The 51,832-nt window shown below is 34.7% G+C and overlaps 5 protein-coding genes across 6 annotated transcripts; 2 read left to right on the forward strand and 3 right to left on the reverse strand.

The window, feature by feature from the left end:
* Positions 1 to 932: 932 nt before the first annotated feature.
* LOC132277145 (phosphatidylglycerophosphate phosphatase PTPMT2-like) lies at positions 933 to 4,351 on the reverse strand. The gene is made up of 6 exons (XM_059778895.1): positions 3,707 to 4,351; positions 2,880 to 3,002; positions 2,502 to 2,595; positions 2,308 to 2,390; positions 2,128 to 2,217; positions 933 to 1,541 (listed from the first exon to the last, which is right to left on the reverse strand). Exons 1-6 carry the CDS (start codon positions 3,908 to 3,910, stop codon positions 1,275 to 1,277), a joined length of 861 nt encoding a protein of 286 aa, XP_059634878.1. The 5' UTR covers positions 3,911 to 4,351; the 3' UTR covers positions 933 to 1,274.
* A 20,404-nt stretch (positions 4,352 to 24,755) lies between these two features.
* LOC132277146 (leucine-rich repeat extensin-like protein 6) lies at positions 24,756 to 26,306 on the forward strand. The gene has a single exon (XM_059778896.1). It carries the CDS (start codon positions 24,897 to 24,899, stop codon positions 26,151 to 26,153), a length of 1,257 nt encoding a protein of 418 aa, XP_059634879.1. The 5' UTR covers positions 24,756 to 24,896; the 3' UTR covers positions 26,154 to 26,306.
* A 511-nt stretch (positions 26,307 to 26,817) lies between these two features.
* Positions 26,818 to 29,121, reverse strand: LOC132277147 (acid phosphatase 1-like). Its single transcript, XM_059778897.1, has 3 exons — positions 28,530 to 29,121; positions 27,363 to 27,572; positions 26,818 to 27,162 (listed from the first exon to the last, which is right to left on the reverse strand). The coding sequence occupies exons 1-3, from the start codon at positions 28,970 to 28,972 to the stop codon at positions 26,985 to 26,987; spliced, it is 831 nt and encodes a 276-aa protein (XP_059634880.1). The 5' UTR covers positions 28,973 to 29,121; the 3' UTR covers positions 26,818 to 26,984.
* Positions 29,122 to 31,055: 1,934 nt separating this feature from the next.
* LOC132277148 (uncharacterized) lies at positions 31,056 to 34,688 on the reverse strand. 2 transcript variants are annotated; one of them, XM_059778898.1, is made up of 2 exons: positions 33,761 to 34,688; positions 31,056 to 32,081 (listed from the first exon to the last, which is right to left on the reverse strand). In XM_059778898.1, the coding sequence occupies exons 1-2, from the start codon at positions 34,357 to 34,359 to the stop codon at positions 31,421 to 31,423; spliced, it is 1,260 nt and encodes a 419-aa protein (XP_059634881.1). In that variant the 5' UTR covers positions 34,360 to 34,688; the 3' UTR covers positions 31,056 to 31,420. The 2 variants fall into 2 exon arrangements, with proteins under 2 accessions (XP_059634881.1, XP_059634882.1); XM_059778899.1 differs by having other exon boundaries at positions 31,056 to 32,078; positions 33,761 to 34,686.
* Positions 34,689 to 38,519: 3,831 nt separating this feature from the next.
* LOC132277149 (derlin-1-like) lies at positions 38,520 to 46,112 on the forward strand. The gene is made up of 7 exons (XM_059778900.1): positions 38,520 to 38,739; positions 40,356 to 40,491; positions 43,861 to 43,934; positions 44,260 to 44,353; positions 44,713 to 44,841; positions 44,973 to 45,133; positions 45,703 to 46,112. The coding sequence occupies exons 1-7, from the start codon at positions 38,723 to 38,725 to the stop codon at positions 45,854 to 45,856; spliced, it is 765 nt and encodes a 254-aa protein (XP_059634883.1). The 5' UTR covers positions 38,520 to 38,722; the 3' UTR covers positions 45,857 to 46,112.
* Positions 46,113 to 51,832: the final 5,720 nt, after the last annotated feature.

Raw genomic sequence — 51,832 nt, forward strand, 5'->3', positions numbered from 1 at the left:
ACCACTTTTGAATCGGAAGATGCAAGTTCACGTGAGAATGCTTTTGTGAGAGCCTAATTGTTTATTTAAAATGGTAACCAACGGAGTGCCCAAATTTAGGTTTTCAGAATAGATGGGGATGATTTAGCTACCCGTTGCGTGGTTGGTCACTGAACAAAACCAAACAGGTTAGAGCAATAGAAGAGCCTGCACACACTATAAAGTTTGGTGTGGTTGAGACTTTGGGAGGGTTTGGTGAATGCTTCCGCAACTAAATTTCTTTATTGACTCGGGCATATCACCATATGGCTTGTATATATACTTGACGGATATTCTATTTCCCTTTTTTATTTATGCTTTTATATATATAATAATTGTGTATCTACTACCCTAGAGAGATAAATTGTTCCGAAGAATCAGAATGGTGGGTGCACGATGAACGAGTCCCATCTACCATTTATCATTGACTTGAAATCAATCATTTTCCTTATACAAACAAGAACCAATCCCAATGAAAAGGCGGAAAAAATTGTATTGCTCCCAGACCTCCCAATATAATACCCAATTCCAGAAAAACTAGAACAAAATCATGTATTGGTCCAGGAAAAATCCTTCCTATGTAAAATAAGAAATAAATAAATCGAAATATTTCATGACTTTATTGACCTGACTAGGAAAAAGGTGACCCTATATTTTTTTTATGAGATTTCTCAAGTATAGATTTTACTTGATTCTGCCTTGGTGGGATAAAATAATAATAAATAAATAAAAGATTTTACTTGATTTTGTTCTAAATATTTTATCAAAATAAAGACTATTATTAACTGGAGAAGTTTGGGATAAAAAAAAGTGGTTCATCATAGAGCCTTCCTAGGGTTCTTACAGTTAAATATAATTTCATTTTTGTTTTTATTTTTTTATTTTTGGGTTGATCAATTATAATGCATGTAGGATTTTAGTAATCATCATCTAATAAACGAAAAACAAGTAGGTACTTGTTTTCCTAATGCTGCAGCACTAGGTTAATTTACAATTACTATTTTTCTAAATGGAATGAGTAAAGGAAGGACCAACTGACACCGAAAATAACAAAAAGTGATGCCTAGTTGTTATAAACCAGGTAGAACAAGTGAGACCAACAGAATAGAGCACTTCAGTTCTTTATTTCTCTCTACCTCATCTTAAAACACAATATTACCGAAGGAAGCACAGGAAATTGATTCTTCTTCTTAAACCTATTTCCTCCATCATGCTCCTCTTTACATTTAATTTATTACTGTAAAATGGGCTTATTATTAGCAAGCACGAGCCTCTGCCATCTGCTGCCTGCCAACTGCTCCATAACTACTAGAAACTTTCAAGGATGCGAAGAGGCACGACAGCCTTGCCATCATGGGCCTACTCCTTCCCACACTTGGGATCATTGTCAGCTCCTCCTTACCACCATCATCATCACAGGTTCCATGATACCCTTCCAAATCTGCCTTTGTAATCAACACTGCATCCCCTGGAGGAGACACTGCACTAGAACCCATACGCCGCTGTTTAAATTCTTCAACTGCCTGCTTATTGGAAACAGTTTATGTTAAAGCAACATGGTAAACCGAGTCAATTAGCAGTGTTAATTGTTGTTGAAATAAAAACTAATGCCACTGTCAATCTATAAAATTCTGTATATTATGTGATGGTGAGAAGGCAGATATACCTATGATTTCCTAATACAGGCTTACATTGTTAATCACAAAAGCTTTAAATATTCCCATCTTGTTCCGTGAAATAAAGGGATCATTCACAAAGATTCAAATGAAAAAACCAAGGAAGAAAAAACTTGAATATTTTTCTTTTCATATTAACCAAGATTACGAATATTCTGTTCACATAATTTAAGGGTCAAAACATGGGATTAAGGGATTGGAGGTTCTTCTAATGTTTGGCAATAAAATTAGTGAGACAAATGCTTCTCAGCCCCACAAGACCAGAACACAATATGTCATGGAAGGGAAATGACTGCAATTTCAGCACCCTTCTCACCTTCATTCACACTTGCACAATTAAAGGAAAGTGAACATTTAATACCAACTATACGGATATAGTATTATAGCAACCTTTCATTTTCAGAAAAATTAAGTAAACTTTATTATTACTTACCTTCCTCTGAGAAGGAGCCAAGAGCACTCGAGGTCTTCTAGACCTCACATATTCCAGGGCAGCTGCAGGAGTCATGTGCTTATACTCCACCTGCATGATGTGAAAACATCAACTCAATCAACAATTTCCAAATGAGCCAAAAGCAGTTAAAACAAGTTTTCTATGTAGGGAAAACATTACCAAATAGCAAAGCACAATGGTTGTGCTCCTTCCCCTCCCAGCTTTACAGTGAACATATGTGGTCCTACCACAGCATGCATTCTCTGTACCCAAAAAAGGTAAAGAAAAGAATGAGGAAATTGCGAATCAACAAAAGGAAAGTGTAGCTATGAACATAACAATAGTTCAGATGAGGTGGAAGAAGATTCACTCACTGTGAATGAAATCTACAGCTCGGTTTATATCCACAAATGAAGGAGCAAATAGATAATCTCTGGTTGGAATAACCAGGTGGTCTATCCCATGGGCCTGAAATGATAAGACAAGGATGAGGTGAATCTAAGATCAAGAATCTGAATAGTGAGAATATTAATACGTTAGAATTAGTTGTCCCAAAGTGTCTACGTGTTTTATTAAATTAAAGTTTTAGTAGTGATTCTTGACACCATGAATTCAAATACTCAACCACAGAAGGTAGGGAAAAAAAGACGAAGCTTTTGTTCATGAGTAAAGAAGCCACCATCTATCTATTTTGTTACCCTTATTAAGCTAAAAATCATAAAACAAGTATATAATATGCAGAAACCACTCACATGGTACAACGATGTTGGAACCAGAGTTTCATAGGACTCATTAAGGGTGATGACACCACCAACACCAAGCTGCTTCAACTGAGGAACATCCTTAGGAAATGGGACCGCCCCCAACAGAACAAACTGAAAGCAAGATAAAAAACCATTCAAACAAAATTACTTATTCAGACTTCAGCTAACTTACTCTTTATTTGACTATCACGAAAACTATTGAAAAGAAAGTAAACCGAGATGGTTTGTGTTGGTCAAAGCTAAGTGAAGGATACTATATTCTCAATCAACAACTGAATTCATAACCATACAGAGACAATGTTTCCATTTTTCTTCATAATTGAACAAAATCATTAAGAAAATTTAAGAATACTAAAATATTTTTATTTATTTTTGATAAGTTAACAATACTACAATATTACATGAACTTAGATGAATCAAATAATGATATTTCTATGCAATGTGATTTGGGCTACTCAATTTGTCTGTCTGAATTGTAATGATAAAGGAAAGGTATAGAATAATTTATTCCATGCAAACTGATCTTCTTCTATTTTCCTACATTTTCTTAATAACCAAAACAAGAATTAGGTACAAAGGAAAAAAAACCGTAGTCAAGGACAAAGAATTTCAATATATTTCCTCTTACAACACTTCGAAAAACAAAACCGATTGCATAAACGATTAGATTGACTACATTAACCAATGAAAACCAAAAAAAAAGCAACAAAGAAGTAATTATAATTAATCGAACCTTCAACGATACATGAACACACATATACAGATACATATATATACACACATGCACACATATATGACAGAAAATAGAACTCGACCTGATCAACTTCGTCCCACCATCTGAACTCAGCTTGAATCTTGTTCCGAAAAACATTGTACAGAAGGGTCGGGTAGAAAAGAATCCGAGCTCCCGCCCCGACCAATGCTCTCTTCGCGTCGACCCGAACAATCTGTCTTTCTCCAACACGGTCTTGATCGTATTTGCCGTCAGATTCAACCTCGTCCAACTCTTCGATCTTCATGTCACCGATCGCAACCAGATTTCGAACAAAACCAAAACCCTAATACCAATTCCTATCAAAGCACTCGAATGATCGCAAACCCTATACAATATTATCTCTGAATTTATCCCTAAACTAGTATGATGAGTTGCTGATTGGAACTTTTTACCAAATGAGACGAAAGTTGCATCGATCAAAAAGGGCAAAAAAAAAAAAAAAATTGGATTCGATAGTACAGAAACTAAAATTCGGTATTTTGCGGAGATTATTCACGGGAAAATGAGCACTCTGTGACTCTGATTCTAAGCATCTGCAAATTCGATGTGTATAATTAGAAAAAATAAAAATAAAAAATCAATCGATGAGAGTCAAATCAAATGCGTGGAGCAGAGAAAGGTAGGCCTTCGGAGTCGGGTTAAATTACGAAAAAACCTACTTCTGAGAGAGGATACGATGGACTCGAGGATTATGCATTATTTATACAGCATTACCTAATGCTACGTTTGATGTGCAGGAATGGAATGGAATGCAAGTGGGAATGAAATGAAATGGTCATTCTCATTTTATTGTTTGGTTCTAAATATGAAATGTGTAGGAATTAAATGATAATAACCATTCTAGTGTTTGGTTGGACCAATTTAAAATTTAAAATGGAATAAATTTCTAATTGAATTCTCCAAAATATCCCTCTTAGTAACAAATAAATTAAATTAAATTAACAAAATGATATTCTCTAATAATTTTTAAAAAATAAATGGTGGTAGTGGCGGTCGTGGATGGTGGATGGTGGAAAGCGGTAGTAATGTAGGTGGTGAAAGGTAGTGAAAGGCGGTAGCAGTGGTGGTGGTAGAAGTTGGTGGCAGTGGTGAAAGGCGATGGCGGCCGTGGTGGTGAAAGGCAATGGCAGTGGTTGTGGTGGAAGATGGTGGCAGTAGCGGTGGTGAAAGGTGGTGGTGGAAGATGGTGGCAGTAGCGGTAGTGAAAGGCGGTGGTGGTGGTTGTGGCAAACGGTGGCGGTAGCGGTAGTGAAAGGCGGTGGCGGTGGTGGTGGAAAGTGGTGGGCGATGGTGAAAGTTGGTGGTGTTGGAAGGCAGTGGTAGTGGTGGTGGTGGTGAAAGGCGGAGATGATTGTGATAGAAGGTAATAGTGGTTTTTAGACTTGGAATATGAGGGTGTTTTAGGAAGTCAATTTTTTAAAATAAATTACTTGGGAATGGAATGACCATTCCATAGGTTCAATTGTGGAATGAATTTTCATTCCAATGGAATGGTCATTCCAACTTTAAGTAGTATACCAAATAAAAGAATGGTTGGAATGGACATTCCATTCCATTCCTGCACACCAAACGTAGCATAATAGTTTAAGTTTTTGGGTAAATGGGTAAACGCGTACCCATTATAGTTGGTATCAAGCTAGACCCAGTCCTTTGATCCGATGTCACTCCAAACTCTCAGCCCGAAAGGCGTCTGGGTTTTCACCCCTGGTAGGCAGGGTGGTCTAAGTACAATGAAGGCGATGAGAAAGTGATTGAATATAAATGGGTGGTATGCATCATTACCTAACAGGTTAAGCTTTTGAATAAATGGACAAGCGCCCACCCGTTACGCCCATTCACTTTGTCCCTTCGTATTTGAATAGTAAATTAGTATTTGAATTTGATTGAACAAAAAATTTAATAATTTGATTATGATCTGAAATCAAATATGAATTTATGCTAATCGAATCCAATTAAATTTATATATAATAATAATATTTATATTTTATTTATACAATACTCCTATCAGATTTATTTTAAATATAATTGTACACACAAATTTTGTAGTCCGCAAATAAAAAACAAAATAGGGAGCAAATATAATTTTATTAATTTATGAAAATTGGGTACAATCCTTTGAGGTATTTTTACAAAAGAAAGAACTTATCCTCTGATTCAATCTCCTTTGTTGGTTGGATTCAAGGATTGTTGGAGATTGATTTCGATCGTCGATGATTTCTGATCGAGGACTGAAGGAGCTTAATCTCGAACAGTGTTGTTTGATAATTCTTCAAATTACCAATGGGCAAGTGGCCTAACGGTATTAGCCCTTACTTCCCAAAGGGAGGTCAAGGGTTCAAGTCTCAGTGGAGGCATGTGTGTGTGAGTACCAACTAAAAAAAAAAAAGATTCTTCAAATTTGTTAAATCACAGGGAAAGAACGGCACAATTTTGATATGCTTGTTATTCTTTATTGAATTTGAAGAAGAACGGCACGACTTTGAATGTGCTAATTGTTTTTCGTCTTTAGAGATGAGAAAATTTGTTGAATTTGGTGAAAAACGATACGGCTTTGGATGTGCTTGTTGTTGATCATCGTGCAATGTTAATGAAGAATGACACGATTTGATGTGCTTATTGTTATTCGTCTTCAGGTTTGTATTTCTTTTTGGGATTTCTAGACCTCTAGATTTCTGAGTCTCTCAATTTCTGGACCCTTGGATTTTTTGAATTTGTGTATCCTCTCCTTCTTCCTCTATGCCTATATTTATAGGCTTTTTGGATTAATAGGATGATGACACGTGCCCTCTTCTGATAAGGACAAAATCATAATTGGGCCGGGCCGACTATATTATGATAATTATCTATAAAAATAATTATTTCAAATATATTTTATTAGAAATAATTATCTTTTTATTTAATCATTTGGGGTTGGGCTAATTAAATAATTTAAGTGTACTAAATTTGGGCCAATTAAATAACTTAATTAAACATTAAACCCATATTTGATAGGTCAACTTGCAAAGGAAAAAAACCATCAAATTTTAGTGTCTACAAATTGCCCCCACTTCAAGTCTCGCGTTTAATCGGACTTGTCTCCTATTCTAAGTGGAACTTGAAGTTCTCAAATTTTTTATTTTTTTTCCTTCTTAAAAAAAAAAAGGAAGTGCCCTTTTCGTGAAATAATTTCTTTATTTCCTTGTCAAAACATACAAAGAAATTCTTTCCTTCCAAGCAACCAAAATCCTATTAGGAATATGATCAACTCCTCCATCTTTAGCTATATAAACATGACTCGTGCCTTAATGTGCGGCATCAATTCCAAATCTCCAGAATTCAGCATAATATATATAAATATTAGATGATTTCCATTGTTTCGTCTTTTTCCTCAGTCATCTTTCTCACATGATAGTTTCTATATTCATATAAGAATATAAAGTACAACAGGTTCAACGGACTGTAATTCATAATCACCATATGTCTATATCGCAAAACAAGAAAGAAAACTCATCCACTTTAATGGCTTGATACAACACTGCTATGTGAATAAAAGAGAAATTTCTTTGCACTTTGGGACGAGTTAAATAATTTCCTTTGCAACAAGAGGCGGGCGAGACTTGGCAGCAAGCAGATTGGCGAGTTTTTTTTTTTTTTTTCAATCGCTCTCTTCTTCTTCTTCTTCTTCTTCTTTTTTTTTTTTTTGTCACGCTGTTTTCTTTTTCTTTCTCTTTTTTCACCTCTTTTAACTTTTTGTTTTGTTTTGTTTTTTTTTTTTTTTTTTATGAACTTATTTTTTTTCTTTCTTGAACTAACATATATTTTTTCCAGAATTTGAAAGTACTTTTCCAAACGCACTAATAAGAATTTTGTCAATTGTAGCAGAAATTGAAATCTTCCTTTTAGACAATACCGATCGAGCTTCAAAATTTGTTTATTGTTCCATCATGGTAGTATTCAAGTGTTTTATAAAGTAAAAGATGACTATTTTAGAGAGCGAAAATAGTCGAAGAGGCCAAGGAATCACATTAAATGTATCTGACTCACTTCTCGGTCGCAATACCATTCAAATGTCTAATCCTGACAATGAACATTATTCATCTCTTTGGACACGCATTCAATTACCTGATCCTAACAATGAACATTGTTCATCTCATTGGACACGCAAGGTTACATGCGAACTTACCAACTTTGGTCTTGATCAAATTAATGAAGAATCTATTGGACTTGATATTAAATTATCCACTTTATTGAACATGCAAAGGTACTTGCGACTTCACCAACTTCGGTTTTGATCATATTAATGAAGAATCCATTGGACTTGATATTAAATTATCTACTTCATTGGACATGCAAAACCACTTCTTCCTTTCAGCAATACCTCGGCAGTAAGCAAAATTTTTTTCTTCAACGATACCTCAACGGAAAACCAAATTTCCCTTTCAGCAATTAATCGGCGACGAGCAGAATTTTTTTTCTTCAACGACACCTCAACGGGGAAAAAAAAAAAATCTTTTCAGGAATACCTCAGCGGTGAGCAGAATTTTTCTAGGCAGCTACGGTCTGGCGACGAACCAATTTATTTCTTCGCAGTTACGCTTTGCCGGATCAAAATTTCTTTTGTAGCTACAACTATGGCAATAGACCAAAATTCTTCTTTGCAGTTACACGTTGGCGGTGGGCCAAATTTCTTCTTTGCAGCTATAATTTGGCGACAGACCAAAATTTTCTTTGTAGCTATACTTTGGTGGCGTGCCAAGTTGACAGGTACGATGAACACTTTTAATATCACATGATGAGTGACAACATCTTGATAGCGAGCCAAGTTGAAAATTTGTGACCAGCGACAACAATATTTTGACAGTAAGCCAAGTTGATTAATTACGAGTAATCCTTTTGATATCTCGTGACAAGCACACTTTGCCATTTTGCAACTTTAAGGAGTGTTTTTTTTTTTTTTTTTTGACTGAACTTGGAACAGGCCTCCAAGAGGCCTACGTACCCTGAACAGGGATCAAGTCATCACGTAGTTAAATTTTTTTCCCGAAAAAGTTTATACTCGTGTCAAAGAGTTCTCTTTTTTTTTTTTTTTTTTTTTTTTTTTTTTTTTTTTTTTTTTTGCCCAAACAGTTTATATTTGTATCAAAAAGTTCTTGATTTTTTTTTTCTTCTTTAAGTAAACAGTTTAAACTCGTATCAAAGAGTTTTTGATTTTTTTTTCAGGTAGATAGTTTTAACTCGTATCAAGGAGTGTCATCGACAATTTAGGCTCGTATCTGGGAACACTTCAACATTGATTATTCTTCAACTTTGCAAGAATCAGACGACAATTCAAGCTTATAGTGGAGGGCACGGACTATCTCGTCGTCACTTTAAGGATTTTTTTTCTTGGTTTCCTTGACTTAATGCCCCTTGTGATTTTGCACTTTCGGTTGAAATCATTATTGTAGCATGGTGCGTTTCTTGATGCAAGTCTTTCGAGATGATGCTTATAATGAAAGATGAAGCTATTTCGTCATCCGAGTTAGGAAGTCTATTGTCTTCTTTTTTAAACTCACTTCTCTCATCTTCTTGAAGGTTGTCGAATATATCAGGAACATCTTCTCTAGCACCATGATTTTTCATGCTAAGCTCCATGTCGTGGGCTCGAGTAACAAGCTCTTCAAATGTGCGAGGCTTAATCCTTTGTAGGATGTAAAGAAGCTCCCAGCGTATACTTTGCATACATGCTTCAACTGTAGAAATTTCAGACAAACGATCCTTACTATCAAGACTTAGAGCTCACCAACGATTGATGTGTTAACTACGGGTTCACCCTTCATCTGTTTTGTGTTTGTAAGCTCCAGCATACTTACAGTACGACGAGTGCTGTAGAAACGGTTAAGAAATTCTCATTCCATCTACTCCCAACCGTCAATACCTCCAGCTTTGAGGTCTGTGTACCAAACAAATGTATTCCCTTTGAGGGAACGAACGAATTGCTTGACAAGGAAATCTCCGTTTGTACCAGCATTGCCGCAAGTTTCTACAAAGTGTGCAACATGTTGCTTGGGATTGCTTTTTCCGTCAAATTGTTGAAGCTTTGTAGGTTGATACCCAACCAACATTTTTAAGATGTCAATTCTTCCCGTGTAAGGCTTTGAGTACATGCGAGCACTTTGAGAAACGCCACTGTATTATTCTCTTATGTAATTCACTATCATGTCTTGAAGTTGTTGGACAGAAAGTGAGGTGACGGAGGCAGCATCAATTGTTGGATTAGCGGACACGTCATTTTGATAATCAATTAGAGTGTTCTCTGGCATAGAATTAGAATGAGGAATTCAGTATTTGCTTGACTCAGCATTGTCATCACGCAATTTTAACTTTTTTTTCAGCGAGGCAATTTTTAGATCTTACTCCTTGAGAGAGTGTTGTAATCTTTCAATTCCATGGGTCATAATCGTCAATTGCTCTTCGTATGAGGTAGTACTCTTCATCATAACTGGCATAGTGATAGAGTCAGAAAAAATCTTTGGCCTTAGGTGGACCAGCCTTGAACTTAAACTTATAACTGGAGCAACCTTTGAGGTTATAGGAACCTTCCTCATTGCCCCTAGCTAGGGATGACAATTTGACCTGCCCCCGCGGTTACCCACCCCACCCCGCCCGTTTTTTACGGTTTTGGGGGACCGCTTTGCTTATTTGGGTGGGGATGGTTTGATATAATAAAAACCCGCGCGGGTTTATTGTGGGGGGCGGGGGGAGGTCGCCCCGCACCGCCTCGCCCCGTTTAAATAGGCAAATTACTAAAGCACCCTTATTTCATTAATATATATATTTTCCACTGTATATTAAGTACCTCATATAACAATATCAAAGTAACAAATGAATTTTATTAAAAGGAAAGTTGCAATGGTGAAGAATTGAAGATGATGGGGGAAAAAAAAAAATCCATTTCAACAATAATTAAATTATGATCTTAAATGGGGCGGGGCGGGTAGCCGCGGGGGTAAAAATGTAAAAGGTTACGGGGATGGGGTAGAAAGTTCCCTTATTTTTGCAGTTTTGGGTGGGGATGGGAGCGAGGTTTTTAAACGATTTCGGGGGCGAGGGAGGGTACACTAGCCTAAACTCAGCCCCGTTGCCATCCTTACCCCCAGCGAGGTGAAGGCAGTATGAGTTTGAGTTGTTACTTTGACAGATTTGGCGGAATCGACTCTTATTGCATCGTGCTGTCTTTTGGCAGGAACGGATGCTTTGACCATGCTCCACATCATTGAACTTGCAGAATTGTTTGTACCACTTGAAGAAGTTGCAACCTTCTTGCCACCTTTTATAGTGGTGATGATATTGTTCGTCATGACTGCAATATCCTTGGTGGTATTCTTGTTCTCCGTCTGAATCTTGTTGGGAGTCTTAGAATCTGACGATGATTTTTTTGAAGATTTGATGTATGAGAAAGAGATGAGAGGTAAAGGATGTCCCACCGGACGTGCTAAAAATTTGTACACACAAATTTTGTAGTCTACAAATAAAGAACAAAATAGGGAGCAAATATAATTTTATTAATTTATAAAAAATGGCTACAATCCTCTGAGGTATTCTTTACAAAAGAAAGAACTTGTCATTTGATTCAACCTCTTTTGTTGGTTGGATTGAAGGGTTGTTGGAGATTGATTTTGAATCGGGTTGTTTGATAATTTTCTTCAAGTATTTGTAGTTGAGGAAGATTGTCGATGATTTCTGATCGAGGATTGAAGGAGCTTGATCTCGAACAATATTGTTTGGTGATTCTTCAAATTTGTTGAATGGCAGGGAAAGAACGACACAATTTTGATGTTTTTGTTGTTCTTTGTTGATTTGAGGAAGAACAACACGACTTTGAATGTGCTTGTTGTTTTTCATCTTTAGAGATGAGAGAATTTGTTGAATTTTGTGAAGAACAGCACGGCTTTGGATGTGCTTGTTGTTGATCTCAGTAGAATATTGATGAAGAACGACACAATTTGATATGCTTGTTGCTCTCCACATTCAGGTCTGTATTTTTTCTAGAATTTCTGAGTCTCTCAATTTCTGGACCCCGGATTTTCTGAATTTGTGTACCCTCTCCTCCTTCCTCCATGCCTGTATTTATAAGCTTCTTGGATTAATAGGATGATGACACATGTCCTTTTCTGATAAAAACAAAATCATAATTGGGCCGAGCCGACTATATTATGATAATTATCTATAAAATTAATTATTTCAAATATATTTTATTAGGAATAATTATCTTTTCATTTAATCATTTGGAGTTGGGCTAATTAAATAATTTAAGGGGACCAAATTTGGGCCAATTAAATAACTTAATTAAACATTAGACCCATATTTGATAGGTCAACTTGTAAAGAAAAAAAAACCATCAAATTTTCGTGTTTACAATAACAAACTAATAATAATAATAATAATGTTATATATACAATAGGTTTAAAATTGGGTTATATTAGGAGAAAAATATATATTTCTCATCATACATGACAATATTCATTGAAAGTAATAATAATGCAAGGACTTCTGGAAGGTACGATGGTAAGAGAGTAATATACCAATATTTGTGCAGAGATAAACAATATTCCTGTAATGGAGGGCTTGATGATGACAATTCACAACCAGGGAGGACCTCTGACAAGAACCCTTTCACATCACCATCATTCAACTGGGGTTGAAAGTAGGGGTGGCAAATGGGCGGGTTGGGTCGGGTCTAATATGGGTTGTAATCCATAATTAACCCGTTTGTAACCGATTAAATATGGGTTGGATCAAAATGGGTCGGGTAAACCCGTCATGACTCGCCAAACCCATTTTAGGGAAAATAAATGTTATTACCTCTGTCCCAAAATGTAATACCCCTAATTTAATAAGGATAATTCTGGAATTTATTTAATTATTTTAAATTGTGTTTTATTGATTTAGTTGTGAATTTGTTGATTTCATTATGAATTATTTAAATGACTTGTTTTTGTTTGATTATTTTATTTAATTGTTTATTTAATTTTTGGATGTAATTGTTTTCTTTAAATAGAATTAATTATTTTTCTTGAAATTGAATTAGTTGTTAAATGATTTAATTTAGTATAAATGGATTTTCTATAAATAGAGTTTTATGTTAGTAGGATTAATTAAGGGTTTTGGTTTTGAAGTCACGTATGTAGCCGACATAATTAAGCATTAATTAGGTTTCATGTGGGCCGACTAAAGATTTAGTTTAGGGTTTAAATTAACTTAGGGTTTTGTGTAAACTTATAAACCTATAAATATATCTGTATAAGGCTGTCAAGGGTTTAGAACCCTAACCACGTTGTGGAGACAGAGGAAACAGAGAGGAGGAAAACCAAAGGGGCGCCGGGAAAACTTAGAAGAAAGACGTTGAGATTTCTGAACCGAGTCTCACAGGCAAGTTTTATAACTAGCTCTATCTCTTTGACCTGTGTTCTTTGCATCCCTAACACAATCTCAGGATGAAATAAGGATTTAAACAAATCTGGTTCGCATGCTTGCATTGTTTAATAAACCTATGTTTATGAACTGTTAAATTGTTCGTTTTATAGTGTTGTTTGTTTTACTGTTTTGTTTTACTTAATTCATGATTTTAATGATGTCAATTGATGGATTAAGAATTTTAATAGTTCTAAAACATAGTGGGAAATCTTAAAATTAATCTGGGACGCAGGGCTAGATACCTGAAACAGTATGTGTTCTTGTATGGATTTTAATCCACTTATAAGTTGTTTTGTGTAATTCTAGTTCCATATGATTTAGTTAATAAGTTATGAATTTAATTAACTTTGGAACTCCCTAAGACTTGGTTTTAATCAGTAATGAACTTAGTTGGAGGAATACAGAAGTTGGACACCGCCGGAACTGGAGAAGAAGACGCATAGGGGAAGGAGGAATAGAGCAGGCTCCATTAAAAGATTGAGCAAGCTCAATCTAAGGATGGAGCCGGCTCTTTAGGAAGTTAGAGGCGGCTCCATCATGATGGAGCCGGCTCTATCATAGAATGGAGGCGGCTCCACTTTGTGTGGAGCCGGCTCCTTCAACAAGTTTTAGTTTTTCGCCTTTTCAGTGATGGTTTTGGCTACGGGTTTCAGAATTTGGTGTTTTCAGATGCTATTAGGAGCTATGCAGGGATGTTTCAGTAGCATCTACGTCCTATTGGAAATCCTGTGGGTGTGATGATACATAATAAATTACAAAGAAATCGGTAGATTTAAACCGCTATAGTTTCAGGTGAACTTGTGAACTGTTTTTGGAGGCAGAGGATTTTAAGTGCATAACCCTATGAGTTGCAATTTATCTGGGAATGGTAATACCGTTAAATCATGTTCCTGTAATTTAATTTAAGTTTATTAGATTACGGAATGATTATTATTTATTTATAAGTGTCAGCAAGATACTTTTAAGGAAGTTTACATGGTTGAAATTTTGTAGATGATTCAAGTTGATTAATTTTAAATTAGCAATTGAATTAGGAGTTTGATATGTAAATCATATATCAGTGGTATGGGATTAAGCCTATTAACTAATATTAATTTTGTTAATACTTAATATGAATCTAGTTGATGTTACCAAGAATTTGTTTATGTCAACTTGTGGGATGTTGTGGAGTAATTACAAATAAGCATGTTTATACTATTATTATTATTATTATGCTTATTGTGAGTTACAGGATGGTTATATTTCTTCTCTGCATTTAAAAATTTGTCAGAGAATTAGGTACTGGATGTATTGAACAAACATGCTAATTAAACATGCTTGTTATGCTTATGATTGGATATGTTGATATTGATATGTTATGCTATCATATATGTATTATCAATACTGGATGGATGGTTTGTATGCATTGGTATGGGACGGTGTTATACTAGGGGGATTAGCTCAAAAATGCTAAGTCCTACCTACTCTGGATTAACTATAAAAGTTAAGTCCTACCTGTATTTGTGTCAGATCACTAAATAGTTGAGTGACACTTCTGGTTTGGAATGGAATTTAAATATATTTTTATGATGCCACGATATGAGCCTGAGTCTTAGAGTCGTTGGTTAGGGAGCGTATATGCATTGGAATGCATAGCTGGCTATGATGGTTGGATGTGTACCCTGCTAGGACTAGGTAGTCATGCCCACCTTTGGGTGCGTTTTCGCATGGTGCCTACTAGTCAGGTTGAGACGGGCCTGTAATCCAGTGAGAGTCCTGTAGTGTGATTATATATATATATTTATCTACGGACTATTAACTATTGTTGGATTGGTTATGATGTACATGCGTATCGGGTCTCTGCTTGGGTAGTAGTGGTATAGAACTTGCATGTGGGCCTGACCCACTCATCATTTTTCAGGTATCGGGCATTTCCAGTCTAGAGCTTGTTCGTTCTGAGCAGAGACGATCTTCCATTCTACCGACGACGTAGGGCTTCTTTCTAAATATTAGATTTGGATTTTATTTTCAGTTTTTACTTTTATTCAGATTTGGGATTTTTATTAGGGGTCCACTAGAGATGGATTCCCGAGTTGTTAAACTGATGGAGTTTTGGATTATCAGATTCTAAGTATTTAATTATAAAGGATTTTACTTTTAGTTTCTTTCAGCTTAAACTTTATTTATTAAATTCATTTTGTCATCTGTGTTCGATTAAATATTAATTGTTTGATATTCCCTCGAGATTGGGCCTGGGCCTGATCAACCCGTGTCTCGGATCCGAGGGGTATCACACAAAATAAGTGTCATATTTTTCATTTTTGTCTGTTCCAAAATAAGTGTCCATTCTCTTTTTTCAAAGAATATATTTCACATCTTTCTATATATGTCATTTGAGTTTAAAATTTCAAACTTGAATATTCAAAACTTAAAATAGCAAGTAAGTAACTTTCCAGGGAGACAATGCATAAAAATAACTCCTCCTTATAAGCGACACTTAAATTGGGATGGATGGAGTATTATTTTAGATAATCTCATTATTATAGTTCTTTATTTTAGATAGATAAAAGCTTGTAAAAATATGTATAGATAATTGTTTGAATCATCTGTTACGCTTTTTATAGAATAAATAATTATAATAGTATGAAATTATCTGTCAAGTTTTTTATAGAATAAATAATTAAATGAATAAATGAGGTCTTCCTTTGAAATACAGATGTAAACATAGGTTTATTTCGAGTAGTAGAATTACATACACTAGGAGTCAATGATTTAGGAGATACTTTAGTAGATTAACACTATCCTCTATTAGAATTTGGGTTGAACAATCCACTGCTTGGAACTTCCCTTTGTAAACCCATTAGGCTGAGAGATAAAATGATTCCTTCAAAACAAATGCTTTTTTGTTTTTGTAGTAGACAAACCAAAAAAGAAAATTGATGCAACTCTTGTAAACTATAATTATTCGTGTTAAACCATTCATCACAAATAAACATGAATCCCATAGTCTTTGAACTTCATGATTTTCACATATCTATAATGCATAAATAAATAGTTAGATATAAATACCTCGATTCATGATATCAAACCTTGTTGAGATTAAATCCAACTTCTAGATCCTTTAACCACGAACTAATCTGCAACTCTGATCAACAGGCAAAGGTGGAAACTGGTTTATCTCTCTTGACCTTTTGCACATATAAAACTTTTACGTGTTGTATCATTAATTGTACATAATTGATGGAGTATATGCACTTTTATAAAGGCAGAGAGAGGACCAGTTTTCCTTATAGTAACATAATTCTACTTTCCATCAAAGTAAGGAATAAGAAAGAAAAACACTTCTCCAATAAGTAATTACCAAAAAGGTAATTATAAGTTGACCAAAAATAAATAATATTAATTGATATCTATTTACTTACCCACCAAGTAATATGTCACATGTCCAAATTATGTGGGCCACAATTAAATAAATAATCTTACATTCTCCCACTTGGCACATATGATAATTTCTGTAGTGGTTTAGTAAAATAGTCATTAATGTGCACCATAAATCAGATTAACTCATTAAATTGGTCATCATAAATACCATGGTAAATAAATTATCAATGCGAGTCATGGCGGTTATATATCCTTAAATGACACAGTCCCTTCTATGTACCACAACACTAGTAATCTATTCAACATAGTCTATAAATGAGAAGTATCAATAATGATCTAACAATAATGTCTTTTCCAAAACTATTCCTATTACCACTTATTAAAACAATACGTACATGTACATTAATTAATAGGAAATATCAGAAATACATTTAATCAGCGCAAAATGTCAAATATATATAAGCAATATTTAAGCAATTCACAATTAAAAAATAATCATCCTTTACTACATTTAAGACCTATTCTTTCAACATGTTCCATAAATGTCTTGGATAGTAGTCCATTCATTAATGGATTGCAATCATAAGTTGTGTGCTTATAATTTCAATAGACATTCGTTGTTTCTAAATATTTTCTTTAATGATAAAGTATTTCAACTTTAGAATACCTATCATTTTTCATACAAGAAGATCAACAATTGCATCATAAATTTTCAGCAATCTGAAAACAGTACCCATAACTCCAAGTCCTGAAATAAATTCTGCAACCATAAATTATAACCTCAAAGCATGTTACAAATTAAAATTTCATAATAGACAAAGTAATCATAAATTACTTTGTACTTTTTCATAATATTGTTCATCCAACCAAATCTTCTAGAACTCTTTTAGTATATGCTTTATGAGACAATTCTAAAAATAAATCAATGTGATCTATAATGAAATATTTCTATTCTTATCACATAGGATGTCCCATCCATATATTTCATTTCAAAGTTCTTAGAGATAACTTTTAATTTCATATAATAAACTAAGATCACTAGTAACAAATAAAATATCATCAATATATAGAATCAGAAATATAAACTTACTCCCACTAACCTTCTAGTATATAAACTGATTAACAGTATTTTTCTTAAAACCAAAAGAAATAATGATATCATTAAACTTAATATACCATTGTTAGGAAGTTTGTTTAAATCTATATATTGATATCTTAAGTTTACGGACCATGAATTTTTTACCCTTTAATATGAAGTCTTCAAGCTATTCCATATGGACTTCCTCTTATAAACTTCTATTCATAAAAATTGTATTCACATCTATTTGATGTAACTCTAAATCATAATAAGCTACTAATGTCATGATATTTTAAAAGATTCCTTCTTAAATACTAGAGAGAAGGTTTCTTTATAATCTCTTCATTCATGACATTGATCCATTTAGTAAAATCATTACTGTTAATGGCTTATAAATATGTAACCGGATCTGTATATATCTCACTATATATCAAAATCAGATTCTTGCAGATATATCACATAGTCATTCGGAATAGCAGATCTCCTTTCTCTTTGAGATCGTCTTAATGTTATTCCTTATGATTCTTCTACAATCTATTCATTGGTGACAATCTCATTATAGAGTTGTTGATCATTTAATTGTTCTTCGTTGTTATACGGTTTAACAACTGAAGGAACAATTATTTCCTTATAAGTTATGGGCAAAGATATTTGTACCCTAACTTCTGAAATGATCAAATTCTTATTTTTATCACTCCCACTGATTTCACCATTCTTAATGAATCTGACATTACCGGTTTCAATAATTATCGTACTATGTTTCGGATAGTAAAACTTGTACCCTTTAGATTACTTAATATCCACAACATTATGGGTAACGAGGAATTATTTAACATACTCCTAATCAATTCCATAAAAATACGATTACGCCTTACAGCTACACGTTTCTGTTGTGGCATGTATAGCAAAGTGTATTGAACACAAATGGCATACATTTCAAGGAGTTTAACAAACGGTTGGAGTATTAACCTGTTTCATCATACTTTACATAATATTCACCACCTCTATATGACCTTATGATTTTCACTTTCTATCTAGTTGTTTTTCAACCTCATTTATGTATACTTTAAGAGTACCCACTGCTTGAGATTTTTCATACAACAAATAGATATATCCATAACGTGAAAAATCAACTGTAAAGGCGATAAAATACTTTTCTCCTCCAAAAGATGGAACATCAGAAGGTCTACAAATAATTTCAAGAAGCTATGTACTTATTGTGGCTCATTTCTTTGTGCGTTTAGTTTATCTACCCTTAATACAATCTACACACACATCAAAATCAGTAAAATTTAGATTCAGAAGAATCACATCCTTTACTAATTTTTCTAACCTTTCACTAGATATTAACTTAGTCTTTTATGCCAAAGATAAATTTTCTATTAATTGAGTTACGCTTAATTATAACATTATGATACAAGATCAAAATGATTTTAATAAATAAACCATCAAATTTGAATTTACAGAAATCATCAACAATAATACCATAACTCATAAATTATAATTTCTTAAATAAATATCATTACTAAATTTAAATGAAAAACCATTAACATAAAGTTTCCGAAATAAAATCAAATTATGGGAAATTGAATAAACATAAAATTTTTAAAATAATTTAAATAAAATCCATTGTCTAACATTAAACATAGTGTCACAATGGTTTCAACAAAACTTTTTCCCAATTATCATAAATAAGAAATTCTTATTTGAATTTGTGATTTAGGCCATAAAAAATTCTTGCATCTATTAAAAACATAAATATTAGTACTTAAGTCAACCTATCATGTATTAAAAAGAATTTCAACAAGTAATTCGCAATATACAAAAGCCAAGAGCGTACTTTTCTTTTTCGAATCATTCTTTATATGTCATGTAATCTTTCTAAAAGTGTTCAATACATTAATGATACTTTTTCATTATTACATTACTTTCTTTTAGTAGATTGACCTAAATCTTTTAATTTTGGGTGTTGCTCACTTATTGCCTTTTTTGACTTATTCCCAAATTTCTTTCTCACTTCTTGAGTCATCAGATGAACATAATGATTACCTTACTACTTAAGATTTGTTTCCTCATAAATTAACGTAATGGTCAATTAAATCACTTTCCACTTGTCTTAATAGTGTTAATTCGAAATGACCCATACTGAATAGACAAGAAATTGAGAATAAATTGAATAAGAAAATTCCCATTCACAATCATCTATAAGGTTCTCAATTTTGCAGCAACATTAGTCATCTAAAAATACGATCATACATGGTACGAGTACCAACAAAAAATCCATAGTAGTTATATCAATTAATAATTTTCGTTTTAGATATTTATCTACAACACGAAAACATTCTTATAATCAAATATTCCTTAGCACTATCACTATGAGGAACAATTATTCGCATAACCATAATACTTAATCTGTTCGATCTCTCCCAAACTTTATGAAGAATCTTTTCTTCCTCGCTGTTTTTATCAGTAATAACAGTAAGTTTCTCAATTTAAAATGTTAAATTAAGATTTAACACATCTAAATTTTGAACTCAACTTACTCATTTCATTATGAGAAGTTAGTCATATTGAGAATCAGAACAGATGTAGCAAGCACATTAAGGGATGTAATAAAACAAATATAATAGGATAAAATCTTAACAATAATAATGCTTTGAATTAACAACACGTATGTATAACTTAAAAATATAAATACAATGTATAACTATAGTACCCATTTAGGTGGCAACTATAAGATACTAATAATGACGCTTATATGTATTTATATGTATACCTTTATTGGTGATGTATTATTTAATTAAACAAATAAGTTACCTTTGGATATCCTATATTTACCTAATTAAAAAAAAATACATACGACCCTTTAATTTTTATTTAATTACTTGAAAATCAATTCCCTTTGAGGAATTATTTCTCATAATTAAATAAAATCAATATTCATGAATATCACAAAAAATTATTAGCATCATAATTCATGAAATATTGCAATTATGTTTACTACTAAAATTAATATTCATCAACTATTATGGTTAGGCCACTTTGGTAGCTACCAACCTTTACATAATATGAATATTAAATTAGATAGTAACTAATTTATGATTAATTATGTCTATTACAAAAATTAATATTCATCAATCATTATGATTGGGCCACTTTAGTAGCTACCAATCTTCACATAATATGAATATTAAATTAGACAATAATTAATTCATCATTAAGTTATATTTACTACTAAAATTAATATTCATCGACCATTATGGTTAGGCCACTTTGGTAGCTACTAACCCACACATAATATGAATATTAAATTAATTAGTAATTAATTAATTATTAATTTACTCATTTAACATTATACACACATACTCATAATTGTCGATTAAAGTTTAAGCAACTTCGATCTCAAAAACTTAATAGTCCGAAATTTCATAGAAAATATCTTCTTATTTTATATACATAATAAAATATATTATTTTATTTTCGGACTTAAAGATCATAATTGATTCAATTTAAAATTGATTTTACAATATGTATGTATGTTTGGGTACGAAACAACAAGTTATTTGCATATCTAATTTATTAGATTAAATTTCTAAACTCACAAATTATTCTAGAAATTCAAATTCTTAAAATAAATAAATCAATAAATATATTTTATGTATTCAATAACTTTAATTTTAATTTATTTTAAATTAAAATCAGAATCTTCAAATCATTGGACAAATACTTATAACAATAATTTAAACCTCTTTAATAAAATAAATAAATACACAAACTTTATGTATTTATTAATTTTTAAATAATAATAATAATGAGTCTTTGTAATCCTTTCACAACTGACTGTTTCTATAAAACAATAGCAGGACAAATGCTATTATTATTATTATTATTATTATTATAATTCAATGTTCTTTATTAGTCATGCACGAAAATCAGCAACCTAAAGCATTGAAGTTGTTTGTCTTACACACATTATGCATACGTTTGTACTATTACACATATGTAAACTATGTATCAGTAATCAACTTTCATAATTCAATTTTAGCTCGGAAATTGAGGTACCCAAACCCAAAAACCACACGGACTGATCTAAACATACGATTCTAAAAGGGTGGATTATACAATCATTTAATTTTAAATTTATACATATTATTTATGCAACTTTAATGAAAAATAATGAGTTCCTAAACCGTTAACTTTGATACCACATGTAAACTATAATTATTCGTATTAAACCATTCATCACAAATAAACATGAATTCTATAGTCTTAGAACTTCATGATTTTCACATATCTATAATGCATAAATAAATAGTTAGATATAAATACCTCGATTCATGATATCAAACCTTGTTGAGATTAAATCCAACTTTTAGATCATTTAATCACGAACTAATCTGCAATTCTAATCAACAGGTAAAGGTGGAAACTGGTTTCTCTCTCTTGACCTTTTGCACACATAAAACTTTTACGTATTGTATCATTAATTGTACATAATTGATGGAATATATGCACTTTTATAAAGGTAGAGGGAGGATCAGTTTTCCTTATAGCAACATAATTTTACTTTCCATCAAAGTAAGGAATAAGAAAGGAAAACACTTCTCCAATAAGTAATTACCAAAAAGGTAATTATAAGTTGACCAAAAATAAATAATATTAATTGATATCTATTTACTTACCCACCAAGTAATATGTCACATGTCCAAATCATGTGGGCCACAATTAAATAAATAATCTTACAACTCTAACATGCCTTCCAATAGAATCCCTTAGGTAAGAAAACAGGGCAAATATAATCCAGGCGAATACATTGTATATGTGGATGTAGCAGAGCAATTCTATAATACTCCAAATAATTTTAGAAAGAGAAAGAGGATGCTGCAGAGATAATCTTAGGGAGAGAATTTGAGAGAGCGAGAATTTGGGATCATGTAAGAGAATTTTAGAAAGGAAAAAGAGGTGAATTTAAGTTAAATAGAGAGTGCGAAACTAGGTTTCTTATCAGGGACAGATCTAGGAATTCATTTAGGGGGGCAAATTTATATAGAGAGGTTTTTTTTCATAATTTCAATGGGGCAATTTCAAATTTTTATGGGTATAAATACAAAAAAGTATAATTTTAGGCGTATAAAATGTAAAAATAAAAAAATCTCATGCCTGTTTTTTTATATAATGGGTGAGACATGGGTCAAAATGGGTGACCCATATTTAACCCGTTTAACTCTCTATAAAAATGAGTTAAATATGGGTCACTCATTTTGACCCATATTTTAAAATGATTCACCCATATCCATTTTAAAGCGAGCAAATATGAACGAATTAGTGAATCATGACCTATTTTCTCACCCCCTAGTTGAAAGAATAGCCATCTGCTTCCTATGTTCCAACTTTAGCAAGGAATGACAATATCAGGAGACTGGACCGTTGGTTTGCTATACATAATACAATGCCATATACAGTATACACATACCTGCACAAGTGTGTATATAAATGGTAAGAAGAGGAAGACTGGTAGATGTGACGATGATCTGATCTGCACTTAATTCATCGGAATTGAATGGCATGAATGATGGGTTGGTTCTTGTGCATTTGGCGCGAAGTGAATTAAGCTTAAAGATGGAATGATTAATGGGTCATTGGGTCTTTTATATACACTACACATGGATTCAACTTGGGCTAGCTAATTTAATTCCACCCTGAATTTGGCATGACCCAATTCCCAGGTTTAAAGATTAAATGGTGATGTATAGCACTTACTTACAATACAGTAGGGGTGGTGTATACTGTCATGTTAATGAAGTGGAGACAATATTAAGGCCTACCCACATTTAGGACATAATCTACTCCACACATCAAACTTAATGGATGAAACTTGAAGATGGTGCCCACATACAATTCATGAATGAAACCCAGAGGTGGCACCTCCACCTAATAGTAAGACACCACTCACATGTACACAGTCCCTATAAATTTTGGCCCAATTACAACAAAAGGACACTTGGCCTACCAGAAGTAAGAATCGCCATTACTTTGGAAGCGAATACAACAACAACTGCAATCCAATCCTGTCCAACTGTTTGCACATTACAATATGTACATGTAAAATATATATATATTTATATATATAGTTAGTAAGTACATTACAACATATTGCATTAACATTTATGTGATTCGCTATAAAAACAAAGCATTAATGCATCACTTATTGGTCTATCAGTAGATTAAATTCTAAAGTATTTTACAAAGCATACTTTGTGTAAAATAATGTTAATATTATGACTTTATTGTCATATCTTTTAGCACGTTGTGTTGACAAAATCGACACGGAATAATAATTCTTTAGAAAAATCTATAATCAACGGCATTGCAAAATAGACTAGGAGATAAAATGATGTACAGTGATGAATCTCACACACTCCCCTCTCTCAACGAGCATGGCCTGAAACAGTCATTAATGATTTACTTGTGGCCAGCATTAAATTACTTCTTGGCAGGACTTCCACATATAAGTGTGGTATGGCAGGACTTCCACATACAGTGTGGTATATAGTGTGGTAGTTGAAAGGGGACATAAGAAACCCTTTCTAATGAGTTGTTCTTTTAATGGTAAATTTGGGTTGGGGGATGGCCATGGAAGCTTAGCTGCCATCCAATAGAAAGAAAAGGTTGATAATTACATGCGCCTGCTTCATTCAAATCATTACCTCAACCTTTAAGTTCTTATCATTCACATTGCATGCCACTCTAACCAGTTGCAATCAATAATGTTAAAAGGCACTCAAAACCCTTTCGCAATCATTCATATGGAGATAAAATTCCATACCAAACACAAATTTGATTTGCTTAATTGGGTTAGTTAAAGACAAGTTAACCACATGATAAACAGTTTCAACACTGGAATTAATAATGCCTGGTTCACCCAATCTTGTGCTTTTGGTCTCCTCATTCTTGGAAGCAAACACTAAACAGTAATATTTTGTCATATGCAGTGTAATCATACACACACTTTTAATTCAATGGTAATATATGTTTTTTTATCAAATCTTTTGAGTTGAGTCTCAATTAATCAACAGTTTCCACCTTGAACACAAAAATCGGTGAAAAGTCAATATCCGTACCAAAAAGGCTGTATTACACTAATAAAGGTAAAGCGAAGCCCAAAAATATATCTACAAAATAAATAAATCAATAAAGTAAATATATATAAACAGAATAGGGTAGAGTAGAGCAGAGCACATTGAAAACCAATTAACCCCACACCATCTTCTTTCTCTCTTTCAATGCTGCAAACCTTATTTGGACATCCTTACAAGAAAAAGTGATCAAATAGGAATCTTGATTCCTAACCTCAAAAATGGAGAAAATCTGTCTACTGGCTTTTCTCATTTTCCAAATAATTGCAGCTGAAGCTGACATCAGTGTGGGTGGTGGTGTTGGTGTTAATATTGGCACTGGTGGTGGTGGTGGTGGTGGTGTGTGGATTGGTGGAGGGATCAATGGGCAACCCCCATCTGGGGGGTCTTCAGTTTCAAAGCTGAACAAGGCTTACACTGCTCTCCAGGCATGGAAATCTGCAATCACAGATGACCCATTGGGGATTTTGAACACTTGGGTTGGCTCAAATGTGTGTGCTTACAAGGGTGTGTTTTGTGCAGATTCTCTAGATTCTGATCAAACTGATGTGGTTGAGTACCCAACAGGGACAGTTGTTGCAGGCATAGATCTCAACCATGCCAATCTTCAAGGCATTCTTGTGAAAGAACTCTCTCTCCTCACAGATATGTCTCTCCTTCACCTCAACAGCAATAGATTCACAGGCAGTGTGCCTGACACTTTGAAAGACCTCTCTTCTCTCACCGAGTTAGACCTCAGTAACAACCAGTTCTCTGGTCCATTTCCAACTACAACTCTTTTTATCCCTAACCTTATTTATTTGGACCTCAGATTCAACAAATTCACAGGACCCATTCCTGAAGATCTGTTTGACAAGAAATTAGATGCAATCCTTATCAATAATAATCAGTTTGATGGTGAAATTCCTCCAAATTTAGGGAATTCCCCAGCTTCTGTCATCAATCTAGCCAACAACCAATTAAATGGTGAAATCCCATTTAGTTTTGGGTACATGGGTCCAAGACTGAAGGAGATTCTGTTCCTCAATAACCAGCTGACAGGTTGCATTCCAGAGGGAGTTGGGTTGTGGCAAGATTTGCAAGTGTTTGATGTGAGCTTCAATTCACTGATGGGTCATTTGCCAGACTCAATCTCTTGTTTGGGTGACATTCAAGTTCTCAATTTCGCACACAACAAGCTATCGGGTGTGTTGCCGGACTTGGTTTGTTCGCTTAGAAGCCTTGTGAACTTGACAGTTTCTTACAATTTCTTTTCTGGCTTCAGCCAAGAATGTAGCAAGCTCTACTTTAGGAATGTGGGTTTTGATTTCTCTTTGAATTGCATTCCCGGTGGAAACATGCAGAGGCCTCAACCAGAGTGTTCTGTCATCCCTGGAGGTAGCTTGAATTGTCTTAGAATTCCTGCAACAAAGCCTCTTGTTTGTGGGGGATTGGTCTCAAACCAAAAGACTAGTCCTAGTCCATCATCATCTCCTTGAGAGAGAAAGAGAAACAAGAGAGAGAAACAGTACAGTAGTAACCAATGTTGTAAAACAGGTTGGTGATGGCTGTGTCTCATTAACTCAGATATTATTATTCATAGCTTCCAAATTTATTTCTTCATGAAATGAGTACATTTATTAATTATTATATATCTCTGAGTGTGTTGTATGGATAAGACATGTGCAGAGAGTAGTAATAGAGATTGATTTATTAGTCAGCCTGCTTTAAATTTTTAATGACCTCTTTGGTGCAGCAATAACTTTATCTTTATGAACCTTGCCTGCTAATAAAAATTGTCACATGTGAACAGTGACAACTTAGCCCATTCCCCAATAAAGAAATTAAGCCACTGTTGCGAATGAGATCCTTTAGAGCCACCATTATGCCGCCTTGTTCATCAGTCACAGACAAGTTTCCCAAAACTGGAAATGATTCATGTGCTGATATGCAGACAATGCTATCAAGGCATGTGACTAAGTAAATCTTGACAAAAAAATAAAAAAATAAAAAAAGTGGAATGGTGTGTTGGCATTGTCACATCCTAATACAAGAACATTTCTAGCCCAACATCACAATAGCCTTAAGATCATCTTGAGATTACAAGACATCTTTCTGTCCATTCTGTGTCGTTTATGTGTGAGCAAAACAGTAGAAAACCTCTAAAAGTAAACATAACATGAATAAGCCAAGAAAATTGTTCAAAAGAAAAATGGTTAGATACAGAGAGGCTGCTCATATTAAATGTAAGCAATAATTTACAACATTATCAGGAGATACAATTGCCAAATTTTGAATTCCTCCTTTAAATTACAAAATACATAAAATTATTAGGCAATGTAATACATTGGATTCGGGAGTTTAAAAGACCGTGTGGCTACTGCAAAGCCCAACAAGTCACTCCATTGATCCCCTGAGCTCCCGTGAATCATAAAACCTTCATCTTCTAACTCCTTTCTCTTCTCAGATTTGTAGATGCTGGCTGGTTTGCCTGTATCTGAAGGCCCCCTTTTTGATCCAATAAAAATCAACCATTAGTAACTAAATGATGTTGAACCAATGTTTTGATGAAATGGCTTCTTTCTTCATCTTTTTATTTTTTTATTTTTTTTATTTTATATAATTGAATTTACAATAATCCAATGGCCACAAGAATTCAATAATCAAAGTAAAAGGAAGTAAACAGAATCCCAAATTTGCTTAGATACCTCAAAATAAGTTTCTCCCAATTGCTGTAACCAGCATAAACAAGATTTTTCTGTGTGGCATTTCTTTGATGCTCATCCCTTCCGGTTAACAGAAATATCTTAACTCCCAGCTGTTCGAGCTCCCTGTACAACCTCAAACTTGCTGGTAAGGCAGGGGCCTCAGCCAAATACACCCAATCATTGAAAGAGTCTTCATCAAATGTCTCCGACCTATGTCCAAAAACATATTTTCTTACTTAACAACTTAAATTCAAAGCGTGATACCAAAAACTGAAACCATCATATCTAACTAGAAAGTAGGTAGTTCCATCAGATAAATATACAACCCAACGAATAAGACATGATGCCAATATCCGTCATATAAAACTCATTGTAGTGCTACAAAATCATTTAGTTGTGGCACATTGGCTTATGCCAATTGTGCTGGAGGGTCGTTTTGGTCCAACATGGGGATCAACAGTGAGGATGAAGAAGAAGAGGAAGCTGGGTTTTACTTCTCCTAAAGCAAAAGGGGAGCCACTGTTAGAAGAGGGCTTATGAGAATAAGGTGGGGATGACATCGACATAGATACAACTAAGCTCTTATACGCTTTGTTAAAAATAAGTCACCTAAATACTCACACAACTTGAAAATTTAGAAAAGAAGTAGATGGAGGAATACTTGAAAATATTTTAATCCATTTATAGTATCCAATTTTGATTCACTTATCAAATTGGCTGGACCATATGAATATATAGGCCTCAAACATATGTAACAATTTCCTATAACTCTCACTAATATGACCTTTAGTAGACTTAAAAAGACTTCTAAGCCTATAGTTCTTGATTTTATATAACTTTTATTTTAATTATAAGCCCCACTTAAACAATTAAATAAATGCATGCTGGAAGTGGGTAGATTTAATTGTTCTTGAAAATAAATTTAATTGTGTTAAGTTTGGCCATGGACCAGTGCACTGCAGAGGATCTGACTACAACCTTGATGATGGTACAAAAAAAAGTGTTTATACTTTATAGTGACAAAAGATTTTGGTGAACTTGTGGCCAGTTTATGATTGTATGGTCCTATTCCATAGTGATTGTACACGACATAAATTATAAAGGGTTCGCAACAGCGACCTAAACTTTTATTCAACATATCTAACGGTTAGAAATCGTCCGACTTACCCAAACCCGTGGACCACGTAGTACGGCACATTGGACAGCAACGTCTCATCAATGTCGAATACCCAAGCGTCCTTGCCGTTACCGGCGATCTCCACTGTATTTGCGAACACCAACGAGTTGTCGGCGACGATCTCAGAATCAGACAGGTACCGTTCGCCGGTCATATACTCCTGCACGTATCCGAGACACCTCGCCGGAATCTGACTCCATAGCCCGGCATCATTAGTCTCGACGGAGAATCTCCAGCTTTCGCAATACAAACTATCGTCTCTCCGAATCCTCGGGCCTCCGGATATCGAATCGGAGGCGACCAAGTTTTGATTTTCCGGCCTGATTTGGATGACGGATTGAGAAAGAGATCTGGTGGCGAGGCTTAATATCAACAATACGACGGCGTACCGATCGGAGTCCATCGCCGGAAAACCAAAAGTTCCCATCCGCATAAGATGGAGCTTTTCCGGTATTCTGGCCTGAGAAGATGAGACGCGCAACCAGGAGAGAAGTTTCGATTTGACGCCTATTTATGTCCTTTGTGGCGCAGGCTCGAGATGCCATTGGGCTAAGAAACTTGTTACCCTCTCAAATTAAGCGTCCATAAACAAATTAATAAAATTAATGGAGGATGACTCTGCAAATTATATACTACAAACAAATAATATAAAAAAAAAAAAAAATTTCCTTAGTTTTGGTATCAATCATTCTAATTCAAAGGCGTGTGGTCCTACGTTATAATTATAAATATTTGTTTTATTTTAACATGCTGAAGTTAATATGTCCGTAATAATAGATGCGATGTTACTGCCAAAATATTTAATTAGATCTAGGAAGATTTTGTTCTAAACAAATTCACTATGTGTCTAGACATTATAATCGAGAAATAATATTAGCATTCTAAAGAAAGGTTTCTGCATGGCACTTCTTTAAAATTTTAATTTCAATACGTGGAATGCCAAAATCACGTCCCATGACCATGAGTACTAAAATAATGACGAAGTTAATTGCCCAAATGATAATAATGAAGTTTTGTTATTAATGAAAGAATTACAGAGTATTATTTTCTTGTAATAAGTATGAAATACAATCTGTTTTGTTCCTCAAAATCCTTCCCCTTTCACTTAGCATCAAATTCGGTAAACACATACAGGGAGTAACAACATTTAACATGAGCCTATATAATAAATTATGAATAACACTTCCACATTTAACATGAGTCTATATAATAAATTATGAATAACACTTCCATCCAGTGCAGTGCAGGAAAGGTGATCTTCATCTCTCCAATGAGGTGGCTCAATAAAATTATAATAAGTGTCTAAAAATAAATATAAAATTAAATCGGATATTGCCCATTTATTTTCGGATATAACCCATCTGTTTTTTTTTTTTTTTTTTTCCTTCTCCTCTGGTCCGCCGTCTGCACCTTCTTCCTCCTCCCCACCACTGACGTTTGGACTACCGTGGCCGACAACATCACTCTGGCCTCGCCGACATTGAAACTCCAACCTCCTTGATCGACCTTTCCACAATCAGCTGCAGCAGTAACACCACCACCGAAGGGCGGTAACATCACCACCACCGACGGCAGAGGCAGCAGCACCAGTCCTATTCCTCCCCACGAAATTTATATGCTAATCCACTGTAACAAATAATCGAAACCCAACATCTCTTCTTCACACCCAACACTTCCAAGCCTTTTCAATGCCCTAAATTACATAACCCTTTGATCAAAAAAAATTACGGAACCCAAATCCTTCGAAACCTTAGAAAAACACCATCCCAACTCCCTCTCAATCTCAACATCTTCCTATTATTCCTCCTCATCCTTCTGTCCCACTGCCGTTGTCTTCGTCGCCCCCTCAATCTCAATCCCAATCCAATCACTGACGCCAAATCCACTTCTCTATCGGATTCGAAACTCCAAATGGCCGGAAGTGAAGACGGAAGAGAAACAAGAAAAAAATAAAAAATATATATATACAAATGGGTTATACCCGAAAATAGATGGATAATGTCTAAATTGATTTTATATTTATTTTTAGACACTTGTTTTAATTTCATTGAGCCACGTCAATGAGAGGATGAACATCCTGCCAGCGCAAAATGAAAATATTATTCACAAATTGAAGTGGTTACTATGATCATGTCGTAAAGCTGCTTCATAAGTAGTTATTTCGATTTTCGAGGTTCATAATTATTTGTCCCTTGGCAAATTCCCTGGCATTTTTTTTTTGGACAACCTTACATTCCGCCCCAGAAAGACCAAATTCAACAGCTGAATAACATGTGGCAACCTAGTTAATTGTACTTGCCAGTCAGAATAAAAGAACATGCAATTATAAGAATTCAAACTTTGTTTAGGCTGTATTATTGCACTCTTAAAATTAAAGAAAATTTTAATTTAATTTTATAAATTACTGTTTTTTTTAATTTTAAAATTTTAATTTCATACCTATCAAACATAATCTTAGTAATATTTCAAAGCAAAAAATCAGGAAATAATAGGCAAAAAGTGATCATGCAATAAGATACATACAACAAACAAATTTTTTTTTTTTTTCATTCTATGTACAGTTTCAATCTGTAACTTGGAGCAAAATAAAAAATAAAAAAATAAATCCCCGATCATGTACTCCTTGACATAGCCCAAACTAACTAAGGAATCCAATCGGGCAAAAGAATACAAGTCAAACAAGATCGGCTTCAGAAACCAAAGCGTAGGTCACTCTCTCTCTCTTATGGGATATAAAGCATCTAATATATTCTTTAAGAAATTTGGACAAAAATTAAAATAAGGGTGAAGTAATTGGGAAAAAAAAACATGCATGCTCAAACCTGAAGTGGTTTTTACTTGGGTATCATCGCATACGAAGAGAAAGTGTTAATAATGTGTTTTAAGAGGACAGTTGTTGGCTATGGGAAAACTCCTTCCCAAGTTTATGGGTGAAAAGACGACAAGCATCCATACTAAGATCAATGGCGGCTGAAAGGGCGACAAAGAGGGCAGCATCCGCCATGCAAGTGACATGCTGCAACCCTACTTGAACCACAGGCTTGCTGACCTTTCCTTCACCCTCCACGGTTGATGCCATCACAAATCCTTTAATTGGACACAGTGAACTCAAGGCAGAATCCCTTGAAGTACTATCAATGCAGAATTGTCCACCCTTCTTCATGCTCATGGTGCCCTCAGCAATGGGAATTCCACTACTCAGTCCATCGTCTGTAATGATCTCGAATTTGTAACCCAAACCATCAATTGATCCCCTCTCACGCCATGCCTCAAGACGACCCCAGGGCTTCCAGCTACTCACACAGACACCATGAGGACGGAGGATGAGCCATGCACCAGGGTTTGAGCGAGATACGCGGTCTGAGCCTGGGGAGGGTACAAATGGAGTGATCATGGAGGCAGCTGCTACAGACGAGCCTGAGAGATCATAGATCATCACCATCCACCCCTTTCTCTCCCTTCCCGCCTTTTCTCTCTCGCAATACAATGTTCTCATCCATCCTCTGTTGTTTATGCTTGTAAAATCTGATGGGAGACAACTGCTTTTACACAAAACCAATTTCCAAACACCAAAATCACATCAACAACACCATTAACTAAATAAAAATAATTTAACTAATAAATCAAAGCACCAAAAGGTCAAACAAGAACATCAACACATAAATGCAAAGTATAAATTAATTTGCAATCAAATATGTACGTGCACATGGAGGGGAATCAATGGTGGTTGTGAATGACAGTTTGGGGGTTTGATATTGTCTCTTTGACCAAACGTGGTATATATGCATGATTGGAAATCTTCAATTCATCACTAAAATAAGATTTCACATCTTATATATATATATATATGATAAAACTTGTTTGCTACAAAACCATTTGTTAAAACAGAAAGAGAAGGTACGTCATGAGTGATATTGTATATGTATCCAAGGATATTGAAGTTGAGATTCCAACTCCTTTTGTTTTTTTCCTTGGAAGAACCAAAATAGATCACATGGTAACAGGACAAAAATTAATTATAGGAGTTGAGTTATAAATAAATATAAGACCAGTTAATAGTTAATAACTTAAAATTATGCATGTCAGAAATTCATAGGAAAATTCAGTTTTATCAATGCTGAGTATTAGGAAAAATTGTTAAGAATCCCATATTAGCAACCAAAAATGCAGGATAACAGAGAAACAATATCTAAAAACTTCATGAACTTTCCATGAGTAATGATATATTAAAGGGTCAAAATGTGTAGAATGCTGCTCAATTTGTTTCTATGTTTTACACCATAACTATCTATACTTTTCATGTAAAAATTTTATGCATGAAACAATGAAAGTACTATTTTGCCAAGTTGAATCTGGTAAAATAATTTAAGAATTATTAAAATATATTTCATGATAGACAATTATACAATCATGTATGTCAAAGAGATCATAAGCATTTTATATTTAGCATACATATATGTCACAATAAAAATTACAGAAAGTTTTACAAATTACTAGCATATATGGAATATATATTTCAATGAGTCCCAAATGTATATTTGGAAAATGACTTGCGGAAAAATAAGAAAAATAAAAAATAAATTACTATCATTCTAATGTTTTACATGTGACTTCAATGTTTCCCAAAGAATTTTTTGTAGCTAATTGATATTGTAAACATTTTTAAAGAAATGTTCAAAAAGAACGAGGACTTGAAATTTATATTAAATTACGTAAAAGTCTCAAAATTATAGTAATTTTAATATTTGTATTTAAATTACAAAAATGAATTAGTAAAATATCAAAGGGCATCTAGCTTAAGTAGTAAGAAAGAAGATAGAAATTCGAGTTCCAATGCGAACAAAAATTCATGAAAGCACCCTCCTGAATTTGCTCTATTGGACAATAACAGTGACCCTCATGGAGGGACTACCTTTTTTCCTCTAATTAATGACTATGATTGTGGAGTGTCCTCCAAGAAACAAACCAAAAGCGCAGCTGCTATAAGGAAAGGAATTGAAACAGATCAAAGGTTAAATAGCTGGTGGCCAACTTGACATGTGAAAATAGTGTGACCAGCTAAAGAAATTGACAACCCATATGCGTACTTTAGCGGAAACCACACCAATGCACTGGGCCCCATGAATTAACAACCTAGAGAGAGACTAGTGCATGTTAGCCCTAGAGAGGACAAATCACTAAAAAGCGCCGGAAAGCAAGGAAATCATTAAAATTAACTTACCGTGATCTGGCGTTGCGATCGGCGCTGAACTTGCAGCTGAAAACAGGCTGCCGGATGTTCTCCTGAATCTGGAAAACCACAGGACTGCACTCCGGTTCGCCTCCGAACTGGAAAACAAACCGGGGGTCCGGTTCAGCCCGAACCGTCAAGTGCAAACGAGCCGCAGGTTTGGCCGGTTCATTCCCAAGCTTCATCCAACCGTTTTGAAACACAGAGGCTCTCGACTCGGCTCCTTCGAGGTTAATGCTGATGTTGACTCGGCCCAGTAGCTTCCCAGAGGTGACCCCGCACGTACGACCCATGCGGCCCGTGTATACAGACACGCGTAAGGCAATGGACTTCCCGGAGAGGCGGCGAAGGGTGGCTGAGTCGATGTGGAAGCCCGCCGAGGAGGTGGCGGAGTCCGGCGGAGAAGAGTCACCGGCGGCGCCGGAGCAGAGAGGGATAAGGGCGGTTTGGGAAGGAAAACTTTTGATCCGAAGTTTACAATAACACGGCGTCGTGGAAGGGTATACACCTGAACCGGCCCGTCTAGTTGCCAGTGGTAGCTTTAGAGCCAACGAATCAATTATTAGCCGAACGAATGGACACGGATCCATCGCAGTTCTTCTTCTTTTCTCTGTCTCTCTCTCTCTCTCTCTATATCTATATTCTTTTTTTCTCACTCTAGACTATAGTGTTGTAACAGACGTCGGAGAAACACATGAAAATGGTAGCCAATTAGAAAGAGTACTCGTCGAAGAAGCAATAGGTTAGGTTAAATTAAAAGGGTTTTGGAAACATCTATATTCCATGGACTGACTGAATGAATGAATGTCGGCTGAAAGCTATTTTTAACGCTTCACTTCTCGTCTCTCTCTACTTTCTCTCACTAGTTTCCCTCTCTGTTTGCCAATATGGAAATTGCCCTTTTCGCGGTAGACTCGCCACGAGAAAATACATGGAAATTCGTATATTTATTTATCCTCTCTACCATAGTATTACATATAAGAGTAATGTACATGCATCCATTATGAGAATGGAAAGTGACGATTATTTGGCGAGAAGTTAGGAGGGGATGCTAGGTGAGTCTATCTGAGGACGCGATCTAATGGGACCCACTTGGGTCCAGGACAGCTGGTGATGGCTGTCACCACGTTGTCATATATTTATAGGTATATATGTCACTTGTATACCCAGCTGTTGTTGGAGTGGAATTGGATTGTCTTTGGCTTAATTCCAGTTCCGTATATCAATCACAAAAATTCTGATGTGTCATTCTTAATGACGAGTCTGATCGCAGTCTTTGGACGGCTGTTTATTGACGGCGTTGTGTTTATGTTTTTTATTTTGTACACTTGTTTGTTATAGGTCTAAGCTGTATTTTGGAACGTTCACAAATTTTGAATCATTTTTTTTTTCAAAATTAAATTATAAAACTAATCTTAATAAATTAATAAATATCAGCTTCTATTCTTTTTTATTTAACCAAATAAAAAGAAGAGTGAATGACACAATAAATTTTCAATGAATATTTCATCCATCATTTTCTTCCCTCTTAACCGTTTAATTTTTTTTTTTCCACCAAACAAACTACAAAAATAAATAATAGATCAGAAGAGTGTAAATTACACTATTGATCACACAGATGTTTATTTCAATTAAAGTGGATGCATTCGGAGCATGTGAAATTCATTAGTGTTCCATCTAAGATGGACCATGGTTGTGATTAAATTGCAATTTACATTTCCATGTTTGTGAATTTAATTTTGAATAATGATGATTCTTAAACGCAAGGTCAGTGGGTCCCGTTTCAATTGAATGAGAATTATTTTTCGCTATCCAATTTCTGGCACTAACTTTTGTTGAGTGTATCATCCATCCTACTTTAATTTAATATCATTGCATCATATAATCAATATAATCCTTCACTAAAAAGACTTTTAGATTAATGATCAATAAATAATATTATATGTGCGAAGCATGACATAAGATATAAATCAAGCGGGCATTCCATCTTCAATTGTTGTGTGGGTCTGAACCACATCACGATGGTTGTTTCATTGATATCAAAAATACATATCGTCCACAATTAGTCAAAATATGACAATTTTCCCCCAATTTTTATTTTTATTTTTATTTTTTTTATTTTAGGGAGATTCTCGTAGTTTAGAGTTGGATAACAAGTGATAGGCTTATTCTATGTAGTAGTGAAGATTGATGGTATAGATGGGTACAAGCAAAGCAATAGTGTTGGCGATGCAATTGTCCGTTGATATGATCAAGATCCAATGTTTTGTGGTCCCATTAAGATATGGGTCACTTTTCTTTTGAAGGTTGTGTAATCAAATAAAATGACAAACCATCGGAGTGAGATTTGACATGTTAGAATCACTTTTAATTTGAAAACTCAGTTTTACTATATTTGAGAGGAGCCCATAACAAGGCTTCTGTCACTCACCGGAGAAATTTGTAGGTGGTGCAAAACTGTATAGTCCGGCTAATCAAGAAAATATATATATATATATATTCAGTTTTTGTTTATGTATTTACTCGGGAACATGTAATAATACTTGTTGAATGGCCTTTATATGAAAAATATATGAATTTTAGCCAAGAAATCTTTTTTTATGTAAGACCATAGATATTATTTCAATACATTCTCACAAACTATAGCCATAGTTTGTATGCATGAATGAAATGAAAATAAGAATAAAATAAAATGGTCATTGTTATTCTCTTACAAAGTATTTGTTAACAAAATAAAATAGTTAGTTCTTATTCTCTTGTTTGTTTACAAATATAAAAAGATGTACGAATGAAATGATTATCACAATTCTAAGTGATGGTGGTGAAAGGTGACATAAGTAGAATTGGTGAAAGGCGACGTTGTGGTGGAAGCTAGGAAGTGGTGGTGGCGGAAGGGCCGGCGGTGCTTGTGGTGGAAGGTGATGGCAATGGCAAAAGGTCGTGGTAGTGGCAAAAGCACCAGCGGTGGCCAAGAATTAATGAATGTGAGATGAATTTTCAAGAGAATGGTCATTTTCATTTTAAATATCATATCGAATAAGGGAATGAATAGAATAAAATACTCATTCCATTTCTGCACACTAAACTAGACCTAATATCTTTATAAAAAAGGTTGTAGCGAAAATTATATAAATGAAAATGGTATGCCCTCATCTTTTCATGTGGGAGATTGAAGCTTCAATGCTGTATGGGGCATAATGAATGTGTGAATTGAGTTCGGTGGTGTGTTCTTAGTTTCTTAACTTTCTTACTTACCAAATAAATAAATAATAAATCATGAAAAATTAGTATAAATAAAAGAGGACCTGTTCATTCTTTGTGACCCAACTTTCTTTAATATCATATTTACCATGTTATATATGTATATATATATCATAATTACCATCATATATATATTTTAGTCATTTAGATTCACATACCAGATATGTAATATCAAATGTAACGTGTTGTTCGAATAATAAAAAATCATGCCTTAAGGGCCTTCACCTTATATTTCTCGATTCAAATCTCCTTTCTCTAACCCCACTAACTCCCTATAACATCCCTGTTAACGTTACAAATTAAGAGCATATATAAAATATTTGTAATGTAAAAAATATTTGTACCTTTTCTGTGAAACCAAAATTGTCACAACCATTTGTGTCGCTACATGCCTATAAGGCGGGGACCAGTGGGGTTGGGTTTGCCGTGGGCTACAAATTAAAGTGGTGTTAGGGTAGCTATTTTCTTCTTCATGTTGGCCATTCAATACATGTGGATGATACAGACAAGCTGTATCAGAATGATAGAAGCATGGAGCTGGGTAAGGGGACAGGCCATTTAAGATGTTTGTGTATATATATTATGAGTGGTGTATCATCTTATTAATTCCACTTGGGTTGGGGTGGACCTCTACCACCTTCCCTTTTGATCAGTCCCCACCATCACCATCTAGTTATAACAGTACTAATCATCACCATTAATCAATAGCTCTGATTTTAATGCAAACAAAGCAAATTAAAGTGATGGTAGTTGAGCATGGTTTATGATCATTTTGGTTAACCACCACCACAGCACGCTGAATTATTATCAATTAGCTGCATCTTATCATGAAAATAACTAGTTTCCCCATAATATATACTATAATTATCTTGATGATAGTTCTTGCAATTGAAACTTTCATATTTGAATAGCTAAGGAGAGAATAAATAAGAAAAATGGTACACAAGCAAAACTCTCGTGCAAAGTCATTTTGGAGACAAATTATTAAGTGGTCACGCAAGCAAATATGTTAATTTTATTTAATTTCTTTCTTGTGTGGTGACTTGTGACTGTTCGAATCAAGCCATTTAATAATTTCTAGCAGAGGTGGCCATGAGATCATGAGAAAATTAGCACAAGTCAACTAGTTTGATAACACAATTCAAAATTTAAAGATTCATTAAAATAAAATATAAAAAAATTAAAAAAAAAAAAAAAGAATTTTTAACATCTAGAAACTATGCATTCTTGTCTATGTATTTATTTATAATTAGAGCGTGATAAGATATCATACTTGGAGCACCCCTGCGCATTGCCTTGATTCTTTCAAGCACACAGAAAATGACCTTTTGAAAGAGCTAAGCCCATGTTTCCACCGGCCCACAGTGCAGGAAAACTAAAACATGGATATTAGTCCAACCAAGTAATTGGAAGAGCCCATGACTCAAGGCCCAACTAGAAGGTAAGTACACAGGTTTATTCTGATACCGTCACGCACGTGCGAGGATGAGGGGGTTCGGGGTATGACGAAGCTTCTGGAGACTCGTGAGATTCGGTGTAAACGACCAATCTTCTCTTCCGTTTTATAGGACTCTTTCATGTATATCATATAAATGTTTGCTTTCTGGTTAAGTAATTGTTCTTCAAAACCAGACGATTAGAATGTACAGATCTTGAACTGGGTATTCGTTGAACTGAGCTTTTGGATCGACAATGTCTTCACCTGCACAGTAAGTACTTTAATTTATATTTCTCTTATGGTTAATATACATACATATTTGTGCATGTATATGCACCAATAGATTTATCTGTTAATCTATATTTCTCTTCTGTTTAATATTCATATATCTATGTCTGTATATAACTATGTATATGCATTCATAAATTTATCTGTATTTATACTGTAATCATTTATTAATAATGTATGATCTCGAAGTACTGTATCATACGGTTCTAACGCATTGAGATGAAGTTTCTTTGTGATAATTTGTGCTTCATTTGTTTGGTTTTTGATGTTCATTCCGTTCTTCCTTTGCATGATTGGTTTTTTGGCATTTGACCTGCTGATGGGGACATAAATCTGAGTAAAATTAGCTAGTTTATGCTTTTCTAATTAAATTAAAAGGGGTGTGACCTAAATGTGATCCTCGGAAATTCACTTATTGGGGTGCTTAATTTAGGGATATTCTGCCTTGTATGGGGTTATCTTTCACAATGGCTCATCTTATAGAATTCTTATTGAACTCTTAACAAAATTGAAACCCATGCACGGGCAATTCAAGCCTTATTAGATTTAGTTTGTGCCTTTGTGCATTCCACTCATGCATGAGGAGTGCAAGAATTGCCGCTATAATTTATAAACTTAGACTTGTGTATGGCATTGTATGTGCAAATAAACACGCACACACACATATAGAGAGTGTCAAGATGCTATGTTAAATGGACTCGGGTACGGGTGTCGAATACGGGTATGTGTCCATGCGTCGGACGTGTCAAATTTCCAAATAGAAGGATACACGGACACGGCTAAATATTCATTTTATTAATTATTTTATTTTATTTTATTTTCTAGAGTAAAGTAATGTTTTTATCTAATATAATGTTCAATATAGGCATTTAACTCATTTTAAAGTAATAATATAATATAATTGAATGATTGAATATGCCTTTTAAGTACATGTCCAACCAAAAGTGTCGAACACATATCTCATACCCATGTCCGAGGGATATGTGTCCGATACGGGTACTTCGCTACTTTTGAAGAGTCCACTAGCAATTCTAGCCTTATTAGATTTAGTTTGTGGCTTTGTGCATTCCACTCATGCATGAGGAGTGCAAGAATTGCCACTATAATTTATAAACTTAGACTTGTGTATGGCATTGTATGTATAAATAAACACACGTGCACACGCACACACACATATAGAGAGAGTGTCAAGATGAGAATTCGAACACACTCCCATGCATATTTCTCTTAAAAGATAAACTCTAAGACCCATATGATATGATTATACTTTTTTACTATGGAAAGTAACTCAAACACCCACTTTTGTCCCTAGCGGACTTAAATCCCCGAACTTTCATTATAAGAGGTAGAACTAAATAGCTGTTTTATATTGAAAGTTATGGCTCCGGAAGTCTTGCCTTCATAATTTTATTATTTAAAATTGGACCTAAGAGTTAGCTGTTTAAATATTTCATCCCTTTGTAAGTAGGGGCTCAATGCTGACTCTAATTTTTATTTACTATAATTTATTAATATATAGTTTGTATTATAGAAAAGCATTTATGACCATCTTCTTGACTTCTGTTCAGCATCCTTACCTTTATAGTTCTCTTTGCTCAGATTCTATAATTCGCTTCCACCTATAAGCAAAGCGTATGGGACCCTCTGTTTGTTGGCCACGACTGCATATCAAATTGGGCTATATCAACCTGCACATATTGCATTGATATATGAGCTAGTATTCTCACGTTTTCAGGTATGGACTTCATTGTCCATTATGAACCTTAATTGACTTTCAAGATGATTACTTTTATATCCAATATTATATTTGATGATGCAAGATTCCGTCTCGATCGAGAAAGACGTTGTAACCTGCAGGGAAGAGAAAACGTAATCGGAAAGGCACCGGTGCGGTACCGGCCCAAAAGTCTCCGCCGGTCGAGTTAGTATAAGACCAGGAAGATGAATGTACTCTGTTAGGGATTTTTTGTCGTAGCTTTGGAATTGGCTGACCCCCTTTTTATAGGGCAGGTTGTAGTATTTAATAAGGGAATTAATTTCCCTTTTCTAGTTCAATACAGATTAAAGAACTTATCTTTATCCACATTGCTTCATTAATTGTAGCTTATCCGACTTCTTGGCTTCTGTGTCTGTTAGAGTCCGTATTAGATTGTAGAGACCGTATCATCAGTTGTCCCCCATTCTCATGTTTGGATCTCAAACTAAGAGAATGTAAGTTGGTTTGGTTCCCTGAAAGGCTAGTAGAATAATCGTAAAGAAATATAAGCAATACTCCCTTTTTGACTTAATATTAATAATATTATTTTATATATTTACATTATATTCATTTTTATCTTATATAGTAATCACTAGCATATACATATATTACCAAAAGACAGAATGCGGGGCAGATAATGCCCTTTCGTGTGGAGAAGCGAATCGGACCTCCACAAACTCCGGGAAAGAAAATTTCAACTTTAGTTGGCCAAGGTCACTGGCGCCTAAACGCGAAGCTGCGTGTTGCGGTTTAATGGGACACACCTTGCCGGTGGAAGGATGGCGCTCAACGACCTCCCCGTAGGGGTGGGTTGAAGAAGCCATGGGGGACAAGGAAGGAGTGTAAGTGGTAAAATAAAGCGATAGGAAAGAAAAGAGGTAGTTTTGCACTGGTTGAAATAGCCAGGCACTCTCTAGTGCGACTTAAATAGACAGGGAAGAGTTTAGTCTACTGCAACGGTTATAAAAGTAACCATTGGAAAATGGGCTCTTGCAATTTGAAATTGAGAATACGAGGCCCACGCCTCTAGTTGCCTACTCCTCGTAAGCCAAGGGGGTCCTTACCTCTTGAGAGCAAGGGAGACTCTTGCTTGCAGCCTCTTGTCTTGTGGAAATTAATCTATCGCAAGAGGGGGCCCCGCTTTGACAAATCAACAGAAGACAAGCAAACCACAAACATGTGGCCACAATACAAGACCTACCTTTGACAAGGGGGTCCCCTGCTTTATTCGGTACATATGGCCACAATACAAGACCTACCTTTGACAATTGAAGTTGAAATTTTCTTTCCTAGAGTCTGTGGAGGGCCGACGCTCTTCTCCACAAGAAAGGGCATTCTCTACCCCGCATTCTTTGTCTTTTGGTGATGTATTACATCATTGTGCATATGTATGTGCTAATGATTACTATATAAGATAAAAATGAATATAATATAAATATATAAAATAATATTATTAATATTACTTCAAAAAGGGAGTATTGCTTATATTTTTTTACGATTATTATACTTTCCTTTCAGGGAACCAAACCAACTTACATTCTCTTAGTTTGAGATCCAAACATGAGAATGGCGGTCGACTGATGATACAGTCTCTACAATCTAGCACAGACTCTAACAGATACGAAAGCCAAGAAGTTGGATAAGCTACAATTAATGAAGCGATGTGGATAAAGATAAGTTCTTCAATCCGTATTGAACTAGAAAATGGAAATTAATTCCGTTGTTAAATACTACAATTTGCCCTATAAAAAGTGGGGTCAGCCAATTCCAAAGGTACAACAAAAAATCCCTAACAGAGTCCATTCATCTTCCTAGTCTTGTACTAACTTAGCTGTCAAAGACTCTTGGACCGGTACCGCACCAGTGCCTTTCCGATCACATTTTCTCTGCCCTGTAGGTTTCAACGTCGAGACGGAATCTTGCATCATCAATATTCATTCTAAATTTGATGACAATAATCTAAGATTTTTTTATTAAAAAAAAAAAAAAAAATCTTAATTTAATGCCTTCCATTATAATAATGGATGTGAACACATCTAAGGAGTAGCTCCTCATTTTTATTTTCTCCTCTCCTGAATGCTTTACCAGTGCAAGGAAGGGTGTACATTGTAGGAACGATGTGGTTAAACCACTACCTTTGTAATCCAGCCCTGTTACTTGTAGGAGGTGCTGCTACAAAGCCTACAATTCAACCGATTCCTGTCAATCCTGTTATTTCTCAATGCAGTTTGTAGATTTTATGTATAGAAGGGCAGTTGGTGATGGGATTTTTCTGATAAAAGATGATTGAACTTGACCTAAATCTTGAATGTTCCATTACTTGCTAAATAAACCTTTTCTGCCATCGGTCGTGGCCAAAAAGGAGAAGCATTTATAATACATTCTAATCATTTGAGCCAGTTTTTGCTTTTGACATTTTCACTCCCTGAGACGTGCTGTCATTCATGACGCTTAGAATTTCTTGGAGGATCAAGATGATTCTTACCCCCGGTCTAATGACTTGATGTGATTTCTAGACATCCCAATTTCGTTTTAGCTAGAAGCATATTATATTGAAATTAGAAAAATAAGTAGACTAACGAAAAACTGTTGCTTCATTACCCAAACAGTTTTTCTAAGGCAAATGATGGCCTTTAGACAGCACGGGCAACTCGGCTGGTAAGGCCTTTGGAGTCCCTCACAATAGGTCACTAGTTCGAGTCTCACCAAAGGTTAGGCCTGTGTTTGAATGATGCATATGGTTTGCGGGCGATTACTTGCATTCGGAGTTTGCAAATCATCCAAGAGTCCAAAGTGGCTAGCAGGTGGTTGATTCTTCTTTACGAAAATAAAAAATAAAATAATTTTAAAATGATTGCCTTTCAATTTTCTACCCATTCTATACTTACTCCTGATAATGAGTCACACTTTCCTAGAGGTTTTCAGTTCTAGACAATCCTCTACTTCCGATATTAGATGAACCTCGTAAATCTGGAAATTATGTTAATTTTGTTGTATCCATAACCTAAGCTTCCTTTGTTCTTTCTTTCTTTTCTTTTTTTTTTCTTTTTTTTTTTTTTGGTTCTTCTGCAGGCCATTAGGAATATATCCGATAAAAATTATACATTTTAAACATCAATATCTCTCTTTTCCTCTGTGTGTGTGTGTTTGTGTGCGTGTGATATGCAGAACCTGATTGGAAAATGATTTTATAGACGCTGCCTTAGAAGTTTGGTCTTTGAGTTTAATCCTTAATTTTTTTTATTTTATTACTATTATTTTTCTTGTTTATTTTTTGGCATTTCTCAACATGCTACTTTCTTTTCATTTAACTTTAGATCTTTTTGGTAACTTCTCGTTCATTTTTAGGTGTGGAGGCTGATAACAAACTTCTTTTTCCTTGGCAAATTCTCTATCAATTTTGGGATTCGACTGTTAATGATGTAAGTCTTTGTTATAACTTATAAACTTCCGATCAATCCCACCAATATGTTCAGTCAAACTGTGTATGACACACTCCATGCTTTCAAAAATGGCCATTACGTAGTTTTGGTGCCACACATATGGAGTAGAGTGTTGGAAGAAAAAGACCGAAGAGAAACCTAACATTTCAGATTATTTTTGTACAAAGTGGCTGCTGTTAAACCAAACCTGCGTCTCTCACTTGTTTGCCCATTGCAGAAACTATGGGATCAGTTGTGAACTGCAACAAGAAATTAAGTTTTTAATGCACTAACACTCTTAAGTTATTGCTTCTTGATGTTACAGAGCAAGATATGGAGTCCAACTGGAAAATGGTCCATTTGAAAGGCGTACGGCAGATTTCTTATGGATGGTGATATTTGGAGCCCTGTCATTATTGGTGCGTGAGTTCATCTTTTTGTTCTTCAGCTTTGTAGTATGTTGCTCCTGAGTGATCTTATTTGTTCAAGAGAGTAACGGAAAATGCATTTTGTAGTATAGCAGCTGAAGCTCATATGGATGTGAGGACTTTCCAATAGTTATTCATCTAGCATTGGAGAAGTTTATCTTGCTTTCACCTTTTCTTTTTTCCCCATTTCTGGCAAATCTTCTTTTAATATATAATTTAGCTTATGTTGAGCTTGAGCCTGTCCAGTGTTTCTCAATATGGAAACGTGCTACTCACACGTCGTTTGACTGCATAATCAAATGCAAGTGTTAACATCTGTCTTTTGTTTTTATCTTCACTTGCATGTGTAGGTATTATCTGCTATCCCCTTGTTATGGTCCCCCTTCTTAGGGATATCACTGGTTTTCATGCTTCTCTATGTCTGGAGTAGAGAATTCCCAAATGCCAATATCAACATATATGGCCTTGTGACCCTTAAGGTATGTTATTTCAATTGTTTGTTTTCAAAAAGTCATAAATTAGATTTAACTGGCTTGCTACACCTTTATGAGCTCTGGCTCTTTGTTTCCCAATGATTGTTTCACACTACATGGCATATTTTCTAATGCAGGCTTTTTATTTGCCATGGGCTATGCTTGCTTTGGATGTTATTTTTGGTTCACCTCTTCTGCCAGATTTGTTGGGAATCATAGCAGGACATCTGTATTACTTCTTAACTGTATTGCACCCTCTTGCTGGTGGAAAGAACATGTTAAAGACTCCAATGTGGGTGTATCCTTTTGCTTGGTTCCTCGTTATGAAAAGGGTATATAGCTGCTTAGAGTATGTTTACCTTCTGTGCTTAGGATGCATTGCTCTCTCTCTTACACACACACACACACACACTCCCCACAAACATCTCATTTTGCTCTCTGCTCGCCTTTAGCTGCTGCGCTGGGAGATTGTTACAATTGAGTGTTTAAGCTTTGAATCCTAATTAGGTCAGGTTTGGGGTCAGTCAGTTCACTGGAGGATCACCTTTCATTTGAAAGTACTTCCCCATGGTCTATGTCACTCGGTAGTCGGTAGGAGTCCTTGTTTCATTTGGAACATGGAATTGTGGTCCTACTTTCTCTTTCGTATTTTTAATCTTCTCCTCGCACATGCTGCTGCAGAAATTGGCGTCTATGCAGGTCTTACATGATTTGATTATTTTCATTCATCTTTCCATTTATCTTTACACACACTCACACGGCACACACTTACATATAAACATTTCTTGAAAGTACGCAATTCATCTGTAACTGATGATTTCAGTAAAGTAATTGTTTCGACCAATTTTCTTAACTGCTACTTCATAGGCATAAATTAGTTTCAAGGTTGACAATTGGAGCTCCAACAAATAGTCATGCCCAGCCTGAAAGGACGACTGGCGTGGCTTTCAGAGGGAGTACCCAGCCTGAAGGGGCAACTGGCGTCGCTTTCAGAGGGAGGTCTTATCGACTTAGCGGATGATGCTGCTCTTTAATCATGCTGTTACAAGAATGGAACATTTTGTTACTACAAATTTCTGAGCATGTTTTCCAGTCAACACCACTAACAAAGGAACTCTTGGACGATGACCTAGCAGGAGAGATCTCACTAATGGTTACACTGACAGAAATTTCTTTTTCCATGGGCTACACACGAATAACTGATGTATACTTTTGTCGAGATACTGTAGATGGATGTGTTCACATTTTCATGCAATTTTTTCATTTTTTTTTTTTTTCTTTTCCTTTTCAATGTATGTGATAGATTGGAATCACAGCTTGGAAGTGACTTAGGCCTCTGGTGGAACTTTTTAGTATGAACTGGGGCTTAGCACGACTAGATGACTTAGCCTGTAAACTACCACAATCCTTACTTTTTTTTACCCTTCTATACATTGAAGAGCTTTTACTGGAATGTGAAACATTACAATAACATATTCGTCTGGTTTGTTTAGTTTTACGGTTTTACCACTTGGGAATGAATTATTTGTCATATTTTCTTCTCTGAGTAACAAATGTCAATTCTCACGCTACACCAATAATAATGAGTAATGATTTTCCTATTACAATAAATAAACAGGTTAAAGTGCAAAAAAATTTCCTGAATTATGTCTAAATTTGCAAATAGCCATCCTGAACTATACTTTGTGCATAAAAAATCCTAAATTATCACATTTAGATGTAAAATGTAAAATGTCTCATTGTCTTACTTATTTTTCATTAAATGATCATAATACTCTTTCTTATTGAATTACACTTGATATATTTTTCTTGATAAAATAAATTATGAAAAATATTCATACTAATTTGATGAAATATTCTCCATTAAATTTGTATAAGTTTGTCTTCTTCTTTTTTTTCCTAATTGGGTATTCACACACACTGTCTCCACTGAGGTTCGAACCCTAACCTCCCTTTGGAAAGTAGGAACTTTATATCGCTAGGCCATAGGCCTGTTGGTGTTTGTCTTTAATTTTTTTAATTAATTGTTTCCACAATCCTTACTTTTTTTACCCTTCTATATATTGAGGAGCTTTTACTGGAATGTGAAACATTACAATAACATATTTGTCTGGTTTGTTTAGTTTTACGGTTTACGACTTGGGATTGAATTATTTGTCATATTTTCTTTTCTCTGAGTAACAAATGAATTATTTGTCATAATGAGTAATGATTTTCCTATTACAATAAATAATAGGGTAAAGTGCAAAAAATTCCCCTGAATTATGTCTAAATTTGTAAATAACCCTTATGAACTATGTTTTGTGCATAAAACCCTCTAAACTATCACATTTTGTTGCAAAATGCCCTATTGTCTTACTTATTTTTCATTAAATGACCATAATACCCTTTCTTATTGAATTACACTTGATATATTTTTCTTGTTAAAATAAATTATGAAAAATATTCATACTAATTTGATGAAATATTCTCCATTAAATTTGCATAAGTTTGTCTTTAATTTTTTTAATTAATCATTTAAATAAAAATCTTAAATAGAAAATTTTGAAACAATTTAAGTAATTCTTAATTTTCATGAATATATTGCATTAAAAAGAAGATATTTTTTATTTACGTAAATAATTAATTTTTCATGAATAATGTTTGAAAAAGAAGATATTTTTTTATACTAAATTCTTTTAAAGTGTATAATAAGTTTTAGGAATAATTTCACTGACACCCCCTGAAGTTTGGCCAAATATCAGTCTAAAATATCTTTCGAAAATAACTATCACTTAGGTCCATTTTCGCTTTTCCGTCACAGTCTCAGTTAAAAACATGTGAAAAGACAACTTTGCCCCTATTTTTTTAATAACATATATTTCAAAATATCAGATTAGTTAAAAGACAATTATACCCCTGACAATGAATGAATGGGTAGATGGTGCTGTTGGCCATCGTGGTGGTGGTGGGTGGTGGTTCCAAAAGTTGAGTGTTGCATAAGAGAAAGGGAAAGTGTAAAGAAAGATTGGTGGTTGGTGGTTGGTGATCGGCGATGATGGGGGTGGTGGTGGTGGTGCCGCCGGCGACTATGGTTGCATAACCCAAACCCATTTTTGTTGTGTCAGAGAAAATGATATATTTTCCAAATTTGGAATAACCAAAACAAAATTTTGATTAGAAGTGCCTCCAATCCAGTCCCCAAACACTATAATTGATTATTCTGTTTTCATATTGGTGTGTGTGATAGAGAGAGAAAGAAATGAAGATGAATTAGAGGTTTTGCACCAAACACGCAGATCCACTAATAAAACCACAAAATTGATCACAAATTAACCAAGCCACACAAAACCACGGCGGCGATCTGTGACCTTCCACTTCCAATTCCAGCGACGGCGAAGAGAAGGGACCGGACAACGGCGACGATGAGTAAACTATTCGGTGAGGACCAGCCAATCCACAACCATCCTCTCCACCGTCGGCCACCATCATCCAAAGCTAAGCTCGCAGCCGTTAAATCCCGCCGGTCGCCATCAAACCCAATCACGGCCCATCACCGGAATCGCGACTTTTTTAGTCGCTGATTCAATGCCGTCCCGAACTAGCCATCTCCACCGGCCGAGTACACTGCCATCAATGTTCCGAGCACCGCCGCAAGCTCACCGCCGCCTTCTTCACAGCCGACACCATCAAACCATGGCAAATACAAGCTCAGCACCCCATCGCTAGAATTGCGCCACACGCGCCGATCAACATCTTCTTGAGGAGAGCAGTCGAGGCGTGTTGGAGGTCTTCTTTACGGCGATCGACGGCGATTGGTGGTGGTGTTGTGCTTATATGTGTGTGTGTGTGTATATATATATATATATGTCTCTGTGTGTATATATAGGAATATATATATATATATGTGTGTGTGTGTGTGTGTGTCTGTGTGTGTATATAGGACATATATATATATATATATATATATGTACCGATCAGCGGGAGGAATCGAGATCAGGCGAAGCCGGACAATGGCATATTCCGATAACAGCGTATATAACATAATTTGTAGATTTACAAATTTTTAAGGGGCCATATTGTCTTTTAATACTGATATTTTGTAAAAAAATAAATTAAAAAAATGAGGGTAGACCAAAGTCAAGGGTCAAACCAAAGTCAAAGAGTAAAAATGTCTTTTTATATGTAAAAGTGTTCTGACATGCCTGCAAACTAACTTTTGGGGTGTGAGTGAAAAACGGAACAAACGTTTGTAACGTGAGTGATAGTTATTTTCGAAAGATATTTTAAACTGATATTTGGCCAAATTAGTGGGGGTGTCACTGAAATTATCCCTAAGTTTTATTGTAATAAGTTAATCATTTTAGAAAATGATAGCTACAAATTTATTCATTTTTTTTCATTTTTATAATCCATTGATACTAATTATAAAATGAAGGTAAATGGTATAATTAATATTTAAATAAGATAAAATATAATAAAAAATAATTTAATAACAAATAACAAATTTAATAATAAAGGGTAAAATAGTGTAATACCCCTAATTTTAAAAGGATAGTTCTGGAATTTATTTAAATGTTTAATTGTGTTTTTAGTTTATTTAGTTGGTTATTTGTAGTTGTTGTGTTTGTTTTTTTTATTTAAATTGTTATTTAGTTAAATTTTTGTTTTGCTTTAATTGCTTAAATTGATTATTTGTTTTATTTTAAATTGTTTTATTTTAAATTGGTTGTTTATGTTAGTTAGTATTTATTTGAATTAAGTTAAATGTTTTATTTATTAAATTAGAGTTTTATCAGTTTAGGAAAACCACGTATTTAGCCGACTTATTTTTTTTTCTGTCTAGTAATAGGATTACGGTTTAATTGCACCTAGGTTTAGTTGGCCTATATATATATCTGTATAAGACTGCCAAGGGTTTAGAACCCTAACCACACGTATTGGAGGCAGAAGTATCAGGTGAGTTGGGAGAAGGTAGTTCGCCGGAAAACTTAGAAGAAAGACGTTGAGATTTTTGAACCGAATCTTACAGGCAAGTTTTATTACTAACTCTATCTCTTTGGCCTGTGTTCTTTGCATCTCTAATTCAGTTCCAGGAAGAAATAAAGCTAAATTAATTTGGTTGTAATTATTTGTTTCAAACAATATGGGTTCTTGTATGTATTTTCCGTTCGTGATGAAACTGTTTGTGCTTGTTCTTGTTTTAATTGAATTTGATTAACAAGTAATGAACTTAAACAACTTTAGAGCCCTTTGGGACTTAGTTTTAATCCATAGGAAACGTGGGTTGGAGGAACAAAGTTGCCGGAGTTGGAGAAGAAGTTGAACAGAATGTTTTCTTTTAGGTACATGTTAAGCGTTTTTAAATTATTCTATTTAATTCTTGTTCCCACTGAGTGTGATTATTAATCAAGGAAGTTAATTAACTTTTGAACACCCCAGGACTTAATTTTAATCAGCAAGAAATTTGGTTTGGAGGATCAACACAGCCGGACACCGCCGGGATTGGAAAAACGACGCACAGGGGAAGGAGCCTGTTCTATTTCAAGTAGAGCAGGCTCAATTAAAAAGTGGAGCAGGCTCTACTTGGTAGTAGAGCCGGCTCTACTTGGTAGTGGAGGCGGCTCCACTTTGTGTGGAGCCGGCTCCTTCAATAGGTTTCAGTTCTTTGCCTTTTCAGTGATGGTTTTGGCTACGGGTTTCAAAATTTGGTGTTTTCAGATGCTATTAGGAGTTATGCAGGGATGTTTCGGTAGCATCTAAGTCCTATTAGAAATTCTGAAGGTGTGATGATACATAATAAATTACAAAGAAATCGGTAGATTTAAACCGTTATAGTTTCAGGTGAACTTGTGGACTGTTCTTGGAGGCAGAGGATTTTAAGTGCATAACCCTATGAGTTGCAATTTATCTAGGAATGGTAATATTGTTAAATCATTTTTCTGTAATTTAAGTTAAGTTTATTAGATTACAGAATGATTATATATATTCATAAGTGACAGTAAGACACTTTTAAGGTAGTTTACATTGTTGAAATTTTGTAAATGATTCAAGTTAATTAATTTTAAATGAGCAACTGAATTAGGAGTTTGATATGTAAATCATATATCAGTGGTATGGGGATTAAGCCTATTAACTAATATAAATTCAGTTAATACTTAATAAGAAACCAGTTAATGTTATCAAGAATTTATTTATGTCAACTTGTGGGATGTTGTGGAATAATTACAAGTAAGCATGTATATACTATTGTTATTATTATTATGCTTATTGTGAGTTACAGGATGGTTATATTTCTTCTCTGCATTTAAAAATTTGTCAAAGAGTCAGGTACTAAATGTATGGAACAAACATGCTAATTAAACATTCTTGTTATGCTTATGATTGGATATGTTGATATTGATATGTTATGCTATCATATATATATTATCAATATTGGATGGATGGTTTGTATGCACCAGTATGGGACGGTGTCATACTAGGGGGATTAGCTCAAAAAAAATACTAAGTCCTACCTACTCTAGATTAAGGGATGGATTAACTACAAAAGTTAAGTCCTACCTGTCTTCTGTGTCAAATCAATAAATAATTGAGTGACACTTTGGTTTAGAATGGAATTTAAATATATTTTTATGATGCCTCGATATGAGCCTGAGACTCAGAGTCGTTAGTTAGGGAGCGTATATGCATTGGGATGCATAGCTGGCTATGATGGTTGGATGTGTACCCTGCTAGGGCTAGGTAGTCATGCCCACCTTTGGGTGCGTTTTCGCATGGTGCCTACTAGCCAGGTTGAGACAGGCCTGTAGTCCAGTGAGAGTCCTGTAGTGTGATTATATATATATATATATTTATCTACGGACTATTAGCTATTGTTGGATTGGTTAGGATGTACATGCGTATCGGGTCTGTGCTTGGGTAGTAGTAGTATAGAACTTGCATGTGGGCCTGACCCACTCATCATTTTTCAGGTATCGGACATTTCCAGTCTAGAGCTCGTTCGTGCTGAGCAGAGACG

Source organism: Cornus florida, unplaced genomic scaffold (assembly GCF_030987335.1).
Source record: "Cornus florida cultivar Cherokee Brave unplaced genomic scaffold, ASM3098733v1 CherokeeBrave_3.0.0_Hap2_Chr10, whole genome shotgun sequence".
Classification (NCBI taxonomy): Eukaryota; Viridiplantae; Streptophyta; class Magnoliopsida; order Cornales; family Cornaceae; genus Cornus; species Cornus florida.

Excerpts from the sequence above, each read along its gene's own strand:
- LOC132277146 (XM_059778896.1), top strand. The coding sequence starts at position 24,897 with ATGGAGAAAATCTGTCTACTGGCTTTTCTCATTTTCCAAATAATTGCA.
- LOC132277148 (XM_059778898.1), bottom strand. The coding sequence starts at position 34,359 with ATGGATCCGTGTCCATTCGTTCGGCTAATAATTGATTCGTTGGCTCTA. Across the intron at positions 32,082-33,760 it reads GATCGCAACGCCAGATCACG|CAGTTGTCTCCCATCAGATT; the intron begins GTAAGTTAATTT and ends TTTGTGTAAAAG.
- LOC132277145 (XM_059778895.1), bottom strand. The coding sequence starts at position 3,910 with ATGAAGATCGAAGAGTTGGACGAGGTTGAATCTGACGGCAAATACGAT. Across the intron at positions 2,596-2,879 it reads TTCCAACATCGTTGTACCAT|GCCCATGGGATAGACCACCT; the intron begins GTGAGTGGTTTC and ends TTATCATTTCAG. Across the intron at positions 1,542-2,127 it reads TGGCTCCTTCTCAGAGGAAG|GCAGTTGAAGAATTTAAACA; the intron begins GTAAGTAATAAT and ends TCCAATAAGCAG.
- LOC132277147 (XM_059778897.1), bottom strand. The coding sequence starts at position 28,972 with ATGCGGATGGGAACTTTTGGTTTTCCGGCGATGGACTCCGATCGGTAC. Across the intron at positions 27,573-28,529 it reads TACGTGGTCCACGGGTTTGG|GTCGGAGACATTTGATGAAG; the intron begins GTAAGTCGGACG and ends TTTTGGACATAG. Across the intron at positions 27,163-27,362 it reads TGGGAGAAACTTATTTTGAG|GGGGCCTTCAGATACAGGCA; the intron begins GTATCTAAGCAA and ends TGGATCAAAAAG.
- LOC132277149 (XM_059778900.1), top strand. Across the intron at positions 44,354-44,712 it reads TTGGAGCCCTGTCATTATTG|GTATTATCTGCTATCCCCTT; the intron begins GTGCGTGAGTTC and ends TTGCATGTGTAG. Across the intron at positions 44,842-44,972 it reads ATGGCCTTGTGACCCTTAAG|GCTTTTTATTTGCCATGGGC; the intron begins GTATGTTATTTC and ends TTTCTAATGCAG.